The 71,839-nt window shown below is 40.5% G+C and overlaps 1 protein-coding gene across 9 annotated transcripts; it reads left to right on the plus strand.

Annotated features, from left to right (window-relative positions):
* Positions 1–2,018: 2,018 nt before the first annotated feature.
* SLC12A4 (solute carrier family 12 member 4) lies at positions 2,019–51,710 on the plus strand. Of its 9 annotated transcripts, none has more exons than XR_007506617.1 (25): positions 2,019–2,292; positions 22,389–22,483; positions 24,649–24,780; positions 31,199–31,345; positions 31,953–32,007; positions 32,349–32,479; positions 32,928–33,169; positions 35,058–35,272; positions 36,265–36,429; positions 36,514–36,612; positions 38,596–38,653; positions 39,201–39,375; positions 39,695–39,813; positions 40,313–40,411; positions 40,766–40,885; positions 41,627–41,731; positions 42,746–42,914; positions 44,004–44,199; positions 44,914–45,083; positions 45,260–45,391; positions 45,490–45,597; positions 46,379–46,563; positions 49,270–49,403; positions 50,544–50,720; positions 51,327–51,710. XR_007506617.1 is itself a non-coding variant. In XM_049804405.1 (25 exons), the coding sequence occupies exons 2-25, from the start codon at positions 18,801–18,803 to the stop codon at positions 50,633–50,635; spliced, it is 3,315 nt and encodes a 1,104-aa protein (XP_049660362.1). In that variant the 5' UTR covers positions 2,968–3,136; positions 18,695–18,800; the 3' UTR covers positions 50,636–51,710. The 9 variants fall into 9 exon arrangements, 7 of the variants coding, with proteins under 7 accessions (XP_049660359.1, XP_049660362.1, XP_049660364.1 ...); XR_007506618.1 differs by having other exon boundaries at positions 51,449–51,710; XM_049804405.1 differs by lacking the exon at positions 2,019–2,292 and adding exons at positions 2,968–3,136; positions 18,695–18,972 and having other exon boundaries at positions 50,544–51,710.
* Positions 51,711–71,839: the final 20,129 nt, after the last annotated feature.

A 71,839-nucleotide genomic window follows, 5' to 3' on the forward strand; every position in this document is an offset into this window, starting at 1 on the left:
TTTCCTTAACAGAGCAGAGACAAAAGTAAAACGTAGGTTATATGAAAGCACAGGAGTCTTAGAAGTCTTTCCACCTGTCTGATCAATGCTGAGAGGTGTAATTGCTCTGGCTTTCCCCAGAGGTGGTCTACCAGCAAGTTTGTGTTAAGTGACCTGAGAGACCTGTGCCCCCCCTGGCAGCAGTCACTCCACAGCATGGATCCTTCTTGTTTATTTCAAAACCCAACTAATTAAAAGTAGACTTATTACTCAGTTCTCGTGAACAAAGCACTCTCCCTCTTGTTTGTCTCTCTTCTGCTCATTACACATTTTTCTTTCTCTCAGCAGCCTGGGGGTTGCTTTGTCAAAAAGGCAGGACAAATTCAGAAAGCTAGGGATAAGGGTCTTCTGAGCACAGGAAACAGCTAGTCTTATCCTCTTCCTCTGCCCTAAGCCTTACATTCTCCCATAGACTCCTATGCAATCCTAAGGCAAAACTTACATCAGTTCGGGGTTGACTCGTCACTGTGCACAGGAGTATTTTAGTAAAAAATCTACAGAACTAGTTTGAGTTGATATTCCCTAGTAAAACGCACACACTGTTCTCTAGAGCTTTTTCCCCCCGACGATTACATAATGCATTAAATAGGCACTGTTTTACTTCCAAGGCTAGCTTTCAAACACAGGCAATAAATAGCATTATCAACTATTAATTCATCTTTAAACTCCACGTGAAGGCTACCGTATACGAAATGAAGGCCAAGATGCCCATCGCTGGTGCCCGCTTTTTCAAATGTGACGGCAAAATTGAATTTTGCTCCCTCGGGGGCCAGAAGGTTGAGAGGCAGGCACGCCCCCGGCTTTGCGGACCCTGCCGCCACCCCGGCGTCCGACCCGGCTGCTGGGAGGGGGTGGCACACCCCGCCGCCTCCATCCCATTCCTAGGACAAAACAATGGCGCAACCCCGGCTCCCAGGCCCTGCCTGAGCAGCGGGGCCACAGTTCATCTGCCCTGGCGGCCTGCTGCCTTAGCAACTGTCTGCTTTGCATATAGCTAGAAATACCCTTGGCTCCAGCCAGCATTCAGATTTCCCCAGCGTAGTATTTTACCCCCGTCTTTTGTGCAGAGCCATGTTTCCTGCTTCCCTCAGGCTTGCTCCGTTTGCCACGCTATTTCTGGTTTCGCGCAGCCGGAGAAGAGGCCGAGCGCGCGAGAAACCACCCCGCCGCCGCCACGAACACAGGGAAGCGGGGACAGCTGCTGCACCTGAAGCTAACGACCACTCGCCTAAAAAAAAAAAAAACCCAAGCCCCTTCTCGGGGCGACAGGACGCCTTCAACCGCTTTGCTGCTGCTCAGCCGAAGGCCGGGGCTTAACGGGCTACTGGGAGGCGGGAGAGTTTCTAATTGGCGCGCTCTGCTCCTCCAAAGCCCAGCAGGCCGCCCGCTTTACCTCAAGCCAGCGCCTCGCTCGCTGATGTTTTCCCCACACCACCCCTCCCGGGGTTTCGCGACCGCCTGGCCCCTGGCAGCGAGCTTCCCCCCCGCCCCCCACGCCGCCAGCCGAAGCGCCGCTTCGCCCGGCCCCCCCCCCCCCGCAGCCCCCCGCGCCTGGGCGCGGCGCGCCAACGCCCTCACCGCATCGCTCCTGCCCAGCAAATGGCGGCGGGGGGGGTGGGGGGGGAAGGCGGTCGGAGGAGGCCCGGGGCACGGCGGAGGGAAATTTCCTCCCCGAGGCGGCCCGGCAGCGCCGGCAAGGGAGGGCGGCGGGCGGAGGGCGCCCGCCCCTCCCCGCCCCGCGGCTCCCGCCGCCCCCGGGCCCGGCTCCTGTCACGATGACTGCGGGAGGAAGGCTCCCCCTTCCCCGCGCCGCCTCGCCGCCTCCGGCCCCTCCTCCGCGCCCCCGCTGCTGAGCGCGCCCGCCCGGCGGAGCGACCCCCTCCCCCGCGCCCGCTCTCTCGCTGCGGGGCGGCCCCGGCTTGCCCGCCCGCCGGCCCCGGGGGCGGCGGCCGCCGCGCCGCCTCGGCGCTCGGAGGGGAATGGGTGGAGTTGAGGAGCGCGGTTTCCTGAGAGGAAGTGACCGCACGGGGCAGGAATGCGCCGCCGGCTCCGCGCCGCGTCCCGCCTGCCTCGCTGCGGTGCCGCGGGGAGCCCTCGCCGCCCCGCCAGCCATGCCGCACTTCACCGTGGTGCCGGTGGAGGACAAGCACCGCGCCGAGTACGACAGCGTAGAAGGGCTCAGCTGGGTGGACTACCGGGAGCCGGCCGCGGCGCCCGCCGCTGGTGACTCCTACGACACCGTCAGCTCCGACGGTGAGCGGGCACGGCCCGGGCGGGGAGGGGGGGCGGCGGTGACGGCCGCTCCCGGGGTCCCTGTGTGGGGGGACGGGGGCGACGCTGCCTCCCGCCTCCCCGCCCCCGCCGCCGGCCGCGGCAGACAAAGGCGGCGTCGCCCGTGGCGGCTCTCGGGGGCGGCGAGGGGCGCCGCGCCCGGATAGAGGAGCCCCCTCCCTCCCGGGATCCGCCGGCGGTGGCGGCTCCGCTGTTGCTAGGGCCGGGACGCGCCGCCGCGGCGAGGCCCGCGGGGCGCTCGGCCTGGCGGGTGAACCTTGTCGCCGGCTGTCAGCCCGGGCCGGGCCGGGCCGAGCCGAGGGGTGGCGGCGCAGCCGGCGTGGCTGCGGCGGGCGCCCCGGGGGTGTGCGGGTGGAGGGGGGTGTCCTCCCGCGGCGCGGGGGAGCCCGGGCGGGCCCGATCGGAGGTCGGCCCCGGGGACTCCCTCCGCGCCGCAGCCACTTGTTGATAGCCCGGGGCGCGGCGGGGAGCGGGGCGGGCGCGGGGGGCCGGGTGCGTTATCGTTGCTGCCACAAACTGCATCTCCAGAGCCGGCCAGAGTACGTGGGTAGAGATAGGCTCAACTGTTTCCAGTGCTCCGCTGGCGAAACAAACGGGTGACATTAGCCGGATCCCAGGTGACTGCTCTTTCTTGCTTATGTCATCTTAAAAAATGCGACTGCCCAGCTAGGTCTCTCTCCTTCAAACCGGGCCCTTGAATACTACAGCATGCGTATTGTGCCTGTGCGGCTTTCACAACTGCTCCTGCTAGGCAGAGCTGCTTTTTGTTAGTGGTTAATTTATTCCGTTTACAGAAGAGGATCACGTAAGTAGGAGGGGACTTCGGGTGGTGAGAAGTACATTCTTCAATCAGGCAGCTAATACCAGTGCTCAGCCTCTCTCCGTGTTTTGCTGTGACTTTTAGGTGTTAACTGGCTTAAAAATACGGTGAGCGTTTCTAGTGGGAAAATGAAGGACCCTTAGACTTGGAGAGTAGAGTAGTTCTGGTAAAAGGTTGTTTTAGCTCTTTGTGGGGATCTCTTTCGTTTTTCTGCCTTGGTTATGTTTAGTTCTGTAACCTTTAGGAAGAGGATCTTGCCATGGGCTCAGCTGGTGAATCTCACTTGCTGTCTGTGAATCATGCGTGACTCTAGGCAACAAAAGAAAAATCCGTAAACACCTGACCTGTTCTTCCTTGCCCGTGCAGTCAAACTTTTCAGAATGCAAATGTCATCGGAAGCACAGCAATCCCTGAAGGGAGCCAGCACTGCTCAGGCCTCTGCTTAATGAAGAGAAAAGGGTTATTTTGCTGAGTGATACTCAACTGTTGGGAGATCAAGGTCCAGTTCCTGCCTTGTCACCTTGTTCAGTTCTCCGTGAATCTGTGCTTCAATCTCCAATATGTACCATTCTTTTTTTTTTTTTCGTCAGTTGCATAGTTTTCAAAAGAGTGTTAGATTTCATGTACCAAGTAGCTTACACAGGCTTCACGTCCATTGTGTCAGTTCTTTCCAGTTCTAGTGTGGGCATTTTGGAATGGTGAAAGTAGGTGCTTTTCCCAACTTGTCTGTTATCACAGGCAGTTTGAGGCTCTAGCCCTGAAGGCTGTGCAGGGCCTGGACTTCATTTTGTAAAAAAGGTCTGTTTTACTCTCAGGTTACTTAACATGTAGTTCATGTGTATGAAAGTAACAGGTGTTTTTCACCCATCTCAGCAGGTTGAGGTGGAGAGCTCGTGGAGTACTTTTTCCAGTAGCTAGCTTTGGCCATGGGCCGGTAAGTGTGACTTGTAGAAGGTACTGCCGTGGTGGATAAAGGAAGGTCAACTCAAAGTGCCTGCCATTTGAACATGAGACTGCCTGTAGGATGTGTGCAAACAGCACGCTTGAAGGTACTCAGCTCCCCGTCACAGTCTTATCAGTAGCTGGCTGGCAAGCTGTGATCTCTTAAGTACTGCTATTCTGACTGCAGCACAGAACCATGCTGCTGGAAGTTAGCTGAGTCTCTTTATTTTAAAACTGATAAATATCTAGTAACATCACTTAATATATGGTAGTTAGTTCTGTTTCTGTTTGAACTGTAACTGCCTTCTATTTTTTAATTTACTTTCACAGTAATTAAGTATTGTTTCATATCCTCAGGGTGTATGTATAAAGATATGCTGTCTTGCCTACCTGTACTGACAAGCATGTTCTTCCCCACTAGCCTTTTCTGTTTCTCCCTAGGTTTCTTGGGTTTATGGCTTTGTAGAGGGGAATCTGAACTCCCTTGTGTTATTCCTTTGGGTTTTGGTGCTTCTTTCTACGTCCTATGCAGAGTACCACAGCCTCGTATACTGGGGGAGCGTTGATAATATGACATGGTGGAGATCGAAGCTCCTGTTGAAGACAGAGTATGTCACAGCTGTTTAGTGCTGGCTGAAGCCTACAGACTGGAGGGAAGAGAGTGACCCTCCAGAGCCTTCTGTGGCAGCCGATTGCAGGGCTCATGGAGAGATTTGTTGGTGTTGGTGATGCCCCTGATTCCAGATGAGGTAAACTTTTTTTGACTTGAGTGCAGAGTTTTAGGTTGTGGTCCTACCAAAGTGCGTACGATTCTCATTGGCACTGCATGAAGGCACACAGAGCTGCCTGAGCCATGCCAATTGTGCAGTTATTCTGTGCCATCAAGTAGCGCCACCATAGTCAGTATGAGGAATTGGTTGCAGTTGTTCTGGTGAATCTTCACTGAGGAAGACTTTATTTTTATCAGCTTGCTATTCAGAACCTTATTTAAATACTTCTTTGGATTTCTTCGTTTGATCAGAGATGGGTTAAAGTGACTCAGTAATGATATGGCCCTTCAAGCATATGGTCTGTCATGGTAACGTACCTCTTTTTATAGCTGGTCTGTGAGTGTGCAAAGTAGTGGCTTTGTTGTCCAGTGTTCCTTGCACAATCTCTTAGGCTTATGATTCTGACAGATTCTTATTTCACTCTGACCTTTGTTTGTCATAGCCTTGGTTTTGAATGTTTTTTCTGAAATTTGATTTAGTTAGGTCATCAGGTGGTGTGGTGTCATCTAAACACTACAGACGTGAAGCCATTCTGCAATAGAATTTCTTCTCAGCCGTTTCCATAAGAAGATGTTAGTCAGTGTACAATAATTTAGCCTTCCCAGATAGCTCCAGTGCCTACTTCTGAATAAAATCAGCCTTTTTTTTCTAAGCAGGTTCCATTGACTGCCACTGCTTGTAATAGATTTTGACATATTCCATTTAAAAAAAGAAGTACAAAGAATTATCCTGTGATCCTATGATGAACATGTGAACCCTGCTTTATGGATCGACAGGGATGAGAAATGTGAATTTGGCATCCCTTCAGTCTTTGAAATAATGCCAGCACATTAGGTTGGATACACAGGGTAAGAAGAGGGACAGTGGGGCCTGAATAGTGTTTAAAAAAAACAAATAAGCTTTGCTTTAATAGGAATCTCAGCTCCACAGTGATTGTGCACCCTGTTAACCAAAGTGCGGCAATGTCATGTGTCCTGTGGGAAGTTATTTATCTTCCTGTGACTTTTGTTAGTGGAAATGAGACACTAATCAGCTTGGTGTCACTAACCAGCTTTGGTCAGCTGCCACCCTTGGTTTTTGCCAATGAATTGCTCTGCTTATGTTACAGTTATCGCATGGCTTCCTTTCAGCCCACGGTTTTCTAACTAGACTTGAGACCTTTTCCTCATGCTTACAGTCTGCATCAGTATGTACTTTTAAGCTTCTTGCTGGTTCACTGCTTTTTAATATGTGGTAACTTACTAGTAAAGGCTTTAAGTCTTTTGCAAGACTTGAAATAAAGCTCACGTAAAATATGTCTGAAGATATTTTCAATGGGGATACATAAATCATTCAAAAATTCCTTTTCAAAGCGCTTAATTCTTATATGTAGGTGTTTTGGCAAAGTTCAGAGATAAAATTAGTCATATAATGAATTAGATACTGCAGCTAAATAGGAGTGACAGAAACATGTGTCCAAATATATTTTTGGTTATCTTAAACTCAGGAACTTCTGTTAGCAGCAGTGTGGGTAAATGGTGCTGTTGCTGTAGTCATAGCAGGATATTTTTGCATAACCTTTGTAGCGTGTGCATCTTCAGCATTTTTCACGTTGCCTCAAAACTGCAGAAAGAAGTCATGGAGGAGGTGATCCTGGGGAGGAGTTGAGGCAGCAGGTCTGAATTGTTTGGGAGGAAAGTAAGTAACCTGAGAATAGAAGTACACTGATGTCCGTGAACTGTCTCTTCTGGTGATTTGTGTAATATTGTCTTGCTGCAGATGGTATGGAGACTGCGTCTTCTTCAATTTAGTTGCATTTTGACGAGGAAGGGGTTTTTTTCTGTTCTGCTTAGCTTGGCATCTGTTTTCCCTCTCTGTAAAGTTTAATGTGAAAATTTGGAAATATTAAAGGTGTCCTGTCAGTGCTAAATATGTTAATATTTGCTCCTGTTCCATAAAGGATACTTGTGAGATACCTGTTGGATACACAGCAATGGTTATAATTTGAAATGCAGATCCTGAAAGGGGTCTTAGCAGCACGGTCATCCCTGTGAAGTCCTGGTTTTTGTTTTGTTTTTTTTTTAATTCCTGTTTGTGCAGTTGGCAATTAGCACAGCACTGATAGCCAAACTCCAGAATACTTTTTTCAACAATACAGGTGTATAGATAAGTGGACCCTGGCTTCAGATAAGGAAAGAGAGGAGTGCAGTATGTGAAAAATGTGAGTGGAGAAGTGCTTTGTGAACATAATTAGCTGTTCATAACGCTTGGGTGGGTGAAGGAGGTTGGTATATACTTTCTTTATAGCCTATAAGCAAAGGAATTTCTCAGAGAAGCTCGTTTTAGTGGAGTCCATGGTGGATATCTCAAGTTTCTTTTAGCAGCATGCAGTGTTGTAAGGTTTAATTCATCTATTAAAATGCTTGTCTAGGAAAAGAAGAAAGTTCATGTTACTGCATAAACTGTTAATTTTGCTAAGCATGTCTCATACCTCTTCTAATCTATGATTAAGACAGAGCTGGAGAGGCTGCAGCTGTCCGATACCAAGGGAATCTTGGTGCCAGCTGCTGCTGGCCTTGAGACTTAGCTAAACATAGAAAAACATGGGCCTTTTTGTGGGTTCTCTGGTATTTCAGTTATTTGGAAAAGCTCTGGGAAGGATCTTTGTGATATGTCTGATTTGAAGGCAACTGCCATAACTGTGTATGTGTGGGTCTGTGTTGCAAAAAACTAAGAGAAGATAGACAAAGAACCTTCTGTTGGTCTTCTGTAGTTGCTGAATATTGGTGTTTCGGAGAACACCTGTATTAGAAGGCTAAGCAATTGCACATGAGAAGACATGGATTTTCCAGCTAATTCTACCTGCAAATGCTGATTTTGACTTGCTAAGCACCTATTTCAAACTTGAGACTATGTTTGGGGATTTTTTTACATGCTGAAGCTATATATTTTATTCAATCTCTGCACTGTTCTAAAGAAGTTCAAATAAATTTTTTGATTTCTTATATTGTGTTTGTAGTACATATCTCTCTCGTGTATAAAATTGATCTGTGTGTGTGTTATTCAATTTCCCCTCGCAAAATTTCTTCAGTGTTTCACTTCCTTAAAGAAAACAGTGACATTTCCTTTCTTTTCCCCACTGCAACAAAATTAAAGAATACATTTTTGCATGCTCTTCAATGTAAAGTTTAAATTTGGCTTTTGCTCTAAGGTTCTGTGTAGAATGGGGATTAAGCTACTTTGCAGCCTCATTGACTAGGAAATGTTGCCAAACATAATAAATGCCGTTTGCTGAAGTTAAAGAACAGCAACTACCTTGAAGAAGATGAAACTTAGCGATCGCTGCTTTCTTTTTAAGTGCATGTAAAAGAATGGAGGACACCCAGTGCCACAGGGAGAGAAAAGCTCCGTTTGATGGGTTTTCCCTTCTGAGACCAAGTTAAAGATTTACACCTGTTCTTGACTATGATGTAACAAATAATTTAATGTGCAGGCTGATTTATATTACAGAAGAATATCTATTATCACCAATATGTGGGAGCAAGATTTATTTGATCAAAGGGTTTGTGTCTTCAGCCTGTTGGTTCAAGGTTTGTCTTTAAATACTTCAGTTTGTGACCTACGTCCTGCTGGGATGATCTGTGAACTACGGAGAAAAAAATGCACCATTTTAAGCCATGGTCTAAAACCTATTGGAATTACATTTTAGGGATGTTTCCATTGTCTTCAGTAACCTTTGAATCGGCAGTTTTGCATCTCTTGGTTCTACTGAGCTGATTTGTATTCTCACAGACATGAAAGTTTCAGTATTTTTTTTTTTATTATTATTGTTTGATTTCGTAAAACCTCTTTCTTAATTACTAGTTTTCAATAGGCATCTGGTTAAATGATGCCAAGTGATCCCTTAGCAATGAGTAGTACTGTCCTTGTTCTTTCAGTTGAGCTGCTTTGGATGATTTCTTTCAGTATACTTGGATTTTGTCCTGCATGGAGAACTGTGCATCTTTCACAGTGGCTGCTGTAGTGAATGCTGAGCAAACAATATCTTCTTTTTAAGCAAGCAAAATAATGAAATACCATACACAAAAAAACGTTAGTCTTTTAGCAAAATCAAATGCTTGACATATGTTTAGTATGTTCTGTCTTTAAATATAAAAAATCTACATGACAGCTCTTATGCATGTAGGGTAAACTTCTCCAGATTTTGGATATGATAGCATTTTGTATACTCCGGTGTGGTACAGGTCCCTTTCTGCCATCCTCTGCACACCTGTCCGGAGGTTATTTTGTAGGCTGTCTACTGCCTATTTGCCCTCAGTGACTCTTATTTTAAACATTGTTTCCTGAGTCTCAAACTGTCACTTCCGAAGCCCAGAAACAAGTAATGGGAGTTACAGGAATAGCATTTTTTTCCTAATAGGTCATGTAATAGGTCTTTAGATTTTGTGGTAGGTATTAGGTTTGGCCTGGAAAAGAAGACTGTTTGCTTTCTAGCAGTCGTTAATTTATGCCTGAGCAGCAGAGGTTTAGGTTAGAACAGTTCCGGCAATACGGTTTTTTTCAAAATTTTTCTTTCTATAAAAGGTACTTGGTGGAATGTTTTCTTAACTGTCTTTTGATCTTCATTCTGCTCTATAGGACAGAGAGGTGGAGTTTGACATGCAGAATAAAGCGCTAATTGCCCCAAAAGAGCTTTGACTCAATTAGCTTATGGATGAACGGGGAAGGTTGATAACTTGGCAGTTTTGCCCAGTTAGCTATGCTTTGCTGACTGGAGGCAGCCTAAGACTTGTTGGAAATGTAAATGAAATGGCATTTTGCTGAGCAGAAGAAGATGAGAGGCCAGTGCCAGGCTGGGCTGGGCAGCTGGGGCAAGGGGTGAGGGAGGAGATTGCTGGTACTGGTGAGGGGACGGTCATCATCCCACCTTTGTATTGGTGGTCACAGTGCTCTACCTGGGAAGCTCATTTGCTTAGGGCGTGGCTTAGTAGTGTTTCCAAAGGTATTCAGATTCTGGGTTTGCCTAATGCCCCCTGGAAGTTTGTCCATTGAGTCCATCCCCTTGAATCCAGAATGCTTAATTTGCCCCCTTCTCCCAGCTTCACTCGAGTGACCTGCATTGTCCTAGAAGCCCAACTCTTTCATCGATTGACACGTGGTCTGTAATATAATTAGGATGCAATTCATCGATTACTTTGAAAATTAGAATCAAAGCTGTAGGCTGATGTTGGAAGCTGGCTTGCAGGGGACTGTAGTAGAGATTGTATAACAAGATCCTGGGAGAGGAGAGATGACGCAGAGCTCTTTGTTTAGGGCAGAGGCATGCTGTACTATGTATATGTTCAAGCTAATTATGCCTGAACAAAACTGTATGTGTTGGCTTTTTTTTTTTCTACAGTCTAATTGCCAACCTTCGTTTTCCTCTCCTGCCAGCGGCCAACAATTTCCTGTGTTTATCTGAGGGATTTAGAACATCGTTCAATCATTACAGATACCTCCTTATCATGAAGCAGGTTAGACCATCTAAACTTTTGCCTTTCAATTCCATGTCAAAGGGAAAAAAAAAGATTTTTATGGTGTGCCATTGGAAGCTGCCCATTTGTTGAGTTAGAGTAACTCCTAAGGAGGGCAAACTTGTTGAGACTTGCTCTTGTATACTTTAAATTGCTGTTTGCTGCAGTAAAACACAATTTTTGTGCCCTGGAGTCTAATTGTTTTTCATAACATTATCTATAGCAGTGCTACTTTGTGTTATGACCCTGTCTCTGCCTGCTAGCTGAGCGGCCCGGACCTTAGTTACTGCGTGCAGAGTCCACGTCAGGATTTCCGTGTAGGAGGTCAGATCTGAGGCAGGACTAGGAGTAATTCAAGAAGACGGTGTAGCTGCTGCTGTCTCTGATGGAGGACAGCACATTACTGTTTCTCCTCTGCCTTCTACCTTTGCATTCAGGAGCTTTGCCTTCCTGAACCACTTCTAAATAATATAACTGGCATCACTTTTACTACTACTTGCTACAGTATGTGTTTGTATCCAGAGTCGATGTAAAGTATAAAGGTAGAAGTTCTTTAATAGTCTTGCAGGACTGATTTAAGAACCTACTGCTCCTGAATTATTTTCAGCTTTCTCCTGCTAAGGTTTTCACTGTCCAGTCTGTGATTTTACCCTATGAAATGTTCAGCAGCAATACCACTTGTCTTTCTCACCCCAGCAGGATCCCTTCCTTTCCCTTGATGCATATTCATGTTCTGCACCCTGTACTGGGACCTGATCTCCAGGGCACAGCTGTTTCTAGAGCATCACAAGCCAACTGTTGCCAACCATATCCAAATTCAGTTCCCACATGGATATAACTTGTATCTTGGCTACTTTGCCTAAGCAGACACAAACTATTCACTTTTTATGTAGCTGTATGTTCCAGAGAATGCGGTGGCTATATCGGGGATTAATTTCAGGGACATTACAGCAAAACATGAAGGGAGGTATAGTTGAGTTATGTTTGGTAAATCCCAATGCTATGTAACCAGATAGTGGGGTGATTATCTGCCCTCTGTTAAGGTGTCTTTCAGCATACATGCAGGGAACTTTAAAGCTGTAACTCAAGGCAACATACAGAGAATAATTTAATTGCAATATTTTGCCTTTGCCCTTTTAAGACACCGTATTCTGGACTTTGTGGTTGAAGCATATGTTTAGCAGGAGTAAGCTCACTGTTATATGTCCCGGAGTTTCTTCTGACTTAGATACTGTTATAGGTGCTTGATTTAATTCCTGGCTGGTGGAGCAGAAAACAAGTGATCTAACGTTGCCCATTGCTCCTTGAAGAGTTTCTGTAAGCTAATGTGCTGTTTTCAGTTTGTTCTGATGCTCTTGCAAACTGTTGAACTTTTTGTAAAATCATGATAAAAGCTACTGTGGCTTCTCCAGATACCTGACTTTGTCTTGGTCTGTGCTGTGTGTTGCAGTGTGAAATATTTTGTGCTATTTTGGAAGACCTATGAGCTCTTTATAAATGTGTGTTCGAATATATGTATTTTACAAGTACTGTGTGTTGCTTATCATGTACGATGTCGGAGCATTCTCCACCCTCTAAAATGTTCAGTGGGATGGACTAACTTAACTTTGCTTGGAGAGGTCTCATGCTGACTTGTGCTTTCTTTAAGTATTATGACTGGAGTTAGAGTGAGTTTTGGCTGTTTGTAGCACTTCACACTGCAAGGTCAGCTCTTCATCCTTGGAGCATATACAAGTTTAGCTCTTTTTTGTCTTTCTTTTTTTTTTAAATTATTTTTCTTTTCTTTTTTCCTTAGTTAAAAAAACCCCAAAACTCTCAGTTTGTTTTCACATGGAACAAAGTACTTCTTAAATGTAAGAAAAATCTGATATTCAGCACTTTCTATATGAGTTAACTGAAAACCTAATAAAACATTCAGGGCTTCACAATAAGCTGTAACTGATTACAAATGTCTTTCTACTGTCTTCCAGGAATGGATGGCAGATGTCTGTTAATGTACTTTATATAGTATGTAAGGCATAGAATGTACATACATTGAAAATTTCAAAGTAGTTAAGCTTTCTCTTTTGTTATTTTCTGTATGTCTGGAGATGCTTGGCACCCTGGCTCATTTCTCCTCTATTTCCACTTGTTTCCTGTAGGAAGTTTTTTGAGCTGGTGGCAATATTGTCTTAATGATTGTCACCTATCTGCTTGTTCTCTGTGGTTTGTGCTTGTACAGTTGTTTCTTTGGCACATGTTGAGCTGGAGAAGGGAGTGGGTATGTCTGAAATTGTGGTGCGTGTTGTGGGGTTGGGTTTTGGGTTTTTTTTTGAGTTTGGATTTTTTTTTTGTTGTTGTTCTCTCATCTTTCTTAATGCACAGCCACGGTCAGCTGAACAGGTAGAGGGCTGAAATCAATTTTCCATATCTGATATTGGAAAGAAAGGCAAACTGAATATCACATGGAATCTGTGTGCTGGTCTCATAGATAGATGTACATCTCTCGGGGAAAGAGAACATTTTACAGCAAGGTTAGAGGCTTTTCCTGAGGCAGGGAAAATGCTAGAATGCTTCTCCCTATATTGTGATACAGGGGGTGCTGTATCTGAGGTGCCTTCATGCATGTGGAGGGACGGAGTTTCAGGGAGGATAGTTGTGAGAAATGATTTGGAGTTGTTCCACATGAAAGAACCTCTGAAGTGGATTACACTGAAGTACAAAGGTTGCTTTTATAGTGTTTCTTTCAGCTGGCAGTGACAAGTTATATTATGAAAGCTCTTAAGTGATGTGAGTTCCTAAATCCAATTTCTCAAAAGTGACTTGGCATCTTTAATTACATAGGCATTCTTGGTGATTGCACCTACTGTACAATGTAGTTAAGTCTGAGTGGTGTGTGCTGGTATCCAGAGGACCTCCTTATGAATGAGCAGAATGGAGTGGATTCTGGTAATTATGAACTGCTTAGAATCATTAAGTTAATATTTACTTAGGTATCTTACATAAACCTCCATTTCATTCTGCTGATGTGCTTTTTTTGTGATCTTGCATATGATTCGTCCATTAATGGGTAATCATATTAAAACATATTGAAGATGGAAAGAAATACATCACTGTTTTCACTTGAACGCTGAAATGCCTGGAGGGCTAACGTCACAGCTATACTTTTCATGGCATTAGCAGGTTTAAAACGCTGTCTGATTCCACACTCGGCAAGCAGCAGATTTGTGGCACACACTTTTCTGAATAAGTGTGCAGACAGCTGCTGATGTGCCTCTTAAATGTGGCTGGGTTTGGATTTCACAAATAGCATTTTCAGTAAGATCGTGACATTTGTATATTTTCTCAGTGTTAAAAGGATTATAATGTTAGGATTGTATCAGTGTTGTCTTAGCTTTCTGTAAGAAACCCTTTTGCTTCCTGAAAGAGATCAGTCCCATTCAGCATTGCAGCCAGCAGTCAGTTTGTCAGAGGAGGTGGAAAAAAGTTCTTTTGGGAATACGGTATTATTAAACTTGTCTGATCTTCAGGACTTCACAGAGAAGGCATTTATTAAAGCATGTACTAAAAGCATAAAGAAGAATAATGATAAACCAAATTACTGAAAATGGCAAAGAGCTATTGCTGAAGGGTAAGTACTTCGTGCTGATATTAATACCTACAAAGGATTATAGTGTTCTGAAACTATCAGTGTGTCTTAACTGAAGAATAAAATCACTGCGCTTTCTGAAACACAGGATTATTAAATTGCAAAATCCTTTGAGTTGTGTGGTATCAGTCAACTTGATTGGTAAAGCTGTTCTCTAGTTTTGCAAAGTACAGTAGAAGTCTGATAGTAACTTCACGCGTGTTTATCTAGGGATAAATCAAATGTCTGTGCTTAATTGCGCACTTAATTCTGTTCCCTGGTACAGCCTAACTGTTGCATAGGTTGTTGTCTGGGAAAGCTTTGGCTGTTTCTTTCATGCAGAACACAAACAAATGCAGTCTTTAGAATTCTGAACTGTTTCAGAGGAACTAATATATTATCAACAATACAACTTTTAAATTTACTTTGTGGTAAAACTGTGCTTTGTTTGTGTCGCTTTTGTAGATGCCAAAGCTGTTGCTGTGATTATAAATATGTACATGGTATCTGCAGTGTAGTGTGTAATGAATTTTAAGAAGCACACCTTTACTTGTTGGGTAAAATTCAGTAAACTCAAAACTTTAATGACAGTGTCAATTTAACAGTGAAGTAAGTAATGTTATGTATTAATCTTAAAATGGTGAATGAACACATTATATGCTTAAAATACCCATTAATGTCAATAGTTTGGCTCTTAAGCTGCAGTTTCTTATGGAAGTGTGTGTCTGGGTCTGGTATGTGGTAGTTCAGTGTTGTCAGCGTAACTGATAGTTTGAGCCTCTGTTTGAAGTACAGAGGATCTCTTTGCTTCCTAAAAGCTATCCAGGTAAAGATCTGTCTGTTCATCCTGCTATTCTTTTCTCTCATACAGCTTTAGTGTCCCAGTTATCTAGTGCAACTTTGGCCTTTATTTTCATAAAACACTGGGTCAGCCTGGAATTTACATCTCATGTTTTCTGCCGCCTTCAGTGACAAAGACGTGGTAGCCCAAGGTCTTAAGTGAACTGGCATTAACAGATTTCTGTTAGTTATTTCGTTACCAATGCCTAGTTTGTAGTGTGAATGAGTTTTATCTAACTAGATGTAATGCTATTTATTCCTGTTTCTCATATTTCTGATGTAAATATAATACTCCTAATTAAAAAACCCAACACCTAAAACACCACCCCACCCCCCAACTCCAAGAACTTAGTAGTTTTAAAAAGATTTTAGAAACACTTCTTGTTTCTGGCTAGATGTGTGTTGTCCATGGAGAAACAAACATTTCTAATAGGCTGTCTTTAAAAATTATTATTAATAATAAATAAGATCTCTACTTTGGACTGTTACTGATGTTGGATTGGGATTTTTGCTAAGCAGTTGAAATTGAGTAATTTAAGAAAAGTGATATCTGATTTCTGTTTATGAAATTTATAGATAGGGATCTCTCCAAAAATATAATTGTAAATTGAATAATTTGTTATAGTCTCCCGAATGAACCAAGAAAGAGGTTTCATGACAGTTCTGAGAGTGAATAAGAGTTTTGTTTAGCCCAGCCACTTCTGAGGAGCCATGTAAATGAAGTATATAAGCAGATTTAGAATGTGTTTGACATCAAATTGTCATCTAATTGTTTCTTGGGTTATCTTAATATGACAGTCTCCTTATACACTTCAACAATATTCTTGAATGCTTTGCTGCTGAAATGTGGAGATATCAGGGTTCTTGAACTACTAGCAAAGGCCAAGAAACCTGTTTAGGGTTTTCTGTTCTTCAGCAATACTCAGTTCTGCAAAACTTTACTGCTGGCAGATGATGAGAAGAATGCTATCTGAACGTAGCACAGCCTTTTGGAGGGAACCAAGTTTTATCTCATAATACGAGTGCTTGGGAAAGTAGTATTGTTGTTAACATCTGGAAAGTGCTTTCTCAAGAACTGCGTTAGAACAGTTTCTTTTGTAGAAACCAACCAAAACCCCAAAGTGTAATAAAAATGGACACGGACAGCTCTTTACATTAAAACTTTATCCTTAAGGCTGTGAACAAATGTCTAAAAATAATGTTGTGACTAATAAAATTACCTGATTATGCAAGGAAGAAATACTCTACCTGAAAATAATTTCTGTTTGCAGCAATCCCATTGTTCCTCTAACTTTTTTTTTCCTGTAGAATACCTATCTTGGGTGTATTCATTTGCTTCTAGGTCTTGTGAGAACAGTAAGTATAGCAAATCTATTTTGTTTTTGTGGTCAAAAAATCAAACTGAATTCTGGCCTAATTACCAGTTGTGTAGAGATTTGCAGAAGATCTTGACACATGAAAATCTGGAAAAACATAAATAAATTTGAACAGAACTAACTTGCTCTTGCTTTCCAAAGTGGGATAAATTTTGCATACCTTAAGCCGTTTATAATTCAGGTTTTTATTTAAGTTAGGCTCTCTTTAGAGGAAATTTGCAGCATGCCAAGGTGCATGTACAGGAGAGGCACTCCAGGGATCATCTAATTGAGCCATCTCTTTCTGAGTAAAAAGCAAGCCTGCATGATTAGTTGAGTATAACTGCCTGCTGTTTAGATAGCTGAAATTAGGTTAAAGGAAGCCCACATCAACTGCTTGGGTGTCAACTCTAATTTCTAATCTTAGATTCCAGTGTTACTTGTAGATGGAATATTAAAAATATAAATGATTTAGTATTTTTTTTAATAAAAAAAAGTCTAAGCTTAAATAATGTTCTCTGTGTATGAAAATGGCTCAGCTTGTGTCCCTATCTATCACAGGCTTTGTGGCCGGTGATGCTTGTAAAATAGTGTCTGAATGACAGAAAAAACTGGTGTAAGGTGCTATACGGTCTATTTCGTTACAATTTTTTTTTTTTTGTACTGTGGCATACACAAAGGAGTCTGTGCATGCATAGTACAATTACAAGTGAGATATTAGTTCTTATGCTGTCCGGAAATTAAATTACATTGAGGGGAGGAGTGTTGGACTGTCCTTTGAGCTGGTTTTCTAGTAAGTATCTGCTGTTTGTCAGTTATAGAGGGGTAAATAAACCAATGGGTTTCTTTCTTTGTGAAGCCTAACATTTCAGTTCTAACTCTGATTTGTACTCTGATTCACGCTAAAATTCTCTGAAGAAATTTAGCCCCTTAGTTAAGATTTAGCTCTTGATATTTCAGGCAGGGAGGATTATGGCAACTCTGCATGCCATTGCCACAGGTTGTAGCCATATCTGGAGCTTTGTCCAGCTTGCCTGCCTAGCAAAGCATGTCTGAAAGTCTGCACATTCCTTTGGAGGTACTGTGAGCATGGTGTATGGGCCTCTACCAACTTGCATTTATTTAGCTCAGATATATGCCTGTAAAAGAAAAGTGGCATAAGTTTGTTATCAAAGTTCAGCCCTCTTGGGATTTTTTTTTTTTTTTTTTCCCAAATGTTTTAAGCCTTACTGCAGCTTAATTAGCATTACTATATTTTTCACTTGTCCTGTTGTCTGCGCTGGCTAGACTAAAGGTAGTCAGACTATGTCCATCTGCGCTTTCAGCGTGCCTTAACTCGTCAGGTAGGTAGAGCCTCCATAAGTACTAGGTGAGCGTCTCTCTGAGTTAGTCATGTCCAAAGGGAAAGATCTGAAGTTGTTTTAAGATGTACTAATTTCCACTCATTTAACTGAACATGATGAAGTAGGGGAGTGGTGGTTTTCTTTAAGGGAGTTCAGAAACTAACAATAGAGGAGAATAAAACCTCAACAGGTCGAGTCATGCAACCGTTCCTGCCACCTTCTTGCAGGGATGATTATTCTTTCAGTAGTCTGGCTGAGAAGACTTTATCACTGTGAAGCTTCCTGGTCTTTCTTTACCATAGTCTCACTGTGCCTAATTGTTCAGCTTTCATTTATCCTCACTAATATGTCTGTCTTATGGTTACTTTCGTATATGTGTTTTGTCTGTAATTCTCTCTAAATTCTGGTTCTGTAATTCTCTCTAAATTCTGGTTTTCATCCATCAGTTACTAAAGAAAACACAAAGGCTTGCACAAAAGACTTGCACTCAGTGTGCTCAAGCAGTGAAACTGTGTCTCTCTGGCCTAATCTTCCAGAAGGAAAGCAGGGATGTGAACACTGTCCTCTGTGTTCTTAATCTCTTTTTTTTTTTTTTTTTTTTCATTTTTTTCATTTTTTTTTTTTTAAGTAAGGGCAACATCATAAACCTTTTGGAGAACAACAAAAGAAAACCAGTCAGTAGAATATCCGCTACAATTTTGCCACAATGTTTTTTCTTGTCAATGAGATAAAAGTTAGACAAAAGTTTGGACACCCATCTATTGCTTTTATGCTGTCTCCTGGGCTTGTGTATTTGTTTGTATAAGAGGATGCACACTTAAGATTTTTAGGTTTTGTTCCATGGACCATCTTTGATGTTTTATAGAATTCAGGTGATCCACATGATGGTGAACCTTGTTCTATAGACCTGTGTCCTTACCTGAGTAGGAGAGCTCTAAAAAGTTCAGGGAGCTGTGGTGGAGATGTTTAGATAAACTGTACAATTGTAGTGGTGGCTGCAAGTAGAATTGTTTGGTTTGGAAGTGAACTGGTAGCATTCAGAAATGAAGTGCCTTAGTTATTGAAAGTTAATGAAGACTGAGAAGCAATGAAACAAGTGAAGAGGAAACATTAATCTACTTGGAATATAGCTTGCCTGCCTCAAAATTTGAAATTAATTAGGGACTAAGGCAAATAAATTATTCTCTATTGCAGAGTATGTAGCTCCCTCTTTAAGAAATGTTCCTTGCAAAACAGTCTTGCATGATGAAAACTAACACCACATAGCTACTGTCCAAGACCAAAGACTTGATAACTAAGAATGTGGAAAACTGTACGCATGTCACAAGATGGGGCTTGCCCAGGAGACTTCATGCTTCAGAATGTAAACTGTCCTCGTGTGAAGCTGGGGCAAGAATTCCCCGGAGTAGCTTTCCGAGGTCACCTCCGCTCCTTTCCAAAACTGATGGAGATAACAAGCTCTTCCCATGCAAGTAAGTCGTTTTGAAGCTGCTGGTATTGCTCATTGGCAGAATATACTAGACCACTTTTTTTTATTGCAATACGTATTGTATACTGTGCTGCAGTCCATTCCGTCCTGTTTTGTCAAAGTACATATGTGATTCTTGTTAAGGAAATAGTTATCTGCCGTAGGTTTTACTCATTAAATTGGAAACAATGTGGTAAGAGAGAAAATGAGATGAACTCCTTGTTGTGATTTAGGATGTGTCTGAAAAGTAGAGATTGTACCGAACATGCAGCTGTGGTGAAGGTGATTTTGGCGATCATTTAATTAGCTGTGTTTAGCTTAGCAATGTAGCACTCTTCCTGAATCGGTACACATCTCTGCAGCACCCAGTTCTACTTATCGGTGAAGTTAAAATAGGATGTCATTGTGAAGAACTTGAATATAAACTTAAACTCCTTTGCTTCCTGTCGAAAGTGTACAGTGTTTGAGAGGGGGTTTAATGTGGCACTTCATTGGATCAGTAGAATCATGCAGTTTTATTTTTGCATTGTCAGCAGTAATTCATAATCTGTATATACTTTCAGGATAATGGAGCTAGTGCGGTGAATGTGGTAAAAAACCAGCTGTATTTCATTATCATCTGAACTTTTCCACTGAGGAAAAAACGTGCCCTAGCAATTGCAAAAACAATGCTCCATTTCCAGTCACTAGTTCTACTGATTTTTCTATTGCAGTTTGCTTGCTTTGGGCTGCCTTTGTGCAGGAAGATGTGTAAAGCAAGCACACCAAAGAGTCAAATTCAGAGGGAAGGTCTGATGGGAAGGAATTGGGTGATGCTTGAAAATGCAAATGGAGAATGAGAGAGGAACTGGAAAGTCTTTTTGAGCGTGAGCAAGCTTCTGAAGAGACCAATTGTGAAAATTTACCGGAGGTAAAATTAAGATGCATCTAAAAAATAATGCCAATTAACTTGAAGATTCATCTTAAGTCACTGGTCTTTCCCAGGCTCAGGGAGGTGGTTTGAAGTAATCTTTCTTAACTAAGGATAGGTTATACCGAGGATGGTAACGAGAGGCTTGGTGTTTTGAAAGAGCAAAATAATTGTCATCTTATATAAAAATCTGAGAGTGAATGTATGAGTTATCTTGACAATAGTGTGATTTTATACATAAAAAAAAGTGAGAGTTTCTGTAAGCATTACAAGTTAAAGAGCGCCCATTATACTTTATTAAGACAGTGGTAAGCTGCATCTGTGAGGTAAGGTTCCTGATGGAAGAACAAGGAAAACTAAGACAGCAAAGAATTGATTTAAAAATAACTCAGTGATTTAAAAAAATAAAAAAATCAGTTTGATTTTTCAAACATTCAGTTACCAGAGCTAGTATATAGGAAATGAGGAAATCATGTTACTCGTGACCTTGCTGTGTTTGGTAAGTGTAATGATGAGAAGATACCGCACAGACCAAAGTCTTCAAGAATCAAGTGGACAGTATTTCTTCTGATTTCATTATCATTTGCACCTGTGTGCAGCTTCACGAGTAAAACCTATATAGCATATAACTCCATGTCCTCAGCAAGAATCGCAAATGTACTTCAACCACAGTAGGATAGAACGGACTGCAGCACAGCTTACAGTACACATGCTGCAACAAAAGTGATCTTGTATACTCCTTGTGTCAGTAGTCATAACAAATAACAGTAAGCAAGTAGTTTTTGCAGCTTTGTAGTGAATATTTACCTTTGCTGAAGTTGATAAGCATTGTATTTTGATGCTGTGTTGCTAAGCTTACTGATGCTTTTCTAGTCATGCAAAAAATTCTACAGTACAGCAATGGGAACATCTCTTACCTGTAGGTGGGGTCAGCAAATAAGCTGAGCCCACTTGTGCAAGGCAACTACTAATTAACATTTTGGTGTTGTCAGAGCTGTGAGAAAAGCAATAGACACAAACACAGCAGACTGCTATCTACCAGTATTTTTGGTCAGCTAAGTGTATAATTCTAGAAGCTTAAAAAGACCTGTTTGTGAATATTGTTTTTCCAACAGTTTTGTTCAAAGCACCTGTGAGCAATTTCCAGCAAATCATGCTTATTTCCATGCATCCCTACCCCTCAGGAATAGCACTGAACGTTCTCTTAATTTTTTTCACTTATAGCAATTACTTTTGTAACAGTGTGGTGTATGCTGATTGCTGTGTGTCCTATATTTGCCTGTTAGGTTCATTTTTTAAGTTGATTCAGATTTCAAAATGCAGAGACACTTCCACTTCAATTATATTAAAATAATTTAGTGTAGCCTTGTTGAATTGATTACCTTAATTATTGAAAATAAGCACCAAAAAAATACAGCTGTTTAGTATCTTGCTTTTTATGTATTCAGTGTACAATACTTCTTTAGCTTGCAGTATTTTCATTTGAGATAGTAAGTTTTTTCTTTAATTTTCAATTTCTTTAGTGGTTACTATTTTGTAAGTATTAAAAAAAAAAAGTATTCCTTGAATTGACCCTTTCTTAAGGAGATACTCTTGGAAATCTCTTTAGTTTGCATTGGCTGAAAGAGCAGGGAGTGAAGAGTTACTGCAGGCAAAAGAAAGGAATTTTTGTTTGTCAAGCAGAGTGCAATGGGAGCCACAGGTCCGAGAACTTCTGAATGCTGGAATCAATTAAATTTTCTTTTTCTTTTTTTTTTTCTCCAGAGCTCATTTTGTACTATAGTGTCCTTAAATTGTTGTTTTGGGGTTTTTTTTGTTTTTTTTTTTTTTTTTTTTAGTTACTAGTTACAAAAAGCTCTATTGATTTTTCCATTTTATTTATTTTTTTTTTTTTTAAACATTGTTCATTGCGTATGTGAATGCTTTTACAATAAGGGCAAAAGCATCATGAAGTGAGGACATTTGGTGTCTAGGATTAGTGGGCATAGTAAAAAAACAACAACAAAAAACCACCACCACCAAAAAAAAGGGGGGGACTTTGATATTTACCTGTATTGTAATAGCAGAATCTAGTTTTTTAATTGCTCAGTCTTACTAAATCTACATAGTCTGTTTGGACATACTGCTGAAAAGTTGCTCTTAGTAATGATTTATAAGTGCGCGGGAACTGTCTTTTCACTTGTCCCTGTTCTATATAAGAAAGTTATAAAAGGAAACATTAGAGCATAAAGGCGCAAGTAGTGTTGTAGCTGTGACCCTGCTTGTAAATTTTACTTTGAGGTGGCTATTTATTCTAGTTTAATGGAAAAGGAGGAGTAGAAATAGAAAAAACTCTACCTTGAGGGTAATACTTCTGATATTGATGATGTTGCATAACTAGATATTAAAAAGAAACAGATTTAATTGACGAAAGAAGTTTATTCCCTATGGGTTTTGTCAAGGTTACAAAATTTCCTTGGGGTATCTGTCTTTCTGCTCTTATCAAAACCTGCTGCTTTTTTTCTTTGCAGGTCATGGCAACCATAAAGAAAACAGTCCTTTCCTGAACAGTTCAGAAGCTGGCAAAGGAGGAGATTACTATGACAGAAATCTGGCCTTGTTTGAGGTAATTTCTAACTGTTTTTCATACTCCTAATAGGATTTGTGATCTTCCAAGATGGCAAGGATTGAGCACATTGTATTAAGTGGAAGAGGGATCGTCGCAAAGTTCCAGGCTGTGGGTCGGTGCCTAACTCACTGCATGACAAACCTAAAAGCTAGTGGTGTGTTAGGGCTATGCCTACAAAGTAGCAAAATATAATGGTACCAGAGGTGACGTGAATAATTTAGATAGCGAAGCTGTGGCACTGTGGGCTAATCAGTGTGGAAAATGAGCATGGCCTGATTTACTGTGTTAAGAAGGACCACGTTAATCTGTAGGAGAGTGCCTAAATGCAGGTACTCAGATTAGCCTGGGTATCCTGTATTACAACTGCGGTATATCAGTAATATGTATTTCTCCCCCACATGCTTTTTTGTGGGTGTAGGACTGTTGTCCAAGGTACTGGTAGGCAGAGATACCTTGTGTGATGAAAAAGCTCAGGTATTGTCACCACTAGGGAGGGCGAGGCAGGGCAGTCTGACTGTTTCCACGTGGAAGTAAGGAGGACCAGGCTCTCGTGTGGGAGGCCAGTTGGAGCCACACCAAGTCCTGCAGCATCCTCCTCCAGATCTTCACGTCGCTGGCACTGCATTAAATTCAAGTATATCTTGGTGTGCTAAGACCAAGTTTCTAAAAAATGTTTTCAGAAGCTCAGGGGCTGGGGAGTGGTGCGGAGAGTCTTTGTATGGCTCTGCAGCTGCTTTCCAGCTGTGCTGCTGAGTTACAGCTTCACAGCAATACTGGCAATGTGTACCCTGTGTTTCGCGTTCTGAGAACTCGCTGTGGGGCAGCCTGAACTGGCTCTACACCCCGCCAGGTTGGCGCCTGCAGAGTTCAGCTGCATGGCATAGAGCCTGGACAAGTATAACTAACCTACTGCTAGATAGGAACTCGCCATGGAAATGCTACAACCATGTTTGCAGGCAGTGTGCTTGAGATAAAAGACTTTGAAGCCTGCTCCCAGCTGTGGTGTCTCCTCCCTCAAAGGCATGGTAAACCTGTGATCAGGATAAATTGTAGGGCATGGAGAGTTGGCCGCTTGTGACATGGCTGCTGCTAGTCACACGCCTGCCTCTTTCAGAAGCAATAACACAGTACCGCACCAGGTCTGCAAGCTCTTTCTGTGGTACTGAGGAGAGGGAGGAGCATCCCAAAGGCCATGCTGCTCAACTAACTGAACAGGAAGCATGTGTTGCCTCAACCTCTTTCTGGAAGGAATTGTAATCAGATTTTTAAAGATGTGAACACCAGATTAGATCAGAGGAAGGAGTAAGAGACGGAATGCTTGGCTCATGGCATCCGCTTAGCCATTTGGGGTCAGTGTCTGCATTAGGTCAAAGCACATAATGCTACTAGTCCTACCAGAAACTGTTTGTAATGATACATGAAGATATGATACAACTCCAGACAGTGAAATCTTTCTTAATCAGCTTTTATTTCCTGTGTAGAAAGTTGTTCTTTTTACCATGCATCACTTACTGTGCAATTAGACATGCAAGACGTTTTAATTTCAAAGAGAAAGGGCAAAGGAATGATTTTGTTCTGATTTTTTTTTTCTTTTTCTTTTTTCCCCTTGAAGTTACTTCCAGAAACAGAAGTTGGATGGGATGAATGTAAAGGTGTGAGGCCTCTGTAAACACGGCTTCTGGGATTTTTATCTAGATTCATGTGAATTAGGTGACATAGTTTGAAAAATGTAATAGAATTATCAGAGTGCACGCCTGCCTACAATGACCGGAGTTTAATCACTAAGTCTCTGATTTGTTTGGCAACTTGACCTTTTTAAAAGCATATATGTTGATGTAAGCTGACATTAGAGATACATGCAAGGTATACCTTCATTTTCTTACAGTCCCAAGGCTCTGACTTCTTTATTGCTGTAATTCATGCAAAGGTGCATACAGTGCAGACCTGTTGGCATAGCTTTTTTTTGGTCAGAGTTGCTCTCCTTTTAGAAAAGTAAATCTTCTCATCAGTGGTTCAGGCAAAATAAAATATTCTGTCATTCCCTGGGTGATTTTCCTGGTGTGTTCCCTGGCACCCTCAGGCATGCCAAGGAAGGCATGACCCCAGCCACTCTTCATAAATGCTGTGAATTGCAGAAGTTGACTAGTTGTCTTCTTCCCCAGGAAGAACTTGATATACGACCGAAAGTGTCGTCTCTGCTTGGCAAGTTGGTCAACTACACAAATCTTACCCAAGGTGTTAAGGAACATGAAGAAGCAGAAAGTACTGATGGCTCGAAAAAGAAAGTATCAAAAGTAAGTAAATATTCTCTCCGTGGCCAGCCGATGAATGGGGTAATTGCTTATGTGATTTTTGGGGAGCTGGACTCCTTTCTGCTTTATCTTAATGTCTGTCAGGAGCCATGACAGTGTTGCAAAGAAATAACGTAGAAGTCTGTAGGTAACCAAATGTTACCAAAGAATTGGGGCAGATGCGGTGGTTAAGCACTGTGCCCAATGGTGCAGTTACATACACTTGGTATGGATTTAGGTAACGAGCATAGGCTTTTAGCGGTGAATGGAATGAACAACAAAACAAAACGCCCAGCTTTTTCGTAGTGCTATTTTAGCTGCCCAGCAGTATCTGACACACCTCTACAAGCCTGGTGGGTATGACACAGGACTTGCAGGAGGCAACACCCTTCTAGAGCAGTGGGTGGAGGTCAGATAGGACACCCTGCGGCAGCTCAGGAGTCATTCTCTTCTTAGGCATTTAGGCAGCTGATTTCTGCCCCAAAGGATCTGCATTTAGATGGTTAGCCCGTTTGGGCTGGCCTTGTAATAACTAGGTAGAAGGTGGGGATCGATTGTTGGTAGTTAGATTTGTATCAGGAGGGCTATGTTCTAACTGCTCTTCTTAGTGCTCTGGCAATCAGGCAAGTGTTGCAGTTAGTGCTAAACCCTCAAGTGGTGTGGTTACGTTTTATGGCACTTGCAGGCCTGTCAGTGTGCTTGCAAATTTTGTCAAAAGAAAGTTTTCCAAAAAAGTAAGATAGCACTTGAAACAGATTTTATAGTACTGCCCTGTCAAAGTTGAGCCATTTCAGAAAGAGATGGCAGTGATAATGTTGAAAAACAGCACATTGTTCTCAAAGAGAATGCATGTTACCCCATGCTGAAAGCTGGATTCCAGCTCCCTTACTCACCCTCCAGTTCCTTGCTCTGCACGGTTTTGCACTGGGGTTAACAAAGTTGTTTAGTCAACATGAAGTTTAAAACTCAATTTCATCTGAGACTGCACACACTAAAGTGCTGTAATATTGTGGAGTGAAGGTCTTCTGGGTGCAGTAACTGCTTTCTAGTATTATAAGCTTACATTAAAAAAGTAATTTAAACATTTTAACTGTCAGTTTCTTTTGTGTGGTACTTGGTGTTATACTAATTGCCGAGTCTGTCCAAAGTTTTTACCTTGGCATTACTAACATGAAAAGTCAGCTGCATCTCTGTTTTAGCATGCTTGTGGTGGGAATAATGTTAGGCATCAGCTGTTAATATGGTGGTGTTGCATAATTAAAATAATTTTCAGCCTCTTCCTATCAAAAGCAGATCGATTGTTACCCTAACAAAGACAGAATGGAGGGGGATACAATAGGTACAGTCCTTACTATTTTTAGAAAGTTCTGATCACTTTTGCTGTTTTATTTCCTCATTAATTGCCTGACCAGAATACCAGGGTAAGATGCAGTCTCATCTGAAAGCTAGTCGCTTACTTCCCTGTTGGAGAAAGAATTGGGAGAATTTCGTGACGGGTCTGTAGTGTAAAGTCAGTTAAAGCAAATGCAGTATAGCTTCATAAGGTAAAATTAGGGCAAATAACAGGAAACTGGGAAGTTATTTTAAATCCCTGGTAAAGTAACATGTAAGGTTTGGTGTTAATATTTCTACATCTAGGTATGATTTATGTAAACACTTGCATGTTTTCAAACTGTTTACTGCCACTTTTAAAAAAGGACTGTTGTCCTTGTTAAACCTATGCTTCTATGGTAAAATAGGATTTGGGCAAAATACCTGGGTTGTCCTGAATTATGCTTTCCCGTGTCCCAAAAATGTGTGTTTGCAGACTTCTCAGATGTTTTTTGTAGAATGGTTTGGGTAACCATTCCAAAAGTGACAATATCATCCTGCGTTAATATCTCAGTGTTTTCTGTGTAAACACTGCAGTTTCCTTAAGTGAATATTTGCCTAGCATGTCTGTGTCTGGGATAAATTACATGAGCTGCAATGTTATAACTGTAGTTTTAATTTCTTCTCCCTCTCTTGCCATATACAATATGAAATTTTAAACATCTTGTAGAATGTAAGAAGGTTGCCTATTAACTTGGCCAATAATCATAACCATTAAAAACAGGAAATTCAAAAGCAGTAACTGTACAATGCTATGGATTGAAGGTATCCAGAAACTGTGCAAATGGGATTCTTCTACACATTTGTCTTTAATAATCTTTGAAGTATAAATCAATGCAGTGCTGTTACCTTATTCTTCCCATTTGAGCATTAGTACAGAAGCATGAATATGCACCCCAACATGATCGCAGGTTCTGTTTTTAAGTGCTAGCATTGTTAACGGACTCACTCCTGAATGCTATAGTGGGTACACTCAGCAAATATGTCCCCAGCCAGCATGACGACGAAAGGTAAGCTGCCTGTCCTGATGTGTCACTTACTGGAATTGGCATCTCATAGACTAGAACCGGAGCGAGGAAGTTGAGCAGACTCTTGATCTGGTATTCAAAAATTGAATGAAGAAAGCAGTCCTTTCAGTAAGTGAATATATAATTCTCTGAGCAGGTAAGACAGGTGTCTCAGTGAATACTGTTTTGTTACCTAGCACACGCCTGCCCACCAAATCGTATTCATTCAAGTGACAAAAAAAACCAACCCAAAAACAGACCACAAAAACCCCAAACCAACAAAAAAACCCCACAGACACGCACAAAAAAAGAGACAAGGCAGTTGTGTGCACATGATGCAGCCAAATCTCTGAGAGGTGGATATTGTAAAAATCAGATCTCTCTTCCGAAGTTTAAGCTTAAAGGACTAGAGAATGATGTGCTTTAGCTGGAGGAGATCAGTGTTGTCAGCACCAGCTTTCTACAGTGATGAGACCAAAAGAGCTCAGGAAAATACATTACGTGACTATCCCCCCCTTCTAATCTCTTGGAATAATTGCTGCAGAGTTTGTGGAAGATGCAAACGAAGATCAGGATGATTTCAGTGCAAAACAGCTTAATATAAACATGTTACCCTGTTTCAGCATTCCCATTAAGTATTTTTGATAGTAGCATTCTGTTAGATACACATCAGATAAAAGTGACACTACTCCATGTAAAAGGGTAGAAATTGCATTGCTTTTATCTTTTCTAAATACAGTCTTGTATAAAAGCACTTAATATTAGCCGTGCTATAAAAATATCCCTGTCTTATGATGGAAAAATTTAGATTAACTATTTTAGTTCATGTATCTTTAATAAGACAGTTCATTTCTGTGCTGCTGTCTGTCCTCATGCTACAGACCAACCACAAGAGCTGTCGTTACTGATCAATGTCCCGGAGCCCTACAGCCAAGTGCTTTGATAACCCATCATGCTGGCACAATGGAAATCGTGTCCTTCAGACTCAGATCAATATTTGTATCAATTATGTGTCTGCAGCTGATTAGAGTGAACAGAAACATGATCTGCATTGCTGAAATTGAGACTGTTTTTGAGATTTTTCTGTCCCTTCTTGGTTGATCTAAACCAGTGTTCTTCAAAATGTCTTTGTGTTTTATTTCCTTTATGCAGCATGGGGGATTACATTTTTTTCATTTGGTAGCTGTTGATACTGAACATAATACCCTTCTCATTTCAGATTGCATTCTGTTGAGACTTAAGCACTGTTTTAGTATCACTGATTGTAAGTTGCTATAAAAAAGGCTCAGGTCACTGCAGATCATCGGTGTTAAATATTTCTGTGAACAAGCTGGTTCAAGTCGTATTTGTGGATCGTTCTTTCATACTAGTATTTTTTATTCTGCAGGGTAAGAAAAGCCAGAGTAAACTGTTATGCCTGAGGTACACTTAGTAATACCTGCGGCTTGGGTTTTGTCTGTGGGCAGACACACATTTCCTAGGCTGCTCTGCTCTGCAGTAGTCTCATAACTACACAGCTAGTGCATGATTTCTCTTCCTCTGTGGCTGAAGTTAGCTTTATATCTTGATATGCATAAGAGGCCACTTAAGAGGGAAGGGAAGAAGATGATTAACAGTAGAGCAAAGCTGCAGGGACCACATAGGGCAGAGGATAGGAAGGAGCTGAGCTAAGGTGAATTCTTATGCAAAGGAAGGAGGTGCTGGGAGATGTGTAAAGGGCAGGCTGAAAACTCACCTGCTTTGATAGTGTTTGGAAGACTGTCATAAAGAATATATAGTAACTGTGCTCCACTTGCTTCTCCTGTGTAGGGGCAATAAGTTGAGCTTCTTTCCTTTTCCCAGATGCCAATTTTGACAATCTCGTAGAGAATCCTTTACCTCTGAGATACCCACACATCTGATAAATTCACTTGATGCTGGCTACTGCGTTCAGAGGTGCTGTGAGGGGGGTGACTGATGGATGAATGATCAGACAGAGGCAAAGAATACATTAATGTGACAATAGGAAACCCTTATGCAGGGCAAAATCTGCCCAATGCCTGGCAACATTATTTAGTCCTTTCTCAGTTAATGTTTATGCAGTTGAAGGCACAATGCGAATCAGATGAAGGTGTTTGAATCAAAAGCATCTAAACCTCCCCTTCTTGAGGAAGCAGGTACAGTATAAAGAATACCCTAAGATCTTCCTATGCTGTAGCATTGGAACAACTTGTTAAAAAATCCTTACCTTACCCTAATCAGGATACTTATGTACAAGTGTCACTTGTGTTAGTATCAGAAAACGATTCCTTTTGTCCTTCTACATAATCTTGACAAAACTGATCAGGTTAGTTGTATAGGACAGTGATTTTTGTATAAATGGCAGGTGAAGTTTTAGGGATTTTTTTTTTTTTTTGTACTGTGGCATCAGAACAGGTGAGTAACAGCTCTCTGGCCCTGTGCTGGTGGGTCTCATAGGGTCAGTCCATTGGCAACCATCAGCACATGGCTCTGTTGCCCACTTTACTTCAGGAGGTTCACCCGAGTTGAAGTGTGTATATGGGGAAGGTCTGTTTGTTCTGATTTAGCCTTAGTCACACAAAGAATTCCAAGCTGACTTCAGAAAACTCAGTCAGCAATTCCTGGTATTTCTAACAAAGAACTGTTCAGATCATGTTCTTGGGCACAGTTTTCTTTAATGTCCAGCAGGGCAGATTCCTCATGCAGATGAGGAAATTTCAAATTGTACTGTGTGATTGCGAGTTGAAGCGCTAAATTCCTAGATTGCTTATTTTGACCATTTGATTTTTCTAGGATTTTGCTTTGTGTAATAAAATACACTCTTGACTTACCTTAGGTAACTAAATTTTTCCACAGGGAACACAAGGCAAGAACAAAGTTTTTGATAGCCATTTTATTGCTTTAAGAGTACTATGCTTGCCTTAAGTACCGTTGCTTTTGATTGTAACTAATTTGTTTATTAGGGTACATGTTACCTATTTATTTTTGCATTTAGTTAATGCTATGTGGAGTCAAATTTGAACAACTGTTGTCATCTTCCTTTAATATCCTTCTCATTTAGATGATTGTCCATGGGTTTCTTTAAATGCTGTTTATCTGTAATATGTTTTGGAATTCAGGTTTATTTATAGAAAGGGATGAGCCTTTGAGAAGTTACACTCTCTATTTCCCCTGTGTTTCAGTGTTCTGTATAATTTTAAATGCAAAAGAAAACCTCAGAAAGCAGAAGCAATGAAATGTCTTGGCAGGAAACCACAGAGATTTGGGACTCTGAAATGCTGCTAGTGCAAGGTGTGCCAAAGCAGGGAACACTTTTGTATTCCTTGAAGTAAAACCCTTATCAGTGACATCTCAATATCATTGTTTTGGATCTGACTGTCCTCTGGCAATAACTATTTGAGCAAAAGAGATTTCTACAAGATATTATGTTGAATGCCAGTCATGTGCAGTACCTGTGAAGTTGTGTAACTAACTTGTATTTTCTCAGTCACTGTCAAAAGTAATTCAGAGTGTCATGCTAATATTAAACATAAGAAAGGTTAGAATCATTAGTTTTACGTAGAACATATAACATGGAAGAAATACATTATGCATTTCTCCAGATTGCTTCCAAATCTTTTCTGGTGGTAAGATCACAAAAGTAGGTTTTCCATGAAACTAATTAGTAAAATCTGGGGAGTAGGGTAGGATCTGTCTTACTCGGGGTTTGCAGAATTCAACAGGTTTCATACTAGAAACTCTGTGGTTCTATAATAAAACAAATATATGTATGTTCTGTTGTTAGTAATTGGTGTTAAATGCTGAGTATAATTCCTTCAGGTGTGAAGATGTGATAGGGTCAGCATTTTGTTCAGAAATTCGTGGGTTTGGAGTTTGCGTCATGTTTTGTGGAAGTCCAGCACAAAAGTATTTTTATGTGTCTACCTTACGTTTCCCAGATTTCTGCCATTTGAAAAACTGAAGTTGTAGGGGTTTTTAGTTACCTGTGCTCTGAATAACTGCAGTTAATGAATGTTAATGAACTTTTTTTTTTTTTTTTCCAGTCACCCAGCATGGGCACCCTGATGGGGGTGTATTTACCATGCATGCAGAATATTTTTGGGGTTATTCTCTTCCTTCGGCTGACTTGGATGGTGGGAATGGCTGGAGTTCTTCAGTCCTTCCTGATTGTATTACTTTGCTGCTGTTGTGTAAGTATATGGGTAAAATAATGCATGTGACATAATCTCTATGAAACTTTTAAGAAACTTGGAGAGGCTGCATTGTAGATGCATGTGTAAAGAAAAGCCAGGTTTATGCTAGACACTTCTGCTATGTTTGTAGTCATGTGATTTCTCCCCTCCCTCCCCCCCCCCCTTTTTTTTTCTTTTTTTGGCTAGTACTTGTAAACTGGCAAGCTATCTAGTGTAGATACAGTCTTAAAAATAGTGTTTGTTCAGCAAACAGCTGTTTTCCTGTGCCTGTGCCAGGTCATGGCTGTCTGCTTTGCTGGAGTAGTGTTTGTTGGAATTTCAGCTCTGCAGATGGAGAGACACCTGCATTCTTTTATCTTGCTTTGTCTGCAGATACCCATTATTTGACCTGATAAAGCAGCGGTCATCTCTCAAGCAAAAGTCTCAATAGCTTGATTATTAAATTCCTGCTGCCCTTGTTGTCTTTTAGATAATGACCTGTCAAGGCAGAATAAATAGAAATACTGTATCCTATACGCAGTGGCAGCTTTACTCTATCAAGAAATAAGTTACGTTTTAAAAAACGTTGTTGACATAATTGCTTCCTTTTCCTTGTTTTCCCCAGACTATGCTGACAACCATATCAATGAGTGCTATTGCCACAAATGGTGTTGTTCCAGGTAAGTGTAGTTACCAAACTTCTCATTTCTGTTTTTAAAAAAAAAAAAAAAAAAAAAAAAATTGCTATAAGCTGTTAATGTGGTTTTATTCCAGAGAAATTTGTTTAAGCCGGGATACAAAGCCTGAATTCATATCTAGTATTTCTTCTTACTATCAGTTAGACTAAAGATTAAATTATTTGGTTTTTAGTTACCCCTGTGCTAACAAAAAGATACTTCAGTTGAACCCCACAAAAAGCAGATACACAGTGTATAATCTTGTGGTATTTTTGTTGTGAATATTTTACAATTTATAACAATAAATAAATGATAATTTTACTCTCACTTTTCTTGTTTTGTAGCTGGTGGCTCCTATTTCATGATATCCAGGTCATTGGGCCCAGAGTTTGGTGGAGCTGTAGGGCTGTGCTTTTATTTGGGAACAACATTTGCAGGAGCAATGTATATCCTTGGTGCGATTGAGATTTTATTGGTGAGTAGTATTGGAGTAGTCTGCTTTTAAAACAAATAGCATATGGAAAATGCCCCAGTATTCTTGTCCCATGTTTGTATACATATTTACAGGTAGAGATGAGAAGGTCTCCAGTTTCTTGGTGTCCATTTCTGTACTGCTAGTTGCTTCCCTTTGGAAGCTGCATGCTCTGTGGGTATCCAGAAGGGAAGCTTTTCTGAAAACACAGATGGAAGTACGACTTAGTCAAAGACACGTGCTCATCGTTGATGAAGTTGGCTCAGTTGTACTACTGAAATAGAATGGACCGTTATTGCTTGACTTTTCCTATAAACTGAAGATTCCTTGTTAAGAGCATGTTACAGATTGGAAAGTGATTTAAATTTCTAGTATAAGTACAAGATCACTACAGTAATACAACCAGAGTTCTGTTCCTGTGTTCCTTCAGCTTGCTTTCTTCTTGTTTCAGACATACATTGTGCCACAAGCAGCAATTTTTCATCCATCCGGTGCCCATGATGCATCCAATGCTATGCTAAATAACATGAGGGTGTATGGAACTGTATTCCTCATCCTAATGGCAGTGGTGGTCTTTGTAGGTGTGAAATATGTTAACAAATTTGCTTCCCTCTTCTTGGCCTGCGTAGTAATATCTATACTGTCCATTTATGCTGGAGCTATCAAGTCCATCTTTGATCCACCTGAATTTCCGTGAGTAGTATTTCTGGATGGGGGTATGGTTTTGCCTATAGATCTGGAGGGTGGGATTCAATGGAAGTTACTTAAAACTTTTGCCTAATACGTTGTCAAAGCTACCTTTTTTGTGAATTACTTTAGATTTCTTTTGACAGTGATAGTCCTCCGCATGCAGAGCTCATGGAATAGCAGTTTCTCAGGCTAAAATGAGTGCATTATTAAATTTTTTAACTGTCGTGGTAGAATAAAGTCTAGTGGTGAGTATACAGATCGATAGAGGCTGACGTTTCTCTGCTTCCTGCAGAGACGATCCAGTATCTTAGCCTACGACTGCTGAGTTAAATTTTAGCAAGAATTTTGCTGGGTTATTTATGGCAGTTAGCAGGAAGCAGCTTGGCAAGTCCATTTTCTCCAGGCCAGTCAGGCATGATGAGCTGCCTTTGGTGGTTGGAAACTGTGGTGGTGTGATGCAGCTGCTTGCTGAGAATTAGGGCATCTCTTAGGAATGTGGAAGGTGTGATGGTGGGGCTGTGCCGAGGCTCCAGCGAAACTTCCCCTTGTCCTGAAAGCAGATTAGTCTGCCATGTGAGTTAGCCCTGCTCCAAACACAACACGTACTACTTGGCATGTTGGCAGTTAAACATGTAATACGGTTTCTTAAACTCGGAGCTGGAGCAGCAATAATGTGGGTGCATGTGTTTTACCAGAAATGCAAACAGTATTTCCTGATGCTGCTGACAAGAGATGAATGGAATGGAAATAGAGGAGTTGAGTCTGCATAATTATTCACATCTTAAAATGTTGTGACCATAACTAAGTACTTGCAACCCTCAAGTGCTCCCTTTAGCTATTTAGGGCCCAATGATTATAATGTTTTACAACAGTGGCAGGTTTACAGCAGTAAAAATAAAACAATGTCTCTACTTCCCCCTCATCTCTTGGATTGTTCTTGAATGTTCTTGCTATCTTTCTTCCTTGGGCTGTATTCCTTTTTCTTTTGCTGAAGTAACTAGATATTGTATTTATTTTTAATTCTGGAGGGGAAGGCTTCTCTGAAGTTACAGTTCACAGGCCTGCAAACCCTACAAAAATGGCCCTGTCTCTTGCATTTTCCTGGCTTTCGTGATTGATAAGACCCGTGAAACAATTAAACTTATTAAAATGGAAGAAATAATTTATTTTTTTTTCTGCGGGTGTTTTCTGGCACTGGGAAGAGAAGCTCAATGAACTTTTAGTGGCAGCAGGCTGTTATGTTATATCACTATGTCTTGTGGAACTGTCTTTGCAGAAGTAGATGAAAAATTTTCAGTGCTGGAATAAACTATATTTGTAGTTACATGAAACACAAACAGGCACTGGAGGATTTCAGCAATTATGCATAGTATGTTCTGACAAGAAGAAACTTTGCTTATTGTGCTTGAAATGTAAGCTCCTAATTCTGAAACTAAAATGTCAGGGGTCATTTGAGTGCTACTATACAGAAGCTGGGATAATGTGATTCCAAATATCTTTAGATATTCTAAATATCTAGTAATTCAAATGGTAGTATTCTTCAGATCTCTTCCGCTCCAGTAGTTCTGTTTAACTGGGGTGGGGGGGAAGTAGGCTTAATCTTTCCTTTTCATTCTTTAAGGTAAATTTACCAAATCCAATAAATCACACTGATGTAGCTTTTTATACCTCTCCCAAAATTGTTGGAAAAGTAGCTTTATACTTCTGACCCTTAAAGGAAACAGATGTACAGTCTTTGTCCTGTTACCACCATCTTTTTGGAGCTCAGAAATGATGTAGTAGACTAGAGGCACTTGAAGTTTCCATGATATGAAAGAAAAATTATGGGGAAGGACAGACTTCATTTTCCCAATACCATATAATAACACTGGTTTTCATGTTTCCCTTCCAGGATTTGCATGTTGGGCAACAGGACTTTGTCCAGAGATCAGTTTGATGTTTGTGCCAAAACCATAGTTAAGGATAACATTACTGTGGCCTCTAAGCTTTGGGAGCTCTTCTGCCACAGTACAAACTTAACCACCGAGAACTGTGATGAATATTTCCTAATGAACAATGTCTCCGAGATAGCAGGAATTCCAGGAGCTGCTAGTGGCATTTTAAAAGGTACGACAGAATATTTTTTTCCCTTAAAGAGGAGACATGCTGAGCAGTTGAAATGGGTTGAACTGTTCCCTGCTGGTTAAGAAAGAGGGACTGAAGAAATGTAGTTACAGTGAAGAAAATTATCTTCAATTAAAAAACCCAAGTCTTGTAATCTTTAAAAAGAGTAGATGGCACTTTTTTCCTGATACAGTACTTGTCTGCTGTAAAAGTGATTAAATTTGCCTTATACATCTCATAATTTCAGCAGAAAGTCATCTGTAATTATGAGCTATACCAACATGAGTAAGTTGTTAAAATTCTTCAGAACTCTCTGTAGCTATGACTCTCCATTTTATACAGATTATGATTATGTCCTGAAAGATAAGAGTACTCACATAAAAATAGTGTACCTCCTTCTTTGCCCACTCCTGAATATAATATCATTGGAAAGTGTTCATTATTGAAATGAACGCGAGACCAGTTGGTTTGTGCAGGTGCTGAGTGCTTATGGTTCCCATTTTCACAGAAACTAGTAGTCTAGTTTCTAAAATGGACTCAGCGTTTATTAGTTAAATTTCAAATACCAGCCATATAATTCTGTAAATTCTTCCACTGCCTAAAGAACAAATCAGTTTATATCTAGAAAGCTGGTTATATTGCTGCTTTGGATTTGCTGAGCTACTATGTGTGGGTATAGTAGTTCATTAAAAATATTCAATGTATTTCTTGGGGTTAAAATAGGTACAAAGTTAAAAGAATGCTACATTTAGTCATATTAAAGCATTAAATGTGCTTAGGCTTCTCTAGGCTATTCATACATATTTATTGTTTTTGTTACAGATTCCCTTGAAAGCATGCAATATGAATTTTCTTTCTTGTAACCTGTATATGTCTTAATTTGTGTTCATCAGTGAATTGCATTTGTAATCTTCAGTTGTAAACCTGTTATAATGAGAACAGGTTTTGAACTGAAACATGCTTTTCTTTTCTGTGGTGTGATAACAACATTGAAGACAACTTATGGAGCAATTATTTGGAGAAAGGAGAGATACTGGAGAAAGCACATCACCCATCTGTTGATGTAGCAGGCCAGAAGAACAACCTCCATCTGTATGTGCTTTCCGATATAGCTACTTCATTCATGGTGCTGGTTGGCATCTTCTTCCCTTCAGTGACCGGTGAGAATACTGGGACAAGAGGGCATCTTGCGTCCCTTGAGCTTTCTTCTCTCCCATGATCTTACATCCAGAATGTATTTTCAGGTATCATGGCTGGTTCAAACAGATCAGGGGACCTCAAAGATGCACAGAAATCCATTCCCGTTGGAACAATTCTTGCTATTGTCACCACATCATTAGTCTGTATCCTTTTAAAATTAGTAGAGTCCTGGCATGTTGTGACTCAGGTGGATGACTGTGTATCTGATCTGTGGAACTGCTTTCAGGTGACTAAATTATCAGTGTGGGTATGGTTGGTCAGTGGAAAAAAACCCCAAATAGTCCGTGAACTGAAAGCATCAGAATTATTGTCCTGTTTTCCATGCCCCTTTTTGTGTTGGGTTTTTTGTTCTTTTGCACTTCTGTTGCTTTTTTTTTTGCTACGCAGTGGGCTGTAGCTTTTCAGGCTGGTGGAATACAGGTGTATATTTTTTTAAGTGCAGTGGACCATTAAGATGAGGAAAGGCTTTAAATGGGAGAGATCATATATTTCAGTTCCTTAAAAAAAAAAAAAAAAAAAAAAAAAGGCAAGCCTTTTAGTTTGAGAGACACTAAGGAGTATAGGCTTTCTTGAACATTTTAAGGCAGGATAAACGAGAGTTAGAAATTATATTAGATGTTCCCCAAGGGGGTGGGGGGGAAGGTTCATGTGTAGAGTCAGCTGCTCATTGGTACCCATGAATTTATGTATTTATTTTGAAGTCAGTGAAATGAGATCATCTTAAATCAGCTTACAGGACTATATTTTATCCCCCCCCTTGATTTTTAACACATTAATCTGATTTAATGCTATTCCACAATTCTAAGACACATCCCCAGCTGGCATGAGTGGAGGTGTTGCTGTGCTCAGTAGTGAGGTCCATGTAGCTGTGAATGACTTGTTTCCTGCCTGTTTCCACTGAGACTGGAGCACTTAATTTGCAGAATATGAGGATGTTCATCATACCAGATTTCTAGGTGCTGAGTGTGTGGTCAGAGGAATAGCCTTTGTCCCGGCTGAAGTTGCCAGGTTTTGTATGTGGTTAAACTCTTCAGGGTTTAGGACTACAGGAGTTTTGCTTAGGAAAGACTCTTAATCTCTTCTTTCCTGCTAGAGAAGAGATGAAGCCAAGGTCTTTCAGCTTCATCTAGCTTGTTGGTGTCCTAAACTACAATTTATCAACATGGGAGATGACAAAAAAAAAAAAGGCAAAAGGTAATTAATATGAGCAAGGACTTCAAAACTTCTTTGTAAGAGCTTTCTGAATAAATCCCACCCAAAAGGCAGCTGGCGGAGACGGTGACTCTCCTGGAAATTCTGCTGTTTCCAACCTGTTTTTTTGCCAGAACTTGCCAAGCTGTAAATCAGGATCCCAGCTCACTTGTCCCAGCTTCTTAGGAGTGCAGCCTTTTCCAGATGTTACTTTGGGAGCTGACCCTGTACCAAGAAGTCTGCATTTCCTATGAACGTAATAAAAACTAAAACAGGTCACAGACCTAACCCCTAGGTCTTAGCGTTAAAACATTTGCAGTTCAAAACTTACTTTGCGGTGGGTAACTTTATATGTAGATATTAATACGCCACCCAGTGGAAGGCTTACACCATAATTTTTAGAAGTAATCAATGTTTCCCCTTTTATTACTTTTTGTATTGTACAATTGTACAGTTTAATAACAAACCCAATATTCAAAGACTTATTGGTGATGTGAATGCCATCAGAGACCACAAAAGGAGAAAGTGCAAAGTAATGGTTTGCTCTATGTTCAAAATACCTTTGGACACAGGAGGAGGAGGGAGAAAAGAAAGATATTTTAATACCAGTTTCTGTTCTATACTAGCAGATTAAATTGGCATTTACAAATAAAAATATTTCCTTTGAAGTTATCTCCTCTAATGTAACGTTTAAAATGATCTTTTTTAGAAATTGAAACTTAGAATAATAACTTTGTCACTGTAACATTAGAAGTTGTATATGAGCAGTGAGACATTAATTTACTCACCAGCTTTACCATGTATTTACGGAGATGCTGCAGTGCAAATGCCGTGGGACAGAGGCACATATTGAACTTTACACAATACTTTCTGTGGTTGTTTTCATCTGCCATGTCTAAATAAATCCTACTTCCTTAGCACACTCTGTACTCAAGACTTCAGTTGTGTATTGTTATTTGGAGCCTGCATAGAAGGTGTAGTCCTGAGAGATAAGTAAGTTTCACTGATTTAATGCTCTCCTTTCTTCTTCTTTTTTTGCAGGGAAGGTGTGTCCTTTCCTATCTCATGTCCTGCGTACCCACCCCCACCCCTTTTTCTTTTTTTTTTTTTTTTTTTTTTTGGCTTTTACTTCTGGGTTCCTTTTAAACCATATTTGTATGTAAATTGTAAACAATGTTTTGGGAATCTTCTTGTATTTGATTTGGTGTTTTCTGGCATGGCTCCCTCAGATTTTCCATCCTATGTCTTAATTCCTGCATCTTTCTAGGTGAAAGTGGAAAATAATGTTGTGATAATAATGTAACAGTTTTATGATATATAATCAAAATAAAGTTTTCAAATTATTGAAATCAGGCTACAGACACTTCCTATCTGTGTATCAAGAGTAACTCAGATTATTTACTACTTTCTATATTTCCTAATCAAGAAAATATCTAATATTTAATAATATTTAAATGACATCTTAAAACTGACCCCAAAAACCAAACATGAGTGTCAAAATACTCCTTTGAATATGAATGTGTCTCTGTTCTCTCTGCAGGTATGGCGATGCAGTGAACAAGAACTTAGTGGTGGGCACCCTTTCGTGGCCCTCGCCATGGGTCATTGTGATAGGATCCTTCTTCTCTACCTGTGGAGCAGGTTTACAGAGCCTTACTGGAGCCCCCCGCCTGCTGCAGGCAATAGCAAAGGACAACATCATTCCTTTCCTCTGGGTTCGTACATCCTAAAAAAAAAAAGGTCATTCTGTACATATTAACTAACCAGCTATTTGACTTTATGCTCTCGGAAATCAGATTTATTTTCCCTAGTTTGCCCAGCATTGCAGTGAAGGTCAATTTTTTTTATTTTAATGCTTTGTTTTCTTTTGTAAAAAAAATAAGAATATTTTTAAAGGAGTTTGAATAGACACATATAGTAATTTTATGAAGAAGTTTTAACATCTAATTTAGTGAAGCCATTAGAGTAATTTGACTCCTCGCTCTAGAGAAAGAAGTATGTAGGAAAATATGCTTAAAGTTTCTGTTTCTTCAGGTTTTTGGTCATGGAAAAGCGAATGGTGAGCCGACGTGGGCTCTTCTGTTAACAGCATTAATTGCTGAGCTGGGAATCCTTATTGCTTCACTTGACATGGTGGCTCCAATTCTCTCAATGTAAGAAACAGGCTGGTTGCTGTTTGGGGGAGTGGGGAACAGGACAGGGAAAGAGTGATTCTCTTGTTTTGCTAATTTGATTGTCTTTCAGAACCATATCTTAAACCAGTAAAGCAAATTACTGGAGCCCGAGTTCTGCTTCTGTTATTTCTATGAATTCTCTGACTTCTGGCTCTACATCTAAATCTATTTGTTTCTGCTTTGGAGTATTCTGTGAATAAACATGGTTTTAGTATATTATTAGTTTGTTTGGGAAAATGTTATTTTTTTATCACAGAACAAAGATAGCATTGATGTGGTGGATAGATCTAACCTGATCCAATTGAAAAACTGTTCTAACTGCTTTGTACCGATAGTTCAGGCTAATAAAGATCTGAGGGCTAGACACATGTGACAGGGCAGCTGTAGTTTGACTGTAAATCATTCCTGTGATTATAGTATGTGCCAGAATCTATAAATGTGTGTGCTAAAAGGTTTTGCACTTCTTTTGCTTCTGCAGGTTTTTCCTGATGTGTTACCTCTTTGTTAATCTAGCATGTGCAGTACAAACACTTCTTAGAACTCCAAACTGGCGGCCTCGATTTAAATACTATCACTGGTAAGCAAAAGGCCGGCATGCTCAACGCCTGGTCTGTAATGTACAGTGTGGGATTTAGAAGAACCATCCCCATGAGGTTGTAGGCATCTTTTATTTCTCTTGATATCAGTTCTAGACAAGAGTACATCGATGTAATATTCATAGCAGACCAGACCCAGATATTTAATGGCGTGAAAGTTTCATTTCAACAACAGGATACTAAAACTGTTGGGGACTGGGGAGATCCATTGGTAGCTTTACTTTCACTCCCAGTTCAGAACAGACAATTTAAAGACAAAAGAGCAAGAGAATAATTGACTTGTGTTTAAGCTTTTCTACCCCGCTACTTACTAATGTCTTTGCTTTTTGTTTTAGGGCCCTCTCATTTTTAGGCATGAGTATTTGCCTGGCACTGATGTTCATTTCATCTTGGTATTATGCTTTGGTAGCTATGCTTATTGCAGGCATGATTTACAAGTACATTGAATACCAAGGGTAAGTACTAACTGGATAGAAAAGGGTAGGAAGGAGATTGGGTCTATTTTTCATGAATTATCTCTAGCCTTCACATTTGGAGAAGGAACTGTCCAGAGATACAACTTAGAGGGCTTCTCTTATTAGTTCATTTCAGTGCTAAACAAAAGCCCCTGAAGTGCTTTGTTGTTAAGCCTCTAAAGGTGTTTGGTGAAACTTGAGAGTCACAGGAGGCAGAAACCCTGGTTGGGATCTATCCTTCTGCTGTCTATCACACATAATTCCTTCAGGTCCAGAACAGCTGAAGGCAGCCATCTTATTCCAATTTATCTGGTGCAAAGGTCTGTCTAGAACAGTCCTTAAAATGCTGAATCTGCAGATTAGGTTGTCTGAGATTTGTTAATATCCGATGGAGTCAGGCTGTAGTATGGCTGTGTAACTTAATTTTAACAAATGCGGTATCGAAATGCCTGATGTTTGTATATGCTTGGGAAGCCTTCTCTGTAGTAGAGTGTGGATTACAAATTAAACACAGAATAGTGTTGTCATATACATTTGACTGAAACATTTGCATTCTTCTCATGTGATACATGGCAAGTATCACAGACATATATGTACAAGTGATAAATACACATGTGATGCATGCTATGTATCACATTATTAAACTCATTGTAAGGTAATGGTTTCTCTATAGCATGACTGTAAGTGTGCAATTAAACCCTCATGAAGCCATATGTTGGCTAAACTGTGTGTTCTTCACAGTGCGGAGAAGGAATGGGGTGATGGTATCCGGGGTCTTTCACTCAGCGCAGCAAGATATGCCTTACTCAGACTGGAGGAGGGCCCTCCACACACAAAGAACTGGAGGTACTCATTTTAGACTAATAAAATGCACTGTCATCATTATCTGTTTATGCTTAAGGAATTAAACTGGACTACAAACGAGATGCTTTTGGTCTGTGTGAATGAATTTATATGCCCAGAATATTAAAAAAACCAAAGTGTTGAGTCTGTGGTAAGCTGCTATCACTGCCTAAGCCCTACTGTGTGGACCCTTGGTATTGACAGACCTTTTGTGTCCTTTGGATCTTTAATCGAACTCTGAATTGGTGAATTCAAAAGTGGAACTAGGGGAAACTGTGGAGATCTCCGAGTACAGAGGTCCAGAGGCCTGTGGCAATTTGCACTGTGGGCATAAAGGAGTCACTGCTATCATTCTAGGATTAAACACCAAACAGTGGCCAACATTTTTTCCCCCTGGCTTTGTGTGTTGAAGACAGATTAAGTGGGCAAGAACCCTCTTCTCAGTTAGGCAATGCGCAACTCTTAGGCTCTGAACAAGAGGACTGGGAATCTACTAAAGAAGAGAGTTTTAGAAATCCTTCTGTACTTGCTCAACCATAGCTTAAGAGAGAAAATAACTTAATTGATGTGTAGCAATACCTTAAGGGATAGAAGGTAGGTGGGATCTATGTTTAGATGGAAGTATTCATGTTTCCCAATGTTCAGCGTCAGTATCCAGATAGATCTGGAAGGACAGCCTTGCAGTATGAACACAGTGTGTGCTTTAATAGTACTTAAAAGAACCTTGAAAATCAACCACTTAAATAAAACACTAATGCAAGCCTCTTAAGCTAAGTACATGAAGAGGTTTTATGACTGTCCAAACAATGCAGCAGAAGAATTCCCTCAATGCTTCAAATCTGCTTTGAATCAAGAGAAATGAATATTAATTAAAACCCTTCTAATGTGTGAGATACAGAATGTACTGTTTCAGAGTTAATATTGAAGCACACTCAAAGTGATGAGAGAGGCAGTTTTTTAGAAGTGTTTTTGTTAAGGCATTAGTAAAAAATATGTTCCCTTTTTTATTTTCTCCAGGCCTCAGTTGCTGGTGCTTCTGAAACTTGATGAAGATTTGCATGTAAAATACCCTAGATTGTTAACATTTGCATCCCAGCTGAAAGCTGGCAAAGGTTTGACTATCATAGGATCCGTGATCCAAGGGAATTTCTTGGAAACTTATGGAGAAGCCCAGGCTGCTGAACAGGTCAGTGTTTTAAACAAATTGCTAAAGTAAAAAGGAGTGAGTGGGCAGATAACTTAAAAGTTTCATAATTGTACATGGGAAAAAAGCGTATCAGTAAGGCTCCCATGAAATACAGGACTAGTTGAGTAGCACTAGAGCTGTTCAGTAAAGGGCTTGCAAAAATGTTTCAGCTGCCAATTGTGGCTTTGGAAATAGAAGATCAATGCTTGCAACTTGCGTAAACGGCCTTACTGCATAAAACTGTCTTCATTTATAAGAAGTAATTACTATGGAAGTTTACGTATGCTGATTAATGGAGGGAAGACGACTATTTAGTTTTGTAAACATACCAAGAAACATTTCAGTAACTCAGTTATTACAAACTTAGCAAATGTGCTGTATCTCTTTCAGTGTGGTAATGAATTTATTACAAAAAGCATTAAATGATCATCCTGGAAATTTGTTAATAAATCATTTAATCTTCTTCACTATGTAAACATGACATCATAGCTCTGTTTACATCTGTGTAGTATCAGCCAGCACATCACTGCTTTCTTCCCCAGACGCTTTTTATACAGGAAAACTGTTATAAAGGGAAAACTAATTCATAGGCCAATGTGTTGACCAAGTTTGTTTAGTTTTTAAACAAAGGCATGGTATTCTTCATAGGTGTGGGGGGGTGGTGCTTATATTTGTAAATTGAATATAATAACACAGCATGTTACGTAGAAATCTGAAACTGGAAATCTGAATGAAGTTAATTGACCTTGGGTTTAAAAAGGTGAGTGTTTTAGGATTAGAAAATTGAAAATGAGATAGTAACACAGTTATCACTAATTACTACTATGAATAAGCGATTATAGCACAACCCCAAAACCCCCATATCTTAATCCGTTAAAATAATTATGTTTGGAAGAGAACTATGTGTGTTTTAAACAAGTATTACTCACAATTAGTGGGTATTTTCTCTTCTGTTTTATTAAGGAAAGTGGATGAGCAGAACTTTGCCTTGAAATGTGTTTTACCTGTGGACATGTGAACCAGGAATTTATGTTGTAATCACATGATAGAGAAATACTTAAGAGTTCCTTTTCCTTGTCTGTCTTGCAGACTATTAAGAATATGATGGACATTGAGAAGGTGAAAGGATTTTGTCAAGTAGTTGTAGCCAATAAAGTTCGAGAAGGAATTGCCCACTTGATCCAGTCCTGTGGACTAGGTGGCATGAAACATAATACTGTGGTTTTGGGATGGCCATATGGCTGGCGGCAAAGCGAAGATCCAAGGTCATGGAAGACCTTTATAGGTGAGCTTTAAAGGTTCTCTGTGATCAAACATTGTGAACAGAGATATTTATTACACACATGGTATATGCAGGGGATTTTAACAGAATCCTTGTGAAATTGGTTTTGGTTTTCAGTCTGTTTTGTCTAGTATTGATTGTGAAGTAAATAATTCCTTGCAAAACTGCTTTATGTTTGAAATACCACTTCTTGTAGATAAAAGACCTATGAAAGATCTTCAAAGATTAATCTAGCAGCTGAAATTCATATAATGAATGCTGAAAAAATTACAGATTTGAGAGATACTGGTTTAATGGCAAACTTTAATTTGTTTCCTAGCTAATCTCTGTCTTTTCACAGGTCTTAATCTATTGATCTCTTCACTACTGGAGCTATGACTGTCCTTGCATATATCCCTGTCCTTCCCCTATGGTCCAGTTACTTAACACAGTCAAGTTAGAACAGAGCAGATGCTTTCTCCTTATACTTAGCTTTGAAGATTGCTGCTTTTATTTCAAACATGAAATAGGCCTGCCTTGTGTTCCTCTAAGTCTGCTTTATCCTAGCTTTGTCATCTGCTCCAACCTGTCTATACAAGCTTTGCTGTACATACTTTTCTTTATGTAAGTGATGACTTTTATGCTTTGCTGACATTTGCTCAGTGAGTAACTTTTTTTAAAAACAATAGATCACTTGCAGAATTGGAAGTAACTGTTTGTTCTTCCTCTTTTTTGCAGGTACTGTTCGCTGCACAACTGCAGCCCATCTAGCTCTGCTGGTTCCCAAAAATGTGTCCTTCTACCCCAGCAACCATGAGCGCTACAATGAAGGCAACATTGATGTGTGGTGGATTGTGCATGATGGAGGCATGTTGATGTTGCTTCCTTTTCTTCTCAAACAGCACAAAGTAAGGAGCTATCCAAAGAATGTTTCACTCAGCTACTTCTGTGTGTGTTAGTTTAAGGAAACAATGTCCAGTAGTAGAGCCTGTATTGATACATGAGAGCAGATACTGATAAGTTTCTGTTTCTTAGAGCAAAATATTATTGGTTCGAATACTGAGAGTGTACATTCCCTCACCAGGTTTGGAGAAAATGCAAAATGAGAATTTTTACTGTAGCTCAGATGGATGATAACAGCATCCAGATGAAGAAGGACTTGGCTACTTTCCTCTATCAACTCCGAATAGAGGCAGAGGTAGAAGTGGTAGAAATGGTAAGGAATTTGAGCCTGGTTTTCACTTCATGATGCAAATGGTGGTATTTGGTTATGACTTGATTACAAGCACAGTTATTTTTTTCTTATTTCTGCAGCACAATAGTGATATCTCAGCATATACTTATGAGAGAACTCTTATGATGGAGCAGAGATCTCAGATGCTGAGGCAAATGAGGCTGACAAAAACAGAGAGGGAAAGGGAGGTATGTCATTTGTGGTTGATTGCTATGGGCTGCTGAGGTGGATGACACAAAGCGCCTTCCTAGTAGCGTTTTATATAGCTGCTGCTGTAAGGAAATACTTTCAGTGTAGCTTTTTTGTTTCCCAAAATTGCATGTAGTCATTGAATAGCCTGACTGTTCTTGCAAAACCATGCTAGAAATTACTTGTTTTGGGGGAAAATGATGGCAGTATATACGCTCTAGAAACGATTTGTATATTCCCCTTTGTGATGTAAATGATACTTGATGACTTGAGGATGTAAGTCTCGACCCTTTCTTGACCTTGTTTTTGCTTTATGTGGGATGTCCGGGGTTTGTCTCAATTTATAGTATTCTTTTTTCCTACTGAAGATTTCATTCCAGTTTGGACTGTTAGGACACATAGCTATGAAAGGTGCAGATGAACTAATTTTTCTGCATGTGTTTGTCCAATATTTTTTTTGTTGTCAATTTTGAGTCAGACTTACCCATTGTTTCAGACCATGTCGTGATGTGAGCTAGACTGTCTTTTTTTCTTGTATAGATACAGGCCTCTGGTAGTCCAAACTGGGCATGGCTTACACCCATCAAAACTGTTTAAAGTCAGTTTGGTATGTAAGATTATTGGCTAGGGCAGATGCCTGGTATCAGAGCTGTCCTAAAGACTAAACTGACTGTAAAAAATAAAGGATACAATGGAACAAAAAATCTTCCATTGCTTAAACAGAACCAGAGAATGTAAAATGAAGTCTCTGAGTTTACTTGTCATTCATGTGCCCTCTAGGCTCAGCTGGTAAAAGACAGACATTCAATAGCACGTCTGGAGAGTCTCTACTCAGATGAAGAAGATGAGGGGGACCCAGTTCCTGAGAACATCCAGATGACCTGGACAAAAGAGAAATGTGATGCTGAGAAGCGGAACCGAGGCAGTGCTGTGGGAAGCTTTAGAGATCTCATCAGCATTAAGCCGTGAGTCTTGTCTAAATCAACAGCTTGCACCTCCTGGAACTCTAGATGTGCTGTGCTTTTATTATCTTTTGTCTCCTAATCCTTGGTTTAGACTTATGCAATGAACATTGAGACCTGACTACTGAAAAGACAGCAGTTAGCCTCCTGAGAAATCTCTAACCAATTAAATGTGGCACACATCCCTCCATATTTTACTTGGTATAATCAAATTCTAAATTGGAGCTGTTAAACCCTATTATAACTTTCCTCCTGTCTCCCAAATACCTCCACAAAACACAATTAAAAAACAGACTGATAATTTCACTGATCTAATCAGAATTTAAAAAAAGACTGATAATTTCACAATCTAATAGGTAGTGTGGATGTTTAACGCAGCAAGGAAGAAACTGTGGAGATGGTGATGAATGACTGTGAATAGAATATGTGTGCGATGAAACCCTCTAAGATAGACAACAGCCTTAATATTACCACATGTGTGCCCCTTGAATAGCTAGAAGTAAAACTCTTATTTTGGCTTTGTATGAAATGTGTGAATCTCCTATGACCTCTTTGATGTACTACGTGTTACACAAAGAGTTCACTCAGTCAGTTTTGCATACTTGGCAAAATGCCAGAGTTTTCTTACTAATAAATTGATGAGAATTCAAATCTGTTTTAGGCTGAATCATACTGTAGAAATTCTGCTGAATTTGGTGTTAACTACCTGTACTTTTTCCTCTTCCATGCTTTCAGAGAGTGGGAAAACTTGTAAGTTTGTTATTTAACTTAGAAGTACATTAAGATGGTTGAGAGGGAAGACTTCATTTTCTCAACTAAAAGCAGGAAAACTATATGTAATTATGGAAGAAAAGAAAAGGACTTAGAGTTGAGCGATCTTAGCAATGTTTTTAAAGGGAGGAGGATTAGCCACTTAAGCTAAGTATCATTATAAATAGCATGTAACAAACTATAAGAGTTGTCCTGGCAAGAACTAAGTCAGGATAGAAAACAGTTACAGGTCTGAACCTATTTTCTTAAGCAGAGTATGACACAAGAAGTGGGAAACATTACTCATTGAGAGAAACTCTCATTCCACAACTCTGCTATGATGTTATTTCTGGCCGTTTCTGGACACTGAACAAACCCCTTCTTAGAGCCTACACCTTCAAATCACTGGGGAGATGCCAATTTTAAATGTCATTTTAGAGAATACCAAACCTTTAGTTTTCAATTCCTTTTCCAAAACTCTATGTAGTTAATAACAGTATATTGTTTCTGGTGCTGGTTTCTTCTCACTTCCTGTAAACATAAGCTGGCCTTTTTGCTGTCCCTGGCTTTCTGAAGCTGATGTGGGGAACACAGAGGATGTCCTTGCTCTAAATTAAGTAAGAACATGAAATAACAGGTAATTCATAGTGGGTAAATTGTGCTGTTAGTATAATAAACATTATTCTTACCATTGCATCTTCTATTTTCTGCCTATATAAAATATTTCTTTGAAAACCTAAATATTGGGAAGAGTGGCAAGGTTATTAAAGATTTCCACTCATAACATGTAAAGCTGAATTAACAAAACTATAGATGCATATTTGATTCCTTTCTACTAATATTTGGTTTTAATATATTAAAATGAAGAAAAAAAATAAAAAACAAGTGGAAAATCCTCAAAGCTGCAGGTATATTTTCCCTTTGATAAGTCTATTTCTGTACTGTTTTTCCTTTTATGTTACCAAACTAATGGTTGATTTCCTGTAGGAAGGAAACATTCCCTGGCTCAAAATCCCCGAAGGATACTTTCCAGTTCTGTTCCTGCATGAATTGGTGTTATTCTGTGATAATATATTCTGAATAATTAATCCTGTTACCTCACTTAGCCTGGATTCTTAAGGAGCAGAGGCTTATGAGATCATGCTGCATCTATTCCCTTCTCTCCCATAACTTTTGAACCAAGTGGCTACTCAAATTTGAAAGCATGATTGAGATTTTAAAGATACTTGGGTCATAAGTGTTTCTTGTAAATAGCCAGGCAGAGACGTTGATTAGTGTCCAACTGAAGGAAAGGTTAAAATCCTTATTATACACCAGAAAAGCCCCATAAGCAGACATACATCCAGCCATTTGTACGTAGGCTGCATTCCAGCCCACAGATCTGTAGGAAACTAGGCTTTCTCTGGAGATGTCAACTGCTGTTCAACACAAAAAGACAAGCGCGCTCATGGGAAGTGTGGACTGAGCGCAATGGTGCCAGTCTCCTACTCAGACTTGGTTCCAATGGGTCTCTGAGAAAAGAGTTTTCCAGTACTAAGTCCGGAGAGGTGTGTGGACTGTGCTGCCATGGGAGTGAGGGGATCTGGAGAGGGCTGCCAAAGGGAAGGCTCTGAAGTCACAAGTGTCCACGGTTGAAGAGCATGTCCCCTTGTGCAAATGTGTTTTAGCTTCCTATGCAAGACTAAATCACCTTTATAAAATATGTTTCTTGGAGAGCAATATAACTTCGTAAACTGGAGACTTGACTCAAGGCAGGGATCTTAAAAACCAATGGATTAGCTGTACCTGAAGAACTCTGTGATGCCTCTTTTGTATCTATGTTAAGTTTGAAAATACTTACTGTGTGTTGAGTTGACACTTGACAGGGTATTTAGGAGATTTAAGGTATGCTTTTAAGGGGCTTTTTAGTAATTCAGGGACATGTTTCTAATGGTCAGTCTGAATGTGCTTCTTCTACAGGAACCAGTCTAATGTCCGCAGAATGCACACAGCAGTGAAACTAAATGAAGTTATTGTAAATAGATCCCATGATGCCAGACTTGTTCTCCTCAACATGCCTGGTCCTCCAAAGAATAGTGACGGTGATGAAAACTGTATCCTTTCAGGCAAGGCCTGGTCCATATTGAAGATCTTTCTTTAACCTGTGCTCTTGAATTCATGTTGTCACAAATAGCTGTCAAGCTGTAATATGTGAAAAAGTGTCCACTGAGTGGAGGGTAGTGGCTTGTGGCTGTTATGTAGTAATTGCTTAAAGTAAAAGTTGCCACTGGTTGCTCTGGAAGCCTTGTAGGTTTGAATTCAGTCTTGTCTAAAGTCTTACTTGATTTTATTTATTCATTAAATTTAATTTAATTCTCAATAGTGGATGTAGCAGATGTTTAAGAAGGCATTCACAGCAGCTAGCGCTCTGGGCAGAGCACTCACTGTCTCAACTCAAGTAAACAGGAAGTCCCAAAGGAGTGGAACTATCTCAGGCATAGCTCACACATCAGAATTTGGGAGCGTTGCTTCATGTGCAATGCTCCGGTAAGACTAACATTCAAACCCATAGTATTTAGGCACTTAGAGGGATGCTTGCACTGCGCCCCTAAGCAAGGCCAGAGCTGAGGGTTTTGATCCGCTAAGCCTGTTGGTATGGCAGTTCTCTGTCCACAGCTGCTCTTCAGCCTTGGTTTGTACCATTAAATTAGCAAGCCTTTCACTGGTCTGTGCCAAAAAATATATGTCACAAGTCATGGACCAAATGATCATTTTCTCCTAAATCTAGATAGCAGTAGTAGCAATGGCTGTTTCACAACAGTGTGCTGGCCAAAAAAAGGATAAAAACATTCCTTTTAGCATAAGGGGGCTTCAACCACAGCTACTGTAGCTCAGGAGAGATTTTAAACTTGAGGTTATGGGTGAGGATGCTTATTCTTCCACTCTTCCCTGGAGAGGCTGAGCCACTGTGACTGAAAAAACACACAACATTCACAGAGAGCAGCTGGGAGGGAGTGTGACTGTGTAACCTGGTGCTGCCAGCATCACTGACTGGTTCAGCTTTGGGCAGTGGCGGGTTCATTTTGGAGCAGGCTGAAACTGGCTCTGTCTGACATGGGGGCAGCCCCTGGTCTCGTCTCGCAGAGGATGCCCCTGCAGCCTCCCCACTACCAAAACCTTGCCATATAAACCCAATACAGAGGCTAATCACTGTGTATTTTGGTTTTGGTATTTCCTTGACTTTACTGAAACAGACATGGAGTTTCTTGAGGTCTTGACTGAGGGTCTGGAGAGAGTATTACTTGTTAGAGGAGGTGGCCGAGAAGTCATCACAATTTACTCCTGATTTAGTACAAGCTTCTAACGCTGGGTCTACATTTACCTTCTTGGCGATAACGGACATTCCAGTTTTAAATGGAGAAGAAAAAAAGGTTTTTTGCCTAACTTTATCCTCATCCAGTCCTATTCATTGTCTTTCCATTTGCAACATACATATCTTTTGGGATTGCAGTACTGTTACACCATCCAATTAGCAACATAAGTTAATTGTGAAGCTGCCACATTATTCAGTTTCTGCTTTGGTACTCCAGCATTTGTGCATGTAGTTTTAACACTAAACCTATTTTTAGTCAGCACTGCTATGTGCAGTATTTTTAGTAACTGTATGTAAAGTTAGGACATGAAAGCCAGTTACTGTAAAAAGATTTTAAAAGCTTTTTATATTAGGTTTGGGGGATAGAATTACATTAATATAGCAGCTAGTTTCTGCTGAAGTTCAGCTACAAAGCATTTTCTAAGAGCACACTAAATTGTAAGAGAGGACTGAAAAAGCTTTGTTTTTCTGGGTTTATTTCCAGAACTAAACTCTCAGTATTGGGTAAGAATTTATACTTTTAATACATTTATTGATAGAGATTTAAATAAATTATGTTGATATAGTTGAAATTATGTATGTAGCTTGCTACAAATTGTGTTGCTTCTGAGACTTGAGGTTCTGTGAGGCCAGATCCCTATTTATTTTTGTATTTATTTGTCAGAAATATTGGATACGCAGCTGCAGACTGTTTAGGATAATAGAGATCTCACAATAAATTTTGAATCATCAGTGAATTGAAGGACCAATCCTGTGCAGTTCTTCCATGCTTTAAATTTCTTGCAGACCATCCATCAAAGTACATTGAGCATGTTGGAGTCCCGTGTGTAGACCCAGGTGCTATGCTGCACGCACAGCGAGGGGATTGCACTTGCACAAGTACAGGGGACCTGCTGCTTCATTGTATGCTTTATGCCCTTAGAGGAAAAAGAAGAAAAGAAGACCTATTTTAACCAATAAGTCTCTGGAGATTTATCAAGCCCATTAAGTTGTACTTTATGTACAGAACATTCGTATTTTTTCAATAAAATGTTGCATACACTTTGAACCTATTCTCTGTTCTGTGTGCTATGGTGAATTACCTACGAAAACCCATCTGTCCTTCCCTGCGCAGCATTGCTGTGATCTGACTTCACCGCATCAGCATCCGTGGACCCACTGTGTGAGGGGAAGGTGCTGGGGGCATGTTGGTGCTTGCCCAAATTGCACAGGTAGTGGTGTGGTGGAGGTGCCAGCTTACTCTTTAAAGCAGACTGGTGGCATGCCTGAGTAAAGGCTCCCAGGTCTGGAGTTACTACTGTATGTAGTAGCCAGGTAGAACTCCGCACCTGTAGACTATGAAACACACGCAGTCCGGTACCTGCTCAAGATTCCCGGCTGCCTGGGAAAGCGGTAATTCCATACAAGGGACATGTGTGAGCAAACCTCTATGGGATGCATTAGTAGTATGGGAAAAGAAAGGTGGGGACTGACACATTTCTCTGACCCATGTGCTTTTGCTAGTTGGTGTAGTCGTTCTGTCAACCCTGTTGTGATAGTACTCCTGGTTGTTTCACTGATAACAGCAGGACCAGTTTGTGAGACAGAAATCTGAGAAACTATCCACGCTTTTATCTTGAATAAGAATAATGTAATAAAAAAATGCTTTTTGATAAGAGTTTTATAGTTAAAGCCTACGTTTGTTCTCTCTGTGAGATAGGATGGCAGCAGGATCGTATCGGTGTGTGCAAGATCCCTGCAAGACAACAGCCAGGAAACAACTCTAGGGTGCGCTCTCTACTGGATATTTTTTATTTTTTTAACCACAGTCTGCTTTTTTGGTGTTGAACACCAAAATTGATTTCAGTCACATTTTAAAACCAATGGAAAGAATAAAGCTTGCCTATTTGTAAATAGTGTGCTATTTGTAAAGAGATAATTTTTACATCTTCAGAGGAAGTAGTATGCCAGTGTACAGCAATCATGGTAGTTACCTATTTGCAAGCATTCTTTTATAGGAGTAATTAAAAGTTTATGAAAACTTTTTTACTCCTCAGACTTTTGTAGGTCTAACTATGAGATAGTAACTTTCTTTTACCAAATGTAAACTTCCAATATAAACATGCTGAGAAATATATACCCTTATTCCTTATGAAATTTCATGCATTTGGATGACATAACTCAACCTTACAAAAGCATTTCAGTACTATCTATTATCTCACCCAAGTAACCTGTCTGGGGCTTTATTGTGTTTTTAACATCAAACCAACTAAGTGGCTATCCTTACAGATACATTAGATTAGGTTTTCAGAGGCGATTGTACATGATGCGGGCTAAAAGGCCTAAATCAGCATTGTGTGGACCCTAAGGATTTAACAGGCTCCAATTATGTAAGACATCTCTATACATACAAGGTTCAAAGTAAGTTCCTCTGAGACATCTTACGCTGCAGTGCAGAGTCTAAGGACGCATGAAGTCTAAGGTGCTACTAGTAGTAGCATGGAAAAGGCTGTGTAAGAAAAACATCAATGAAAAAGGTAATTTCTAGTTGAGTCAGCTTCTGTGAAGGTAACTGAATGGTCATCTTCCATTCCTGTCCCTATGCGAAAACCTTTTTTTGGTAAGGAGATGAGAACATTGCAATGAAAATGAAACATGACGAAGTTGATTTAAGCTCTTTGTATACAAGTATAGAGAATTACACTTAAAACCTCTATGGTATAGTTTTAATAATCAGTGAGTGATTAAGAGAATCCAACGGTAGCACAAAGATGTCAGTTTGCTTTATCTTTCACCTCCAAAAAAGTCGCAATCAAAAAGCTGTTTTACTTTCTGTGAGGAGCAGCGTGTTGCTCCCCTCGTTTTCATAGCACGGAAATGGTCTGGGACACGTTTTGCCTTAGCCAGGAAAGCCCACCAGAGGGCACCAGGCTGCCTCCTTTGGTGGTTCCCCAGGCCTGAAGAAATGCCACAGCAGTTACCCAGATTATTTGAAAATTAATGTTGAGTGGTCATTTTTCATGCTATTCATCTAAAGAGTACTTCTTTGAATTCTAGATGCGCTGATAGGAAATGAAACGTGATAAATTAAAAAAATTCCATTTAAACAATACGTCCTCCTCCCCTGTCCCCATTTCTCATTTTCTCATCTGCGTCATCCATAATAATGTTTGCTTCTTCAGTAGTTCCCTTGGGAAGGGAAAAACTGCCTCATGCTGTGCTCTGGAGGTCAGAAGTGCTTGTTCTGTTCTGGAGTAATTATCCCCCTGTATAGACACTGGCCCAGGTCTGTAGGCAGATGCTGCCAATACAAAGTCCTGCTTTTCCCTGGGGAGAGGTATGCCATCGCTCTGGATCTGCCACATCAGACGGCAGCCGTCAGAACTACAGCGCAGTCTAGCAGGTGATGGGTTTTTGAAGAAAATATCCCATCATACTCACACTCTATATTCCAAGCTCAGGCAGCTCTTCAAGCAGAATGCACCCTGCTGGTGGACAATCAACTAAAATGGAGTCTATGGTTGGCAACTTCTGTCCAAAATTATCTCTCCACTCTTAAAATAATGCAAGCATGCCGCTTGCTGTTGGGAAAAGTGTCATAAGGGCATGTGTCTTCCTCTAGCTGGGAAAGGCGGCTGCCAGCTGGGCAGATCCTGCTTATTCCTGGCAGGCCTGATATTCATTTCTTCTGTCAGTTCCTCAAGCAAGCCTGTCCTAGTGCTTCAAGAAGTGCCAGTGCGCTTACTATGTGTGATGGGCTAAATCTGAGCTGAGAAATGAGTGAAAGGCTGAGCAAACAGGACAATTTCAAAAGTAAATGGGTACCTGGCTAGTGTTGAGTGGCAATGGGAGCTGTCCCTAATTTATCTCTGCACAGGGTCTTGTTTGAGGTTCTCTTTCACTTCTCTGCACCATCTTGTGGGATTCCCAAGATAGCTGTCAGTACTTGACACCGTGAGGTCTCTCTCTCTCCAGCTTGCAATGATTTCTGCTATTCCCTGGCAATGTCAATAGTACAGATGTCACTACTGAAACAGAAATGCAGTAGGATGTCTCCATGGCCCACAGAGATGGCATTGCTAAGGGGTTAGTAACAAAAGTTAGAGACCTCAGGCAGAGGTCTCAACCTTTGAGAGGTCTGTGTCATGCAAGTAGGCCAGTGATTCTATGCCATTAAAAGAAATATTAAGAAGGAGAAGATGGGACTGTATACTGCATAAATCTCATTCATTTTTAAATAAGTAAAACAAAAATTGATTTATCTTATCAAAGAAAGTGTTCTTACAGAATTGCTAAAAGAAGAAAATACTAGCTGGGCACCCAATATTCTGGGTGAAGGCAGTCAGGATCTATGACAGGATATTCTGGGTTAGCTTCAACAGGGAGATGAAAGCAGCACGCTACCATTTTGATGTTTGAATATCCAATGCTTGGATACTATTAATGTGTTTCCTTTCACCCAACCCAGGAGGTGCCTACGTTTCTGCTGTCAGATATGCATATAACCATGTAATTCTTGCTCAACATTCCTCTCAGCTCAAATCTAGGGAATTTCATGAAAGGTTTTGAATTGCTCTAGCTTGCTACTGATTCTGGAGGCAGTCCTGCCTGCCCTCTCCTGCTTCTTCTTGTGTCTTCTGCCTCTGCCCATTTTGTGCTGGCACAAGCATACAGCCACGTAGCAATGGGATGGGACCATGCCTTTTGGCAGCAGTGACAAGGTATGCCTATTTAAACTGCCGCATTGGATGTGAGGTAAAAGTTAAATGTCTGGCAAAGTCAGTCCTCATAAAATGATGCTTTTTAAGAACCAAAGTAGACAATTCACCCCATATTTTGTCTGCCAGCTCCAAGCTGGGAGATGTTATCTTGATGTAGTTTCTTCCCTTGCCAATAAAATACCACTGTCAGGAGGACACAATATTGTGTGTACACCTCCAGACATAAGGCAATCTCCAAGGTTCAAATACAGTAAAGTATTGGAGGGATTTGAATCATAGCTGTCATAGTGTAGAGAATGCACTGCATACACCTCTTAGTGGGAGGATTCAAGAGAAACACCAGCTTCATATTTTTGTAAGATGGTGTTGGCCTGTCCTTGGCACTTCTGCAGGAGGTCAGGGCAGTGAATCTGAGTGAAGTAAGTTCTTTCCAATCTGACCCAGATATTTAAGTTTCAAAAAGTGATACCTTTGAAAAGCTCTTCTCTTCAGCAAACTAAAACATAAGAGCTCAGGTGAGCCTCTCTCATGTCTCTCTTAAGTTCCATGCGACTTAATACAAGAGTGTCTGTGTGGTATAGACTGTGACTTACATTGAGTAGTTGTGTATGATGTTGTATATGATGTTGTCAAGGCTCAAGACGTGTGGTCTCTGACAACTGAAGGCCTTTGCATTGTGTGTCAACAAGAGGCAAAACCAGCAGCCAGCAGAGCATGTGAATGAAAAAATAGTCTGTAGAAAGAGAAAAAAAACCCACCCAAAGTCAAGGAGCTTATGAACAAATCTTGATTATTGCTTCTTAGATTCTCATAATCTGTGTGAGTTCATTTTTGGTTGGGTGTTTCAAATGTCAGGCAGTTACTACCCCTACAGAAGACCCACTCTCAATCTGCAAGAAACAGTAAAGATTATAAGAATTACAGCTTAAAATTGAGAGACATAAATTCTAAATTCAAGACTTAATATAGGTAACAAGGCAGCAAGTCATGTGAATGCAGTACTTTGCCAAACTCACCTGCTTTATATAGCCGAATACATACGATTTTCTTGTTACACATCTGAAACAATTTCCTAAGTGTAATAATTCTTTAATTCTGCTTTTAAATTTACAGCTATGATTAAATACCTTGATTTGCTTTCTATTAGATTAAAAAACCACAGTTAATAAGGAATCAATTGCTGAGGCTTTAAAAAAAAAGACATTCAACACAGAAACATTAAAGATCTAAATGGAATATGTAAATGGTCCCCATCAAAATAAGCTGGCTACAATCAGGACTGAATGTATTTTTAGTTGGCTCCTTTCATGTCCTTTTCCAAAGTCCACACAAGCTGTTCCCACAATATAACTCTTTGTGGCTTATCTGCTCTTTTCTCTTTCAAGGGCAACTACAATTAGCTTCCTCAGAGGCCAGCTGTGCTAGGGGTGAAGCATGGCCCTGTTTATCATTTATGGACTTTAAACTAGCACAACTCTTGTCTTGTGAGAATGGTTTCAGCTCTGTTTTTCATAAAAGTGTGTTTGGTTGGGCTCCATTCATTACCATTTTCAACAACTTGCATTTATGGAGATACTTCTCACCTAAAAAGAGCTTATTGAAGTGGTCAGCCAGGCCAGCCAACTAAAATGAATATACTGAAAATAAAAAGCAGATGAATTTTACTCCAGCCTTTCAGGTGGATTCAGACTCTCCAGTCTCTCAGGTGGATTCAGTTGAACTCCCATGCCCTGTTTTTCACATGCTAAAGCTAAAGCTGTGTAAGATTCTGCTGTGAGCCAAGTTTAGCAGTTATATTGTTCCCAGAGTGGTGCATCGCTTCTACAATGTTTTTTTCTCAGATTTTAAAAACAACTCCTTTAAACAGGCATGATTTACTCTTTGTGTTTGGGGACAGAATACTCCCTTCATCTACATTTTTCTTCCTGCCAGCTGTTATGTCAGTAATTAACGGAAACGGATCTAAAAAACACATCACTGAGTAAAACAGAAGTGTTTTACCTCAGCATTTGTACAATCAGGCCACAAATCTTAAGAATGCATACTGAGAGTACATAACATTGTCTTGAAAGTCAGTATGGCTACATCCTAATATGGCTAAATCCAATCCTGATGTTTGCATCTGCTGCTGTCTCATCCACAGAATTCCTTCTGGCTTCCTGTGTAGACTGTACCTTGGGTACAATGGCAGCCTAGAATGGCGGCTTTGGAGAAAGTAGGTTATTCTTTCTGTAACAGTTACAGATCTTTCACTGTGAAGGCTCCTTGACCCCCATAGATGTAAACTTATATGCAAACTCAGGGAGATTAATTCAAAGTACGGCCTCTGATCTAAAGCATGTCAATTTTTAATGTACATAAATAAACACTACTGCTGTTGAAAACTGCGTAAGACAAATCTAGTTACCTGAAATGTGTCTTGTGGCCATAAAGACTAGTACTTGTTGGAGAAGAGGTGGAGGAAGGATAGGTATGTGAGATAAGAATGCCAAGTCATAAGTTTTAGACCACATGCCCTCTAAGGTGCACTTCCCTCCCCTTTAGCTTTCCTCTAGTACCAGGACTGGTGTTCATTTTCCTGGAACTCATTTTACATGAAGTTAAGAACAAAAAGGACAGTAGAAGGGACAGAGATGCTCTTTCCTGTGATTTCTGACCTATGCAGAAGTAGCAAGTCAGAGAAAACTACTGGGAGACCAAAGTTAGAGGTAGTTTTATTTCGGTGTTAATCCACCTCTGTCAGTGAAGTCTGAATAAATAATAAAAAAAAAAAAGCAGAACAAATCCTGTTAGAATTCACAGTGCTTGTTTAATTGGACATTTGTGATTATGCCAAGAGTTTATTGCAGTAGGAGTATGTGTGGGGTGCCCTTTTTCATATTGCAATTCAGTGCTGTGGGATTACAAAATGAGTAAATTTGTGTGTGTGATTTTATAGCTAATACAGATATGTGCCAACATTTATCAAGTTACATTTAGTGTCGCAATCTAGTTAAAGAGAGGCAGCTCTTAGTGTAGAGTCTGTAAAGAGGAAAAAGTCACTCCTGTAATCTCTTCAAAGTCTAACACGATTAAGAGACTGGCCCTTCTCACACCAGGCTTAAGTATCAAAATCTAATTAAAATCTCATTACTAACCATATGTCCACAATCAAATACTGGATAGTACAACTTGCCTGTCACTATTTTTAGGGAAACACAATAATGTCTTTAAATTGGGCATACAGTGGCAAATTTTCTAAGAAGCAGAGAAGGCAACTTCTAAAAAAAAATATGTAGAAGTCGACAGTCCTACAGATAAAAGGTTTAGAGGAAAAAGTCTACATATTTTAGCGAAGTTGACCTGCTTTTGATGCTGACATTTCTTTTAAGGTGTGTCCCACAGATACCAAAATTGACCAAGAAATTGATCTCACCTTTGTAACTGAAGAATTAGACATGCTTCAACCCCAGATGTCCAAGTCATTTTGTATACCCACATCATCAAAGAAACCCATGTCAAACACTCATACTGAGACTCGAAACCTGCTGCATTAGGGTACCTAGCCTGTGACATCTATAAATTTCTTGGAGACAGTAGAGCTCACAGAAGTTGTTGAACTCCTCAGGAAACAAGACTCAGATGTTATCATGCTAGTCAGGGCCAATTTTTCAGTTAAATTTTGGAGTTTAATTGTTAATGAACACTTGATGTTCAGTTTAAAATCAGAAATTACTCCAAATGCAATACGGTGATTCTGAGTTGCTGGATTAAAATAGAATTTGGATGAAAATTTTGCAGGCTGAGGGCATCTCCACAGGTTATTTGTATCAGAAATAAAACAAAAAAGAAACCTTATCTACGTCCAGGTACCTCTGCTAAGCCAAAGGAAGATGCTAGAGTTTTTCTTGTGTTGAACTCCTCTCCTCATCAGAATTACATCTGAAAACCTTATTTACTAGCACAAATATGTGGTCCTTCATACTGCTTGCTTTACCATTGAAAACCAAACAGACAGTAGCAACATAGAAATCCAGCTTCTCTTTCAGTCAGCTGGTCCCATAGTCCTGTGTTCAAGTAACCATTCTTTTCAAAAGGACAGTTAAAATATGCTAGGTTTAATGTCTTCTTTGTTGCCGTACCAGGAACGTGAAATAAAACTCATCTCCATCATTGCTTGATGGACCATGCACATCCTCAGGAAGAAGTTGAGGTTTCTCATCTCTGCTCTCAGCAAAGAAAGTCTCTGACTCCAGCACAGGTGGTGTAGTCGCCACCCTCAGTGCATAAACTAAATGCAGTAGGTTCAGCAGCAAGGAAAACCCCCAAGCTTTTTATTCATTCCTTTTTTTTTTTTTTTGGTAATAAATGTTAGACATGTTACAAATGGACACAACTTCCATTAATGTCACTGGGAAAGTGACATTATGTATGTCGTATCCTTGGCAGTCTCTTTAGCCACTTCTAAAAGCCTTCTAAATTCTGAAAGAAAACAAGAATACGCTCAATACACTGATGTTGTGTTTCTCAGGACATGCCATAGGAATAGGAGCCTTAGGAATTTATGTAATTTCTTATTCACAACTGGAATTGTGCAATTAAACGTTGCTTTTTCTTGCACATTTCAAAATGTGTTATTTATGTGTTGACTGGTAACTCCATGAAATTTCATATTTGAACAAATGTTTTCAGGAAGAATTTTGTTTTTCCCTGAATGGATATATTTCAACAAAAGGTCTCTTGAACAGAACTTACCAGATGCTCAGCATACCACTATGACAAAATGTTAATAGAGAGAGTCAGTAGTGACACTCCGTAATGGCCTATTTGCCTGGATACCACTGCTAGGCCGATCACATCACTGAGTTAATTTCTGTTCCCAGCACCTACTCTCGATAACATTAAGAGAAGGGCTCTCTTTCCTCAGTAAAAGACTGATCCTTCCCTACTCCACATTTTCCCTTGTAGGCCTCCAGCATTTCCTCTCCAGTACCTTCTCCATATTGCATGTTTGCACTCTTTCTGAGATATCAAGGCTTGCAGTCCAGCCTCCAGGTTGCCCTCTGGATGCTACTTGGCAGTAGCCCCTAGCTACTTTGGACGTTTTGGACCATGAGAGCAAGGAAACCCACCACTGGGTTACTACTGGTGACCTGGAAAAGAGTCCTGAATACCCAGAGAGGGTACCTGGGGGCATCACAGGTGATGCAAAATTGCTAGGTCCAGAGAACTGTAATGATAATTAGCTATTTGGGGTTTCTATAGGCCAGCAGTGCCTGCCACTCAGGTCTGCAGCTCTTCTGATGAGTATTAATACCACCTGTGGTAGGAAGACTCCTATTTTCTCAGGGCTGTAACTGTGTTCTTGAAGTTTCTGGCTAGTGCAACTTTTGACTTGGTTGAAGCGGAGTCTCACATATACTAGAGTTTCCTTCCTGATAGTGAAGTTCTTGGGAACAGTGCGGTGCTGTATGCCAGTGGTGTCTGTCTGTGGTTAGTTGTTTATCTTTCACTGCTTTATCTCTTTGGAAGTACTGGTTGTTTTCTGAGGCTTGTAAAGAACTATTTGTCTTAAAAGACAAATCTTAAAGTTGTCTTAAAGTTCTTGTAAAGAACTATTTGTCTTATTTGTCTTTGTTCCTTAAGAAAGCAAACTCTGCTTCTCACTGTGTTAGCTTCTCTGGTGCTTGGAGGTCTTAGCATTAGTATGATTTTGATTATTCTTTGATACCTTTCTTTCTATGGTTGGACTTGATGATCTTATAGGTCTTTTCCAACCAAAACAATTCTGTGATTTTACCCAGAAGCCCTAGTGCTCTGCTGCAGATGTCGGTTATTAAGGATTTTAAGCTATTTTTTGTGCAGTACTCTAAATGTCTACGTGAAAATTCTGCAAGACTACAGCTCTTGCTTAACAACCTTTTAAGAGGCATTTTATATAATACATATGATATCCGTGACTAAAGCTGTTCCTGATTCCTAGTTTATGTTGAGCTCTGGAATACTTTGGTCTTTTGGAGGACTGAATAGCAAGCTCTTGTCAAAGGTGCAACTGGATTCTTGGAGTAGCTATACTGTCTCTATGAATGTCTGTTTTTTCTTCTGTCTTTTTAGAATGAACTCTAAGAACCACTGTGAGGACTGCTTGTCCCACCTCACATGCAGGCACCCACAGAAAGGAGTTTGACCTTAGGGACTCTGTTTGGAGTGAGTTAACAAGCATGTGCATCTCTAGTACGGACTAGTAACTGGGAAGGAGGCAAGGACATTAAACACCTATAACTCAGATGGAAAAATCCAACTCTTCTACTGACTAGTTTATCAACAGCAAATACGGATATGGGCTGCCTGGTGCCCTTTCTCTTTAGTCAAATTGCTTTAAACATTATTTTATATATATTATATGGTCCTAAAAGACATGACCAAGTTTCTGAAAGAGCAGCCCTATAAGGAGAGGAAACATGTGGAGAAGGTCCTCAGGTACCAGAGATGAGAAGGGCAAGATATATACAAGGTACCTTGTAGGACAGCAAGGTAAACCACTGCTTTTAAAACCTAAGATCTACATGGCGGTTTCATAAAAGACCTAACTGGGAAAGGTAGAAAGAATAAAAGCTCAAAGTCTCTAAAGTAATCAAAACAAAACTCTTTCTATAGAGAGAGAGAGAGATGTGAGAAGCAGTTTGGCTACTTAATCCCATTGTTTTGGCTGCATTGGCCTAAAGATTTTTGTGGAGAAAATCTTAGACTTAGTCTTGATACAAAGGATAAACTGGATACAGAGTAAATGAACTGCCTTGCTTATCTTCCCTGTCCTGTTTATGTGCATACCTGTACTACTGACTGTTGATAGCTCCTGCAGAATTAACCAAACATTAGAATATTGCTTTCAGTGAGAGGATAGGTGTAGCTTCTCAAAACACTGTGCCTTGGGAAAAGGTGCTTAAATGGGAAACAGAAATGCTGCTGGTGCCACTTATTTGTTTTCCTGGTTATCAGAGGCCAGACCAGCATTATCGAGGGAACAGCCTAGAGCCTTCACAAGATGCCCTGCATCTGAAGAAAACCAACTGGGCCCTGCTAGACAGCTAAGCTACTGACAGAAATCTGACTCTTGTGTGAGGGCTCACAGCTACAGGAGAAAAGCAGCACTAGAATGCCATACCTTTGCCTTTTTACTGTCAGTCTAAGCAAGACATGAAGTAGTCCTCAAGAAAAAGCTGACTGCAGCTCAAGCAATAGGATTCTACGGCCTGTCATTCTAGCTTTGAGGTAATCCAAAAGAGTTTTCTCGTCCGCATCTCCAAGAATTTCTGGTGCCTCAGTATCGGCATCAAAGTTGCTATTGATTTGTGTAGGATCTGACACAAACGTAAGACTTTTGCTCAATTAAACTTGTGCTCCCACAGTCACTGGAGAGCTCAGTCCTTTACGAAGCAGGTATATGAAACAGTGAGGAGGCCAAAGTAGCATAGAACCTAGTAAAGAGAACCACAGACAAATGATCTGCAAGTAATCAGAATAAAAGGCAAACTGTTGCTACTATGTGCTGTTAGGGGTTACTGGAAATACTGATACTAAATCTTGTTTTGGGTGCAAAACCTGGCTAGTTTATGGGAAAGCTTCTGTGACTTATCTTAGGAAATGGTCAGAAGGGCGTGGTGAACAAATATTGCTTCAATGTCTAAGTTGTGGGATGGAAAAGAAGAAATTGTGGTACCTTACAGTGAGCAGTTGATTTGGCTTTTCAATTATGAAATTCATTCTGAAATCATCATTACTGAGTATTGACCTTGAAGTTTCTCAGGTTGGGATGGGGAGGGGAGAGAAAAAGAGTTGTAACTGTGATCTGCAAGAGCTTGTTTTTAGCACTACAGTCTTACATGGGTTGCAGTGTACTGTGTTCACAAAGCATGTGTTACAGAACAGGTGAAACTGCCAGTTCAGAGAGGTCTCATGTTATATTCAATCCTGTGTCTGCTATTGAACTGTAAACACTTTTTTTGAGCCTTTTAATGTGTAAAATGGAACTGGTCTCTTTATCTCAGTCTCAATAGCCCATATACAGCCTATTGCAAGAGATGTTAAGTCTTAAAAACTCAAAGATAGATACTAAGTCTTGAAAGCTCTAGTGAGATTTGCTGGTTGTTATAAACAAAAACCTGTCCTGTTTACCTTTCCCTAGCTTAACATTTGCAAACTTGTATTAAGATTGCTTTCAAGCAAGTGGGAGAGTACACTGCTAACTAGCCCTCCTCAGCAACATCTCCCTAGAAGTTCCAGAGACTGCACTCATTTATGAGCCTTTCAGGATAAATGAGATTTGTATCAATATGTGAAGGGACTACCTAAGGCAGAACTGATTAAATGTCAGAAGGACTTCTCTGATGTGGTAACATTATCCCAAATAGCCTAGTTCCTATATCTTCTGTGATTATGAGAGCAAAAGTCTGCAACAACAGTTACCAACAAGAGTCTACTAATAGAAATATCCTTGACTGTGGACAAATTCTCCTTTGTGGAGTTCACGTTGGGGACCATTGACTCTAAATAGTCAAGAACCCACACATTGCAACAGAAATAAGGTGTAGGTATTTAGAAGAAACTCTAGCCTGCCGTAGTGTTCTTGAAATGGTGCTAAAGATACCCTGTATGAAATGTAAGGTTTGCCTGCACTGTCGTAAAAAGTTCACAAGAGTGAAGAAAGGAGCTAATGTCTTCCCTATCACTGAAAGATATTACAGGTGGTCTTGTATGCAGTTACTCTGAAATGTTAGCATTAGCTGGTCTTCTTTTTGCTTCTACAAGAGGACGTCAGCAAGGCAGGGACAGTAATAGCACCTCTGGAAAAACCAATTCAGCTAGAATTGCCTCTTTGTTTAGTCTCCTGCTTTCCTGTGCCCTCCAAATATGAACTATTGCAGTAGTTCTTTATGTGGCTAGAATTAAACAGCAAGGGTTGCAAACGCACTGGGAAAGGCTCCTACCCAACACCTTTTCCATGTGGAGTATGGAAAAATCCCCTTTTTTCCTCAGCATGCCATGATGATCTGAGAGCTGTACTCCTGTCCTACAATGCAGGAAAGGATATGTGCAGACAAATGGCTTATATGTAGAGGTCATAGTATTTTTGGTTGGCCTGCATAAAAGATATGGCAATCAAATAGCTAGCTGGTTGTTATGGCTTAGAGGAGCAGTTCATCTGTTGGGAATATGAATTACTGGTAACAAGCTGGGTCAGAGCAGTATGAAGGTTATCACATATCTATTAGCTATCAGCAGTTGTGCCCCTGCTGTCACTGCTTCTGCTCATGGCTGTACTTTAAAAAAAAAAAAAAGTCTGGATATCCTTAGTATAGACTTATAGACTTCTGATTGAAATATTGAATTTTTCAGGATACTTTAAGTATGTATTTTTTTTCCAGATGGACAGCTGCAGGAAAGTGATACATATGATTCAAGTACACCTAGATTTTTTTCTGCAACTGAAGCAATGGAAAAAAAAGTCTTACAAGTGAACAGTAAGGACAATGATTTGAAGGTGGAGCTGGGACAGCTCAAACCAGCAGGATTCTGATTTCTTTATACATGGAAGACAGTAATTTTACTCCTGGCAAAATACATGTTTATGATGTATCTAGTGTGAGAACCATAATCAGGGCTGGCTGAGAGACAAAATTTCCACATTATGCAAAAAAACTTTTGTTTATAAAAACATCTCCCAAATGGAGACAAAGTAAAAAAAAAAAAAGACCTTTTGTATGATGAAACTTGATTAACAACCTGAAACAAAGTAAATTTGACAGCATCCTTGTCTATCTGATTTGTGTTGCCCTGTTCCAGATGTGTACATGGTACATACATGAGTTGTCAGAGAACAGAGTAGATCTTTGCCAAAAGTTTTTATAAGGAGTTTTTTGTTCCACAGAATCATCACTTAGCTATTGTATCAGAATAAATGATTCTCTCGATATCCCTTCTTCCAGAAAGATGTCACAGCACTTGCTGGAGCTGTATGGAAGAAGTGTAGCAATGTTTCTGGAATGCTGGTACCCATGTGACTGATGTCACCAATTTCAACTCCTGTTGTACTGAAAGTTTGTTATGAAACTGCGACCAGTTGTATTTCTTCCATGAAAGCTGCAAAGCAAACACATAGATCTGAAATAATCAATGTTAAAGATGTCCTGTGAACTGGTAGTAAGTCTGATTTGGGAAGAATGTACTGCTGACAAGCTGTATGGTTGAAAAATTTAAATGGAGAGACAACTGCTAATTTGATTGAAATTAAAGATATGAAATCTAAAAGAGCAAAAAGGAGGATGGAGGCAAACTCTGCCTTCCCCTCTACCCAAACAGCCTATCTTTTATTAATTCTCTTGGCCCACTTACTGAGATACGGAGTCTGTTGTCAGTGAGCTGCAGTCAGAATGTGGCTAGTAGGTAGTATGCTTCTACTGGGTGGGAACAACTGTCAGTTATGGTGGATGGTTACACTGATCAGAATTAAAGGTTATGTAGGGTGGGGAGGAGAAAGGAAGGCTGTATTTCTATATAGTTTTTGTATAGTGTTTATTTTGTCTGATTAAATCTGTTCTGGGTGAGAACTGGTTTTTACCCAACTAGGGAATGAGCTGTGATGAAGCTTCTGTGCTAATCACAAGTCTGTTGTGAACTTGGGTTTATAAACTAATATCTAACAACTATGGAGAATGCTCCTGACTATACTAAGAAATCAAGATTTAAGCTAGATGTTCTAATATTAGCCATGTTTTTGAGAGAGCAGGAGGCAGCACTAAACAAACTCTAGTTTTGCTTGAGTACTAAGTTGCCTTCAGGAAGCTTCCGGGTTTTGTTTTGAGTCACCATATTATAATTCCCAGTTCTTCCTGAACCCCCATTTTAGATAGGAACTTTGAGTTTTCAGATTCAGAAGGGACAGGGTCTGCTCAAGACTACTGTGAGCAATGAAAACAAGGTAAACCCTGCTGTGACTTCCTAAACAATACATCAGACCTGTGAGTTGATATGCACCAGAGATCTCATCCTGGAAACCTAGCACAGCAGGTGATGATACCTCTTTAATGATGTCCACAGGGAGAAAATTAAATTAAATTCTGATTTTTTTTTTTTGAGGAGTCCAGCCTTTGCTGTTTTACTTGAGGCAAAGACTGGTTCTTGCAGTAAATAATAAACTATTATACCTCATTTGACAGCCTCATTAATGTGATATTGTGGGATTTCTTTCACCTGTAGGAGGGAAGAATGTATGGAATATATGTGAAAACTCAAGTAACTTTTATAAGACTAATAGGGTTTTCCCTATAATGCTTTGTGGTGAAGAAAGGAAGTAAGTGCGAAGCAAGGAAGGAGTATAAGACAACAAAAGGGTGAAATCTGTCATGCAGTAAAGATCCTATTCCCAAACTATGCTTGCTCTACCCTCTTCCCTAAATATCAAAATATTCCCGGGGTACTTTGTGTCAACCATTGTGACTTTTTTTTCAGGCTTAGCCCATCCATGATGTTCAGTTAATAGTACTATTACCTATCCAAGACAACACTGTTACATTAACTTTAGTGCTAAGGAGAGTATTGAAGAAATAGGTAAGATAAAGCAATGCCGTTTTTCCCTGCCATTAGGAACTTTCTACCACAAAGAATAGTGGAAAATTCCAGGAGGAATGCTGACAGGACAAAATCCAGAGCAGTCGCTGAAGCCTGAAGAACCTCATAGAATAAGGCTTTACACTCAGTGCATAGGTATGATTGCCCTGATAACTTGGTTTTTTCTGTTTTTTTTCATCACTAGCAAAACACCCTATTTCTTCTCCCCATATAAGTCTTTACGTTCCACCTGGAAGATGTCTCAGCTCATGCACTGAAATGGCCAGAGGTAGTTTCTGATATTTTAGACTTGCAATGACTATGACTCTGTAGCCAGGGAATGCACTGTGAATATCCTCAGTTCTCAGAACAGCAGAGATAAAATAACTGGTTCACATATTAAGTTTAGGGCAGCATATTGGCTTGCCCAGAAGTTAGTGAACTGTAAATGATGACAGGACTGAACTAAACCTAATTAATCTGTGAATGTGGGAAAACAGGATGCATTCTTTTCAAACTTGAGTTCTACATTTCAAATAGCTGGTGTTTTTTTTCCTAGTTACTCAGATATGAGGTTTAGTTCAACAGCTCTTCTCCAGCCTTCTAATTTCTAACCTAGATTTATTCCCAGTTTATAGCCACTTGCTCTCATAACAAAACTGCCCTTTAGCTTAAATAACCCTTCACCCTCCCTAGGGTTTTTGTTCCTGCTAATATTTATAGATGCAACAGAGTCCCATTGTTTAGCTTTAATTCAGCTGTTTTTCCTAGGCTGGCAAAGTCTGTAGAAGAGAGTTTATGGTTTCTATCAGCTTAAGGAGAAGAAAAAAATTAACACTAAAAATGGGAATACTGACTTTACTGAGATCCTAGCAACAATTCACTAGGTTCACCTGGTGTTTGTTAATGCTGTCTGACAGAACAGTGCAGTATGGAAAAGCAGTAAGGAATATTCATCTGATCACGTTGCTTGTGAGCCTTCTCGGCATCATGCATTTTCCATTTTTCCTGTGGTTTTATCTTGGACTTAGTCCTTGTTGCTACTATTCTGTTGGGACTCACGAAAGAGGCCTGGTGACCCATGAGGGGATTACAAAGAATTTTAATACAAAGCTTTTGGAATTGCATGTTCCTCCTGCCACTCAGTGTTTATAGGAACAATGAAGGTGTGTATTGCTAAGAATGATCCACATGCAGACTACCAGAGCTAGGTGAGTGAAGATAGAAACATTTTACTTCTTCCTGGAATAACAGATTTCAGTCTTAGCTTTGAGCCAGGAGGCCATCCTGCTGAGAGGGCAGAGGGAAAAATGTTTCCTCATTAAAATGAGTTAAAACACGTCACCTCCATCATTCTTACAATGGATACTGTAGTATGAATGGGAACAGAGAAACCACTACACATGGATTATAGGCTATGACTTAAGTCCAATTTTCTATGAATGCAGGCTAACAATGTATGCTCTCAGTGCGCTTTGCTGCACAGGAATTCGGATACTGGGAAGGTGGTAGGTCTTTTATGTATAACAGCAGACACTCTCTGTGATGACAAGACTTCCTGGACTCTTCAGAAGTCCGGGCTGTATAGAATCTTAGCACATCCTCCCCCTTCCCTAGATGCACATTTCTTCCTGCACAGCCTTCCTGCTCCTCTTAAGTAGTATGGAAGAGACTTGGCACTAATAGGCCTTCTAAAAGTACAGAGCCTGCTGATTACCTTTCTGCCTAACTGATGGAACTGGAAAGCAGTCTGTCCTACCTGCTAAGAGCGTCCTCAGCTGACAGCTGTTGCTTAGAGATGTGCTATCTCATTTAGCTGGCTTTTTTATGTCTTCTTGTGTGGCCAGGATCACAAACAGCTGCTGAGTTAAAGAAGATTTGCTTCACATCGCAATTCTGGAGGGAAACAAATGTAGGAAAGGAAATTGCTCCTTTCATTTCCTACAACAGACACTATCATTTGATATTGTAGTAACCAGCAGTGCTTTGCTTGACTAACTTCCAAGCATTCATTTCATAATCTATTCCCATGTTGGACCATGTGCAACACTAAGGAAGTAAAAGGTGGCAACTTCTATCTAAGTACTCAAGTTCTAGCTTGTCTTAAAAAACGCTACAACAACAAACCAACCTCAACTGCTTTTCCAACAGTAAGCAAACTGTAGGAACAATCTTTTTTGTCCCTCATGCATGCGATTAAAAGAAAATGTTAACTGCTGTAACTGAATTCTTTCAGCTGAATCAGACCAGATGAAAAGCACAGGGAGGAATCTACTTCAGAAGTAGAAGACTCAAGCTTTTCAATATGCTGCACAGCCTGCAAGAAAAGGAGAAACTGCAGAATATATCTGCTATACTTGGTATTACTTTCACTTACAATGTCTTATTCTCTATTCATGCTGTGATGAGCTAAGGGGACTTGAATTTTTATTCTAACCCCTGATATGCAGTAGATCTGATCAACTGAATGTAAATTGTAAGGGGCTTCAGCATAACAACTACACTTACTGTATGAAACTTTCCAGCAATCAGAAAACTTGACAATGTCAAGATTAATAAAAATGGTAAGCCATGCACTCTTGAATGGGAGTGCATGACTACAGACCATGCCCAGAGCACTCACCTTGTTTCTGCTCCTTACTGTACAGACAAAGCATTTCACACTGCGAAAGGTGAAAGCAAAGCTGTTTCATAGTTTGAGAACAGAGCAACAAGTTGTCAGAGTGGAAGCCAGTGTCAGAAAGTAAGCTCAGCAAATGAGGCTTTATTCTGTTTGAGTTTGGGCCTAGCTTGCTTGAGCAAGAGGTACTTCAGTATATATACACCCTTGTGACCCCGTCAAAAGGATTATCCATATGTAGATGTTAAATGGTGGTCCTACGGCACTGAACTAGGATTGTGTTCTTTAATCAGTTCTAGTAGCCTGTATGTAGCTGCAGCTCTGGTGGCTGCAGACTTTCTCAAAAAGCTTGTCTAAAGAATAACCATACTAGAAGGTACCCATGTAGGAATAATTATAACCTTAATTTCTCTTGCAATGTTCATTCTTTGAGAACATTTGTGGTATTTTAGCACAAAATATACTTTGAGACTAGACACAAAGCAAACAGCTAGTGCAAAGGTCATCTTAGTTCTAATTATTTAATTAGAAAGCCTTAATAGGTAATTTCCTAATTTGCTGCATTTACTAACTGCTTATAAGTCACCATTAGTAAAAAGGGTTTGCTGAAAAATGGTATCAATAGCATTTTCCACCATGAAACTAGCCCAGAAGTCTGGTTAGTAAGGGGGAAACAGTAATTTTGGTTTTGCTGATATTTGGGGAGAAGGAGCTTACCAATTTAGACAATTGTGCTAATGTTACTGTTAAGTTTGCAATAATAAGTGGCTATTTCTCATCTTTTCTCCACCCTAAATGCTACAGCTGATACCCAGGCAGGCCTATAGGCATTAAAAGAGAAGGTGGAGCGGACACCTCCTGCCTTTCAGTTTTCTTTTGCACTGATAAATGGCATTTGCTATAGGCATGTTACCTGTGAATCTAATGCCAGATACTTAAATAGATAGTAGATGTTGACCTCCAGTTACTTATGGTTAGACAGGAACATTTATGAAAACAACATTGACTGCTAGGGCCCAGACCTTATTCCTCTTGCCCTCTTTTCTCCTTTATTCACTACCCCTTCCTTTTTACAGTTGGTGGGAAGGGAAGACCCTGATGCTGTCTGTATAAAGATCCGTGAGAATATCCAGAATTTAAGAACTTCATCTTCCTTCAGGACACCTTTGGGGCCCTCCAAGGGTTCCTCTATGGTTACAGAGGATGGTGAGGAAAGCAATGGCATATCACATGATTTGGAATACAACTATCGATAGCTGTTACTGAACTGGCTAGAAGTGTGTATAGGCAGATTTTTTTCACTATGAATGAGACACAAAGACATAGTCTTGAGCATTCTATCTTTTAAGGCTGTGGCAGACCTGTTTGCCAGGTGACTGCTTGTGTATCAACAAGTTTGAGATTTAAATAAGCATTTAACTTTCCATCTTGTTAGCTTCTGTAAGCTCGGATTCGCCGCTCAGGCCGTTACCCCACCAGGACAGTTCTCCCGTGAACAAGCACTTCGGTGCCTCAAGCCGCTGTCCCAGCTAGTGAGGACGACGTCACACGCCCCCTCCTCTGGTGCACTGCTCTGGAAGGCACCGTGTGGAGAGAGGGAAGCCTTATGCTTGAGGTAGCACCGACTTCAGGAGCGCTTTCGTTTCCAAACGACGATGGGGGCACCTCGGTCCAACCCCCACCTTGTAACCGCCTGACTTACCGTCCGCGGTGTCTCCTTCACGGCTACAGCGTAGCCCCGCGTTCGGTCGGAGCAGGCCGCACCACGGGGGGCTCCGGGGCGTCGCGGCGGCAAGCGCTGGCCAGGCGGCTGAGAGGAACTGCTGGCGGAACAGTGACCCGCCGCCGGGGGCGGAGAAGCGGGGCGCCGCTCGCGCCGCCTCACGGGGGCGACCGTCAGGAGAGTGGGGCGGGCGCCTGGCGCCTCTCGCGTTCCCGCCTGCCGCCCCGGACGGCTTCATGGCCGCTGAAAGGGGAGAGGAGCACCTAAGGCGCCGGTCGGGGACCGTCGCCGGCCTTCTCGCAGGCGGTGCCGCCCGCCGAGCCTTCCTGGTGCGGGGCGGCTCGGCCCCTCGCATGCGGGGTGGCGGACCCGGCGTGCGGGGTGCGAAGGCGGCCCCTGCCCTCAGGGAAAGGCGCGAAGGCGGCCAGAGCTTGGCGATGCCCAGGAGAACCTGCACGCGGGTCTCTGCCAGCGGTTCCGTGTAACACCGGCGGTGGCTTCTGTCGGTTTATGCAGGCAGACCCTGAAATGTCCTTGCCCGGCAGTAC

Source organism: Accipiter gentilis, chromosome 7, assembly GCF_929443795.1.
Source record: "Accipiter gentilis chromosome 7, bAccGen1.1, whole genome shotgun sequence".
Lineage (NCBI taxonomy): Eukaryota > Metazoa > Chordata > Aves > Accipitriformes > Accipitridae > Astur > Astur gentilis.

Bases quoted from the DNA above. Each gene is read 5' to 3' on its own strand.
- SLC12A4 (XM_049804402.1), top strand. From the start codon at position 2,019: ATGGGTGGAGTTGAGGAGCGCGGTTTCCTGAGAGGAAGTGACCGCACG. The intron at 2,293-22,388 runs GTGAGCGGGCAC...TTTTCTTTGCAG, and splicing joins CGACACCGTCAGCTCCGACG to GTCATGGCAACCATAAAGAA. The intron at 40,412-40,765 runs GTAAGCAAAAGG...TTTTTGTTTTAG, and splicing joins CGATTTAAATACTATCACTG to GGCCCTCTCATTTTTAGGCA.